This window comes from Cyclopterus lumpus, chromosome 8 (genome assembly GCF_009769545.1).
Source record: "Cyclopterus lumpus isolate fCycLum1 chromosome 8, fCycLum1.pri, whole genome shotgun sequence".
Classification (NCBI taxonomy): domain Eukaryota; kingdom Metazoa; phylum Chordata; class Actinopteri; order Perciformes; family Cyclopteridae; genus Cyclopterus; species Cyclopterus lumpus.
In genome coordinates, this window is record NC_046973.1 from 4,639,801 (window position 1) to 4,700,748 (window position 60,948).

General features: G+C 39.3%; 3 protein-coding genes across 4 annotated transcripts; 2 read left to right on the forward strand and 1 right to left on the reverse strand.

Annotated features, from left to right (window-relative positions):
• Positions 1–28,727: 28,727 nt before the first annotated feature.
• psmg3 (proteasome (prosome, macropain) assembly chaperone 3) lies at positions 28,728–32,103 on the forward strand. Its single transcript, XM_034539226.1, has 3 exons — positions 28,728–28,856; positions 30,049–30,277; positions 31,340–32,103. The coding sequence occupies exons 2-3, from the start codon at positions 30,059–30,061 to the stop codon at positions 31,490–31,492; spliced, it is 372 nt and encodes a 123-aa protein (XP_034395117.1). The 5' UTR covers positions 28,728–28,856; positions 30,049–30,058; the 3' UTR covers positions 31,493–32,103.
• A 589-nt stretch (positions 32,104–32,692) lies between these two features.
• tmem184a (transmembrane protein 184a) lies at positions 32,693–49,402 on the forward strand. The gene is made up of 9 exons (XM_034538762.1): positions 32,693–33,124; positions 33,308–33,529; positions 36,883–37,048; positions 37,958–38,048; positions 40,296–40,371; positions 43,855–43,946; positions 45,336–45,505; positions 45,595–45,792; positions 47,763–49,402. Exons 2-9 carry the CDS (start codon positions 33,308–33,310, stop codon positions 47,990–47,992), a joined length of 1,245 nt encoding a protein of 414 aa, XP_034394653.1. The 5' UTR covers positions 32,693–33,124; the 3' UTR covers positions 47,993–49,402.
• A 45-nt stretch (positions 49,403–49,447) lies between these two features.
• Positions 49,448–60,149, reverse strand: mafk (v-maf avian musculoaponeurotic fibrosarcoma oncogene homolog K). 2 transcript variants are annotated; one of them, XM_034538763.1, is made up of 4 exons: positions 59,939–60,149; positions 59,593–59,716; positions 53,712–53,790; positions 49,448–53,632 (listed from the first exon to the last, which is right to left on the reverse strand). In XM_034538763.1, exons 1-4 carry the CDS (start codon positions 60,108–60,110, stop codon positions 53,198–53,200), a joined length of 810 nt encoding a protein of 269 aa, XP_034394654.1. In that variant the 5' UTR covers positions 60,111–60,149; the 3' UTR covers positions 49,448–53,197. The 2 variants fall into 2 exon arrangements, with proteins under 2 accessions (XP_034394654.1, XP_034394655.1); XM_034538764.1 differs by lacking the exon at positions 59,593–59,716 and having other exon boundaries at positions 59,939–60,043.
• Between the last annotated feature and the right edge of the window lie 799 nt (positions 60,150–60,948).

Below are 60,948 nucleotides of genomic sequence, written 5' to 3' on the forward strand. Positions count from 1 at the left end.
AAGGATTTACAAAAGGTGTTGAATATGCAAATCAGCAGCTATAAGGGCAACAGCTGGTATTGCTACAATAATCTAATGAATAATCTGCTGCAGGCAAAAGCTAGTTGCTTGTTACATCACAGTGATAGTTACATATTTTCACTACACTCTTCTGAAAATGAGAGTTTTTTTTAGATAATTAAAACAAATTCACTCACGGTGAAGGCTTTGTTTAGTCGGAGAAAGTACAGTAAATGTGGGAGTTGATGTGAAACAGAGGATGGGTTTTAATGTGCTGAATGAGTTTAGTCTCACACAAGCAAACCAAACAGCCCCAAAGACGAAAGCAGCGTGTAAGGAGGACCGCTGAGAACAGCTCCTGCCTTGTTTCCGGCCTCCAGCTCTCATGTGTGAGGCGTGCAGCATATGGACGTGTTCAGCTGTAAAAGACAATGGGCTCCTGCAGCAATTACAACATGAAGCACTATTTTTTTCGCAGTCTACTCTAATTGAGATGTAAAGTGAATTAAAAGAGAAGTTTGACATTTTGAGATATATTCTCATTGGATTTATTGAGCTGGTTGTCTTAGCTTAGCATAAACACTGGAAACAGAGTTGGAGTTGTTCCGATACCAGTATTGGAAATGTCTCTGATACAGCTCATAATGTTGGATCAGGTACCAGTGAGTGATCAAGATATCATATGTGATATTATTATTATTCACTTACGATACACAGGAACTAGATGTTTTGCCCATTTCCCGTCCTTGTGCTAAACTAAGCTACCTGACGTCTGGATGTAGCTTTATATTTTTACTTTGCAGATACGAGAGTGGTATCAATCTTCTCATCTAACTGGCGGCAAGGAAGCAAATAAGGGCATTTCCCAAAATGTCTCACTATTTCTTTCATTTTCATCAGAAAAGTAGTTTTGAAGTATACTGCCAATCTGAACCCCTATAAAACCCAATTTAAGATGTTTTAGATCTTTTTTTCCCACATCATCTTTCACCTAAATATGATTAAAGTGAGATATTATCTCAAACCCTCAACATGAAATTGCTTTTCAACTTGGAATATCATGGGAGAAAAAAATCTGTAATTACTTTTCTCTCTCCGGACTCTGGTTTTGTTTTGTGGGTTCGTTAAAATCTACGTTGGCTTCTTCAATCACAGACTTACGTGACCGTGACCGAGATGCCGCCACACAGACAGGTATCACTGCGGGAACAGATGCAATCACAGTAATCCTTCCTCGTGCCATGAAAACCATTAAAATGATTCAGGTGTCTCTCCTGGAGTGGGTCAACACAGAACAATGGCGACCCCGATGACTGAGCCCCGGAAAAGAAGATGTCTGCTTCTTTCCCACCTGAAGCTGTGTGTGTGTGTGTATCTGCTGAATATTTCCTTCAGGTCAAGGGCAAAAGACGCTTGTTCGCCTCAGTGAATAACAGATCCACTAAAGGCAGACATATTTTTAATTGATAAATTAGACCAGTGGTTTTTGGTCAGCTTTTCAACATTTAGGAACATTTTCAATGTATTGTTTCCGCTGCTAGGATATCATATCAGCTGTCCCCTGAGCAGAGAAAACCAACTGAGAATACAGATAAACCCACTTCATTTATAAATAAGTGGCGGCTGATGGGTAATGTTAGCCATTTGTGCTCTCCTCCATTAACGACTGTCACTCCCACATATTTTACAGCTGCATCACTCGATGACACTCCAGCGGAAAAGATTTGTTCAAATGAATTCACAGAGAACCCTGATGTGAGAGAGATGGTCTTTCATGAATTCCCTGTCATTCTGCTCAGTGCAAAGTCATCAGCAGTGCAGCGAGAGGTTCAAAGCCCAGGAACAATCAATGTCAAAGTCTTAGTGTAGTTAAACAGCGTGTACCGGACTACACAATAACATATGAGTATTCATTATTATGCAAATTAGTGCGGTCTCTTTAGGGGCTCCGTGATTCCATTTTCAATTATACCATTTTCTCTGTCACCTTGCACATTTTCTTTCCTTTTTCATTTTTTTTTTTCACATCCAATCCATAACAGCCTGGGCATTAAATTAAAGTCCAAATGGAAGTTTTAAATGATGCCTTAGAGTATTTGGTTATGCTACGTCACACCAAATGAAAACAAATCTCATTAAAGGGATTTATCAAAACCGAATGAGCACACTGCTGCTTGCCTCCAATGGGTCTCTGTCCCTTGGAATTTTATTTACAAGAACAAATTCTTTTCAGCTGTCGAGAAGAAAACGTTGGACTCTATAACACAAACGTACATATATTTATTAAATAGCCACTTCCATCACTAAATGCACAAACATTATTGGTACCTTTACAGCAGTTGGTTGGTCCCATGATTTCAGTGAGTAATTAAGCTGCTGTCATACAACGCATTCCTGACAGTCACTGCAATGACATCATCTGTGCATAAGGCCCGATACGACACAAACACAACTATTTAGTTAGCTGACTGTGCAAAAAGTGCCAAGATAATTATTCAAAACAGATTGTTGGCTATGTCTCCTGGCAAATGTGTTTGCAGCTTGCATTAATATTTATTGCGTTACTGTTTGTCGAAACACTGGGGCATGTGGGACAGCTTGGTTTTTACCCCAAAAAAAAGAAAAGAAAAAGTTAACTTTACTGCTTGTGAAGTTAAAATGTGCCCATAGAGTTCCAATGTTGCATCAAAAGTAACAAATACACTTGTAACCACTATGTAATAGACATCATTTGTGTCCCTGTGTGGACTAAAAGTCAAACAATCAGAATGTATTTTTAAAGTAATACATGCGTAAAAAAAACAGTCAATAAAGCTGTCTTACTGTCTAAAAATGCTGGAATCGATGTATTATGACTGGCCTGTGGTTGGGGGTCACCTTCACCTCAATATTCTGTATAGTTATTTATGGAGCCTACCATATGGCCTAGTAGAATTTCAACAATCCAGCCAGGAGACATTATGCAGGTATACTCAAGCTGGGCTATATTCAACATGATTTTAATTCCCATTAATGGGATGTAAATGCAACACAACGTGGTACATTGTACTCAGCAAGTCCCCTTCAATTGTATCATCAGCATCACGTCTGCAATCATGATTGAAGAGGAATTATGTGGTTATAAAGAGTTATTCTTCACTTTCTTCAAGGTTTAAAAGGCAGTTCAGAAATAAGAGCTGTATTACATAATTCAATTCAGTTTATTTTGTATTAAATTACAAATTCCCCTCAGAGGGCTTTACAATCCGTACACATACGACATCCCTGTCCCAGGACCTCACAAAACCTTTCACAGGGAAAAAAGGGAAGAAACCTTCAGGAGAGCAACAGAGGAGGATCCCTCTCCCCGGATGGACAGAAGCAATAGATGTCATGTGTACAGAATGAACAGCGTTACAGAGTTACAATACATTCAATGAATATGACAGACATTTTATGAAAGCACTCTCATTTCTTGTAATGGACTGATCTCTTCAGTCTTTCGGATGTGTGACATCTTCCATCCCATCGGCATGCGCGGACCAGGAAGACGAGCCACAGTGCATGAGTGGGCACAGCAAAGGCTTAATAACTACTTCACAACAATGAAAGGGCAACTAGAATGAATAAATCACATTCTTGTTCTTCTAGAAAATAACAGAAAGAAACATGACTGTTATCATGAGGAAAGTCAATTGTATACAAATAGCCCACTTTATCTTATCAAAATGATAAACTTCTAATTTCTATGCATCACTACACCTTTTGGAGATTACATTTTGGAAAACTGACTGTCAGGAACCTTTATGTTGAATGTGCACCTGTGCAGTAATCAATAACAGTATGCAAGGAACAATAATTACAGGTGCCAGTCGGACAATCTTTGATTAATTAGGCAACAATTTATTGAAGTGTTATGCATGGCATGTTCACTGAGGGATCAGTTTTATTAACCTATTGAGTAACGAATGTCAATAATTGGAAATATCAATGTAATTCTCAGGGAGGGGAGGCAGCGACTTCATTCATGGGTATCACATACAAACAAATATGGGATGTCGGGAAACCAAAGGTGTAAAATACTAAAAATAGGCAACATATGCTGTGACAAGTTTTCACATGACAGGCTGTGAGCCTTATGCCTCACAATCTCTCAACCTACATCATCGCATGCAAAATAAGCAGTCACTTAGCAATACTCGTGCCGTGGAGGAAAATAACCCACGAGTGTTCTAAAGTAATTCCTAAAATGCATCAAATCTTACATGAAAAGTCACTGGGGATGACCACGAGCTTCAGATCCAGATCCAGTGAGTTTATGCCAAACCTTTCTTGAGATACAAAATTACTATTTTAAGCCACAAGAGAACATGGTGGCCCTCAAACATTTGGTTTGACCCACGAAAGTTCATTTCATGCATGCGTTGTATTTTAATCATCTGCACTCCATCTCAATACTTTCCCTTTCAACAGTCAACGTTTCATACACTACGCGGCTACTGCGTCACACGGCGCCGTCTGTCTGGTTAGCAATCAGAACTTGTAGAAACCAGCTGGTTGCACGGCTGGCTCCCTAAATTGGCACTCAAGCTTAAGATGATGACAGCGACTGACTTTGGTAATCTCCAAAGTTTTGCGTGAAACATCTCATGGATTGCCATGAAATGTGGGTGCGCCATAGAATTGCAATAACTTAATATATTTCCAATACTTTTTTTTTCATGAGCAAATACCTGCAAAATTTGCCATTTGCCATTTAGCCTCAGCTGAACTGAGCATGCTAAACAAAAGATGGTGAATATGGTAAACAATTTTCATCCGCATGTTAGCATTGTTATTGTGAGCGTATTAGTATGCACCATTAGCGTTTTGATCAAACATTCATCCAGACTTTCAGTTGTTTGTCTCATTTGTCAGAAGATGTATGTGCTCTGTTTCTTGACATTTTCATGTCAAAACCTCAAAGTCGTACCAATGAGTACCGAGCTGATACTGATCCATGACACTTTTAAAAATGTTTTTCTCATTAACATATAACATGGACTTAATTAGAACCTGGGTATCTTTATTTTCAAATACAGCACAAGTGGATGCCACCTCATTAAATCTGCCATGAGCAATATATTAATGCCACTGGCTATCATTCAATCTCAAAAAGCACAGTGCCAGAAGCCTCTTTTATTTAATACCCACGAATTGCAAGCTGACCACGTCTGCCTTCTTTGACACTGAGAAAATAGAATACATTTGAACCTTTTTCATACTGCTCGTGCATGTGTAAGAGTTGGAGTCTCAGAAATCGTTAATAAGTCGCACTCAAGTGGCAGATCTAAGACCCTGTGGTTATGCATGTGCACAAAAACGCACTTCATCCGGTTTCCTCATCTGCATACAATCGAAATGTGCAGTGAGCCATCGAGGAGGATGAAGACGAGGATGAAGGGGTCTATATTGTTTTGACCACAACAAAGGCAGTCAGTCTTGAGCTTGTCAGGGAGCTGCCTGTTGGTGATTAAAGCCACCCTGTGTCTTTTCTGGCGGCTCTCGACGTTAGGCCGGCTCACACCGGATCTCTATTCGGGAACCTGAAACAGTCGGGACACACTGCTTCAATGGAGGGCACGAAATACTGAATCTCAGCTAAAAAGAAGACAGATAATATTCTCATAAAAGAAAAACAGACTCATTATTTTGATGAGAAACAGCTGGTGTGCTGCCAATTAGGCGCTGAATTTACATTATTAGTGAAATTTGCTGCTGGCAGTGATTTCTCTTCTTCTCTTTTTTTGTCCATGAGCTCTGAAAGAATACTGTCTCTCGTGTCCACTCTGTACACAGAAAGATATATTATTGTGGCAAAAGTTTGGTAAATGCAAAACAACATGTATGCAGAACAAACTACTCAGTGTATAAAAGCTGGCAAATCATCATGGCAGGTGGAGTGAAACATATTGGATGTGATTGAGCTCTTCAAAGGCTCAGGTCTTTTATCCATTTTTGGCTTTTTTTTAATCAATAAATCATTAAAGTTTTTTTTTTTTGCACAGATGGCATTTTCAATCCATTCAAATCCGATCATACATTTCAATGAATACTTAAAAGTGACAACCGAAAGTCTGAATGTCATCAAATGCATGCGGAAGCTGCTGCACTGAACTAAACCCTGAAAGTTAGTTTGCTAATAATAGGCAGTCAGTCACAGTCTCAAAGGCTAAATGAAAAATGAGGCCTTGTGACCTTTTCACAATAAGGATCTTCAAATTACTGATTTAAAATTCAGAGGGCATTTTCACTCTTTTGGGGGAGGTCATGAAGGTGAGAGAGGTACTGAATAGGAAGGCATTTAAAATGATCATTTTATCTCCCGAAACATATTGTTGTCATTTAAATTAATCATCGTGATACACTTTGCTCAATTAACATTCACTCCGTGTTACGAAGAGATAAGCGTGTGTTTGGTGTCTCAAAATGGGCGTTTCATTACGTAAGATTTCTAATCAGATGTTCAGTCAGGAAAAAACAGCACAAACAAACCGTGGAACCGCAGTGGAATACTTTTGTTAGTCTACAGCTTCCTTGGGAAATCTGTGATTTTTGAGAAGCTGAGCTGGGATACGGCAAGTAAAATGTCAGTTAAAAAAGAATAAAAAAATAATTACACTTTTGTAAACAGCGTTTTTAAAAAAAATATTCACGATGGTAAGAGAACCTCCTGTGGTTCCTGTGGAAATCGAGAGCAATTTGAAAGTTTTTATTTTATTTGTGTGTTATTCTGCATCTAATTAATGACACATTAGCAGTTGCTTCATCCTCGTATCCTCTTTTGCGATTCTTCTCTCCTATTTGGTAGAAAAACGATTGATCTTAAGTTTATTGTTACTTACATTTATTTCTTATTATTACTTACATTTTTTTCTGAGCCCCTAGTTAACTTTGTCTGTCTTCTATTATCGTATGAGGAGTAGTTTACATTTAGCTTCTCCAAGGTTGTTGGCAGCTCTTATTTATGCTTTCACAGAGAACCCTGACGCTTAATTATACAGTTAATGCGTCGCTAGAAAACCATAACCAAGTTAAATGTCAAAGGAAATACGCTTATTCACATTCTTACAGAGAGATTGATACCACTTTCAATACAGTATGCGACAACCATCAGCTAGTCAGCTTAGCTTTGAACAAATACTGGAGTTGGGGAGAAAGTTTGCCTCAACATTTAAAAAACGATTTCACAGGAGTCACTTTCTGGAGTCTTGTCTTTGCCAGGAATGAAGTGCATTACCCAGCATACTGTAAAATGCTGGAGGAATTGTTGCCTCTGCAATAGGAAACAATGGTTTTAAAATGTGTGCTTCTCATTGTGTTTTCCTCTACTCGTCTCTATTGGTTGTTAATCGCATTACATGTGTCTCTTGCCACTGCAGTTGTTGAAACTTTATTTAAATTTGATTGGCTTGTAGCCACCGGTGCCTGCAAAGCACACAATCGCCCGAATATGTGTCTGTTTAATGTCTAATTAGTGACATTAATGATGTCTAACTGTGGGAGATAAATACCACAAGCGTTGTGGGTAAAAGCAGTAAAGTCAGCATACTGAATTAAGGAAGAGGCCCCTGACATATCCATCAAACGTTTTGTGGCTTTCAAACAATGGAATCCTTTTTCTGAATTGCACTAGAAAGAAAGCATTTAATTCTTCTCTTTTGGTTTTAAATTTGTGAATCATAGCCAGCAAAATATTAAAGGCCTCTCTGCTCGCAGTTGCTCAGAATTGGCTCATAGTTGCTTGATTGATTGGCTTTCAATTGATCTGTTGATAAACCGGGTCTGTCGAGCTCCCTCACGCCTCTAAAGGCCTATTGTCATATATAACTCGCCTCTGGGCTGTCCCTTCTGTAATAATGGTTCCCCTAATAAGGACAGATGATGTAGTGGACCGTGGAGCCACATCTTCATTCATAACCTGCAGCCAAATCCAAATCTGAGGTGAAACGCTTTTCACATGGAGATTCACACGTTGCCAGCGTACACTTAATAATATCACCCCCTTATCTCTTAATGAAAGATGTCGAACAACAGCGATTTTTTTTTAAATTTCTTTGTGAATTAAGGGCACTCCATTCTTTTTTTCTGAAGCTGAGACCCTTAGCCAGGCTCTAAGAACATAAATACAACCGTGTTCTCTTTGAAGTATCTACTCAGGCCGCAGTGTGCCTGAAACTTCGATCTGTACACTCTGACATTGTGAACACCTCTCCAACACACTCCCGGTCCAATATGACATAAAGAACAAGATTTTCCAGCTTTAAATCCCTCCAAAGTATTGGATTTCCCCGATTCACTGACCTCATCACATCCCTCTCCTCCCTGTCCTCTCTAGTATTCTCTGCTCCAGTTTGGTCACGTTGCTTTTAAGGTGGCAGACTCCTGCTCCAAGACGTGCAGGGTCACAACCTCACTTACTTCATTTAACACCCGTTATTTTAAAGCTCACGTTCCACTATTTGTTGGAAGCAGTTTCGAGGACACATCCGTGTCAAGTTTGCATCTTAATTCTGTCTCCAGTAGGGGTTTTAAGTCTACAGAGTTTGCAGTAAGTACTTGGGTTCAATAGGAGGAATTGTTGCGATTGCCCTTACATCAATGTTGGTTTTGCATCTAAGAAATTACACTTAAAAAGTGAGCCACTAGTGGGATTTTACACAAATGCATTTTTTACATATATATTCGACTAAATGTAAGGTTTTCCTGAATTGCTTTTTAATTCCATCCTGAACTATTTAATTAAAGTTAAATGTGGAATATGCCACATTCCAACTGTTGAACTAACTAACTAAATATGTCTCTCTCTCTCCCCCCCCATCGAGGATCCAGGTACCTCAGCTGAAGATAAGTTTGCAGGTTGTATTAGAAAGGCGTTCAGTAAGCGAAGCAGCCTGAAGAAGCGGTTAGATAACCGTTAACATGAAAACTGTTCCTCCACTCAGTACTCGAGATCTCAGACAACTTCTAAGAAATCTGTGAAAAATACAAACAAATTGAAAACATGAAGAAGCGACACCGTTAGGCAGGTCTTTGATTTTTGATTCAAGAGAATTTAATTTTGACCTGAAAATAGTACATATATATCCCTATTCTCAACAACATGCTGCTTTGAGATTAGAGGCTGCCTCAGGCATTTCTTAGCAAGTAACTTTAATTAAAAAACACTTATGTTCAGCTTTTCTTCTGATGATTATATTCAGCGGCAGTCAAAAGAATTAAGCTTTTGTAAACGCATTAGAAATATTAAATAATGAATACGGTACATGTACAAATACCCGTTGCATATTCACAACATAGAAGGGCAGAGATGAAGCATTGTTAAAAACGAAAACAAAAAGGAAATTAAATCTGAGCTGACATTAAATACTATGAGATAATGTATTCTTTGTTGAAATGTTGGGTTCATATTTGCATAGTGTTCTTCTGTTGAGTCTCCGTATCTGTGATTGTTTGTAGAATAATAATTCAGACTCTTCTGAATCTCTCCTCTACACTTCTGCGTCGTGTAAATCGTCTTTTTAATTTCTTGTTTTGATTTACGGTGCACTTTTCAAAAACGTCCTTGTGTTGTTGAAGCGGAAACAAACAACATTATGATTCGACCACAATGTAGGTGTGCCGTAAAAGCTTTTGTTTTATGAAATGATAATGCTGTTTTTAATGTGGCAGCACAGATGGAGTGCTTGAATATTTATGCTCAGTCAGTGGCCATCAGAAGACTTTCAGAAAGCGGATGAGGTCAGTCTGGGCTTTCAGCGAAGAACACTAATGCAAGCAAATGTAGCACGACCACATCTCGCTCTTGACTGAATCCAAAAATTCCGTCTACATGTTACGATGGACCTAAAGGGAAGAGTGAGGATCGGCTCAGCTTGACAGCATCACCTTGTGTAGCAGTCACATCATCTTGAGCACAGCAGAGGTCGGTGCGGTGGCTTTGAGCATTGAGAAAAGCGAGGCCACCTTTACCCAATATCTGGCTGTCTGTGCAGCTGTAAACTGGCTTTCGTGTTGATCTTCGGCAGGAAAGAAGAAACATTTTAGCGGAAGCTTTTCAGCAAACAGAAAAAGACAGCTTTAAAAAAATATATTTATTTGGATATTTTTATGTTGAGATATAAATTATATTACGATGTAAAGTAATAGTTAAGCAATTAAATTTAAAAAAGGCTATTTAAAAGCTGTCTGCACTTAAAATAGTAGGCTACTCCACTGATTTATCATTGCATTCCTAACAGTGTTGAACTCACAGTGAACAGTTAGAGAAATTGATTGCAGGAGAACTGAAGATATCATCTATTTTATTTCACACATTCCTCGCCCTTGCAAAAAAACTGGTGCCTCCATTTCCCACGATGCAAGTTGACGGCCAAAGTTTGATTGCAGATTGCGGTTTTTTATACGTCTAACGGCTAATGTAGCCTTTAGCTGCTAGCATGAAGCAATGTTTATTTAGCAGATTTCTCCCCCTTGCAGAAAATGAAAATCAGTACACCCCAAGATCTGTTGTTCCCCTTTGAGTACTGTAGGTCATTATGCTAACACAATTCAAATACAACCTGTAAACTACAATGCATTTATTTTCAACTCATAGCATTGTTATTGTGAGCGTATTAGTAGTTCATTTTGAACTATATAGGGTTGGGATACAGAGATGATTACGATGCACAGGGACCAGAGGGCTGTGGAAGGGTCCAATCCAACTGTTATTTCAAATAAGTAACTGTTCACCAGCTGCCAGACAAACTTCATGTATCATCGGGTCTCTTTTACAGGACCTCTGCCCGGGTAGCCAACCAACAACTGCAATCTGAATCTGGAATTAAATGTTTTGATGGTGTTAAACCAAAAACGGTATGGCTATCACTGCATGTTTGGCACAAATGAAGTCTACAATCTCATGTTTTGTGTATTTTTAAAAGTTCTAACAACATCCAAGACAGTTTGTGGAGTTTATCTGTGAGAATTATAATATGTGAGGTCTAGTTATTTACAGTGACAAGGGCTGCACCTGAAGTAACAGGTGAAATAGTAATATTTTGTATATCTATTTTTCTTTTTAGATAGAATGGATTACATTTCCTTTCTCAGTACAAGTTGTTTACAGTTTCTATGAAGCCCAAGTCTATAATGCATTATCATACCAGTTTTATTCTTTTTATGCATGCATTATAATCACTGCTGTAGTGCATTATAGTGTGACTACGGGGTACTCTAAGTTGTTTCCTTTAAGAAAAGTTTTACACATATCATGAAATACATGCAAGAACAACACACAACACTATGTAAAATTGTTTTATTGTTATCAATATAAGTTTCTGCCATATTAGTATTAGCACTATACATATGCTTATAACTATAATTGTGCAGTGTTATAAGCAGACAATAACTAAAGCATGGTGAGTATATTAGATTGTGTAAACACAGACAAACACTCTGTGTACTTTAAAGTTATTGGTGTGTTTTCTGCTCATGTGAAGCAATAGTTGTTAAAATTCCACCCTTCAACTGTTGAAGAGTATTGGACTCCAAAGCAGAGCACATGAAATCAACCAGCCACACCATAAACCATTTAAAATGTAAATCACTTAATTGCAATTATAGACATGCTGTACTTAAGTTATATATATATATATATATATATATATATATATATATATATATATATATATATATATATATATATATATATATATATATATATTGTGAGCACTTAAGCCATTTCTTTGAACATGTACACGCCAAAACATATTTCTGAATATATAAACGATGACACATAGTAACCGGCGGAGCCTTGAAGACTAATCTGTGAAGTCATTAGGATGTTTAGTTTTGCTCGAAAAAGTGATGATGACTGAGAGGCATTTAATTGCCTTAAGTAGATGGTTTGTTAAAGGATTTCTTCCATAGCAAAGATCGCTTCAAACCATTAATACATTATGTTTTCAAAAGGTATGCCAAAAGGTATTTGAGTGCTTGCGTTGTTTTGATCTTTAGCTTTTCCATCTGATATTACAGACAATGATGATGGCAGTGATGCTGATAAGCCAATGTACACTAATTTAAATATATTAACTCGAATGAAAATAACACAACCTTCTCACCTTCTCCAAAGAAAAATAATTGTCTCCTTTGTAATTGTAATGAAATCAAGAGGCCGCCGTTGGTACGTCACAGTGAATTTCCGTGCATCCGCCCACACAGTATACAGTTCCCGGTTCAGCTCAAAAGAATGTACACCATGTCATTTAGCTGCCATATTTTAGCCCAAGAGAGGTAATTTAGGATATGCATGCAGCAAATGAGCAAAGCCATGCAGAAGAGAAATGCATTCAACATGTGTGGGATGAATTTCTCTTTCTTTGGGCTTTCTTTGATGGAATGGGTATCTTGACAACTTAATGTGCCTTCAGTAATTCTCTTAAATTGTCCTTTTGGAACACAGCCCAATTGTGAAGCCCGGTAATGCCTGAACTACATTAAAACTGGGCTTTAACCCTTTGGCGCCGTTTCAGGTTATGCAATAGCTAATCATTCTGAGTGCTTAAGAGTTTATTAGGATGCTTCCATACTTGAAACAACATGGCGAGGCCACACTGATGCGCACGGCTGATTTACCAGCAATTCCTGCCTTTTTATACGGGTGTTAAAGTTACTACCAGGATCTTTGATTTTGTGTTGATTTTGGCAGTGGATGAAAGTAGTCGTGTTTCAAAGCACCAGATTATTTAGAAAACCCTACATTTTACTACAGCAGTTGTCTGACAGTCTGCTCCAGACGGTCCTGTTACCTCCTTTCCCACGGCCTGCGTCTCAAGAACCGCGGGTGTTTGCTCCCAGTGGGTACTGGTGGAACAGCGAGGTGGAACTCGGCAGGTCGAAAGCTGGTTCTCTGCTAGAGTCCCAACTGGAGTCTGAGCAGAAGGAGTCTCTGTTGAACCTGCATGATTTCCTCCCATTAAATCACAAGTATTACGAATAACTATATAGCCAATCTTCTCACTGATAGACTTGTTCAGTTATAAATAAATTCAGTTAAATAGAGGCATCAGTATTAAATTAAGACTGTTTTATAACCATTGAGTGAGTTCCTCACAGTAACTGTAATATTTGGTTCCTCAACCTTTAACATGGAGTCTGGTCCTCATCACCATGTCAGAACACCTACACACAACAGCTAAATCATACTTCTATAAATAAAATCCTTGTTACAAGGGTAATATACAGGTAAGATGTCACATTATTCAGTTACATCAGACTATGTATAGCAAGTGATCATTTCAAAGTGACAGCCGCCCGGTCAATTGACATTTCAAACTGACAAGGACTATGAGTGAAATAATGAATCTGGATAGTGGCAGCAGTTCAAAGACGGGTGGATTTTACTTTTAATTTAGAATACGTCAAGATCCTATCAGACGTTGAGGGACAGCAGCAGTGAGCGGAGAGAGAGAAAGAGAGAGAGAGAGAGAGAGAGCATCAGTCATAATGTAGGCAGCAGCAAATCAATTAAACTGAGAGGGTATTGTGCTGCAATGTAGCTCCCTTGTATGCAATGAACCTTTGTAATTGCATACATATCCATCTGACTAACTGTGAAGCATTTCTTTCTTTCTTTCTTTTGGTCTTTTCTTTCTCTTTTGTTCTGTTTTTCTTTCTTTCTTTCCCTCCTTCCTTCCGTCCTCTCAGTTGAGTCCAGATATCTGGTGGGTACATCCTCTGGTATATTGGCTCTTAAACATATTATTTGCAAGCACATCAGGTTTCGAGGCAGAGAGGCCAAACAATTTGTGGACTGAGTTGGTTCACATTTTGCTTTGAAAGTTGTTTGGATACACATGCTGTATATCAGCGAGTATGTTCAACCCACTGGGTTGAACTGCTCTTGTTTTCATGCTGTGTGTGTGTGTGTGTGTGTGTGTGTGTGTGTGTGTGTTGTAGCCTTTGCGTTTGCTTCCCAGAGCTGAGCTATGGGGGTTGTGTTGCTCACTTTAGGTGTCTGTAAGGAGTCAGAAAGTAATCTGATGATATATTTACTTCAGCAATGATACGCTTCCTGAATTTATAAACTGTGCAAAATCATCATCCTGTTTTGGATAATTTAGATTGTGTTGTTGTTTGTGTATATTTACCCCACTCTGATATGGCAGCTCTTCAGTCTTAAAAGACACATCAGTATTTTTTTTTAGAAAAACTTCCCGGTTGCAACTTTGACAAGAGCTTTGAATTCAAAATGTCAGTTTTGCTCAGATAGACACAAAGATTTCGGAAAAGGGATACAATGTGTGGAGAAGTTTGGATTTCATTGGTTTACTCTACATACAAAGTTCAGCAAAGTTTTTCTATTCCACAGTAAACCTGACATTGAGTTTAATGAGACTATTGTTAAAATGGGCAGTTATGATTGTAGTATTGTTCAAGAAAGTAAATTATAGCTCAAATACAAAGGTATTACAAATACTGAGCGATTGCATTTCATTGTGTTTTGCGCATAATTTGAGGTCAGTTCATCAACTTCAAATAAGTGAGCAATCTTAAAAGGTTAAACAGGGTCACATCATTATTATATGAACATTTAATGAAAGGAGATTCTTTTTGCTTAACCATTTTCCTTTTGTGTCGTTCTTGCTTCCTCTCACAGTGACACACGTTGACCTCCATTCTTTGCCTTACAGTTTCTGACATTAGTTGAATTTGGGTTTTTTCCCAAAAACCTTTTAAAAAATTAAAAAATGTGTATAATCTTCCACTGGTTTCTGTGGTTTGGACACATTTTGATAATTTTGTGACTGCAAACACTGATGATTTCTCTTAAGACATTACATTTGACATCAAATAGATAAGTGGGAGTTGAGCTTCAAGGATTCAATGATTTGGGGATCACTTATTGTCATCATGCAACACAGGAATGCACCACATAATGCAGTTGTAGCCCATCTGCAACACAAGAGAAGCAAGACAAAGAAAACACAAAAACAATAGTGCATTTATTTATTTTTTGCATCAGAAAGAATGTAAACAGCAGCAACAAAACAATTATCTGGGCAGATAACCGACATCTTACAATTAAACATTCGACATGAGGAAAGCATTGTCCGTCGAGACTGTATTTGAGCGCACATCATCACAGAGTCCAGCTCCTCTCGTCCCAGCGGAGTCCTGCGCTCAAATGGATGACAACTGCACAGACTTTGCCTACGCAAGTCTGATGTCTTGAAACATAAAGAGTACTTTCAACTCCAACACCATAGCAACACTTCTGCTTCTGCTTACCTGCTCTGCCCACACATGACTCAGCCTCTCTAATCCACAACAGTAATCCTTCCTGTGATGTTAATGTGAAAATACTCCATGATGCTATAAAATTGTCGAAGAGCTAATTTGAATTGGTTTTAGTTCAAGCTAGTGATTGTTCTTTTTAATATTTAACATAAATGACATTGGCAACTATTGATTTGAAAGGCCGGAACCATTGACCTAAGTCTTCTTTTTTATTACAGGATAATAGATCACCAATGATGAAAATCCTACGTCAGTGATTAGTTTCTGTCAATAACTAGAAACTGTTGACTTAACTATTTATTTATGCACGTCTTGAGACTTGAAATCAGCCCAATGCAAAGAGATTTTATCAGCGGGTATATTAGATATCAAAGGTTAATTTGCATCGAATTTAAAATAAATAAATGAAGTACGAATGACAATAATTACAATAAGCCTGCTTGTTGATCCCCCTCCAGGCTATGCTAACTCCTGTGGTTTGAGACATTCATTATTCATAAATGTGGTTCCATCATTAGAATTCTCTAATTAATTGTTGAAAAGCTCAAGGCCTCAAACTCACAACTCACAAACTCACAAAGTTAACATTTTTTCTACAGCATCCTGGGTAGGAGGTGTTGTAAGAATGAGTTACAGAAATGGTTGGCATCCGGTTTTTGTGATTCTAAAGCTATTTTGTTGAAGGGTATTCAGAAGAGACCTTTAGCAGGTGATATTCCCAGCAAACAAATTGGTACAGTAATGCCAAACAATGGCTTTTTTATGATGATCAAACAGAACACTGATGATGATCTGCATGTGGCAACTCCAGTTTAGTTAAGGTGTGTTTAAGGTGGGCAACTAGCATCTGCTCAGCTCAGGGAAAGACTTTTTATCACAAGTATAAAAAAAAAGGGCCAGCTTGAATGACTGTAACAGGAAGCAGATCTTGGTCTTCAGTCTCAAACTCGAAGGTGTTACTCAACCATCAGTCTCTGAACCCATCAGCTAACTGCAGATGGTTAAGCCTCTGGAGGCAAGAGGCTGTATCTAGCCAGATGGTATTCAGGCCAAGACCTCATTTTGCATGCACTGCTCATTGTTTTCAGTTTGATTAACAACTTGAGATGCAAAACTGGAGTTAAAGGGAGACTACTACAACCTGATTGATGAATCTTCGTCAGACAATAGCCGGTGGGTTTTTGAGATTGCAATTCGTCCAAAACATTCGGCCTCTTTTGCTCTCAACACAAACTGTTTACCTGCATTTAACCAAGGACTGCTTGAAAGTGATTGGTCTATACTGCTCGGACTACCAATAGAGAGAAAAAAAAAGCTTTGCATGCCAAATTGTGTCCCGTCGCCTACAGTATCTGCAAATGAATGCAGACTCTGTTTATAGACAATCCTCAACCATCCACCGTCTTCCACTCTCTACTTCATCCAAGCCCCCGGGAGACTGGGCTTAAGTCTTTTACTGTTTCACAATTTAATAACGTCAACATAATGGTGTCATCAGTCTAACCGGCTAAAACATGATATTTTTGCTCAGCACAGATGTTGCAGTAACCTGTCAAATTGTCTGCTTTGTTGTCGCGCTTTCATGTTTTTGGCTCACTGCACAAGCTAACTCCACAGATCTGAATGACAGCAACAGGTAGTTGTTCAAACACCTGAAGAGAGGTGACTCTGATGTGATTCGTCTGTCGTGTCATTTTCTACAAAAAAAGGCTGAAATTCAAAATTCTGCCCAACCGACCTGTTAGTGTCGGGCAACCCAAACATATTTGTTGAACCAAATGTAATGAATGTCCTTTTAAGAAATTAATGCTTTGGCCTCCAAAGAGACATCAAAGTGTATTGTTTTGTATCAAAAACTGACCTTGTGTAGGCTTTAAAAAGATTGCTTTTCAAAGTTCAGTTTGTATTTGTGTCTGTCACAATCTGTATGAAATGGGCTTCAAAGAAGAAAAATGGATGAAAACTTCCACTTCCCCGCTGTCCATTTATATGAACCTGCTGGTTCTTCGTTGCACCTGTTCTGAACTTTAGCTGCGACACGACATGGCGTCATCCAACAGTATACTTTGTCAATGTGCATTGTTATGGCGTCTGAGAAGCTGGATCACATTCCTTGTTTCACCGGTACCTTAAACAACAACACGTAGGTTTACTTAAACGGCGTCTTTACGGTTTGTTGGCCGATTTGTGTTTGTGGCATACCTGTCCAATAAAAGCACATTTCACCTCAGATTGTGAATCAATACAATAATTCATTACTGAGTAGTACCAGTTTTAAGTTTTACACACCCTGTATTTAAATACCGTCAACTCTACTTTAACAGGGAAAAATATCCACATGGCAACCGAATGAATAGGATTGGTTCACTTGTCTCCTTCATGGATTGAGTTCTATTGGTTGAAATAGCGACTAACCATTATTGCCTCGAGTGGAGTGGCCATTCTCTTTAAGTTTATTTCACATACTGTGGCAGTCTTCATTTGAATAATTTAATAACAAAATGCCTTTCAGTGAAAAGTAAATTAGAATGTGAGAAGGATACTACCAAGGGGCAGATAAGAAGAGCCAAAGTCAAACACAATGTTCCTGTTCAGTGAACACATTAAAATGGCATATTTTTGCTCTGTGCGCCCCGACGCGCCCCGGACACTGGGTACACTCACAGAAAACACAGCCTTGAACATTTGAGGCTTTGCAAGGAGAGATTGAAAACCAGAGCAAACACCACACAGTACCACAGAGGAACACACCTCTCTAACCTCATCAGGCACCACCCTCTCACTCTTTACACCACTAAAAAAAATAAAATACACACACACACACACAACCACAAACACACACAGTGCTCCATTTGATGCTCTGATGCCCTTGTGAATGAGGACGGGGATATCATTCTCCCACTCTGAATTGCTCTTGCCCTGTTGTTGATTTAGTGGTTTAGAGGTTAGATTTAAAGGAGAATAAAAAAAATCAGTCTCACGGTAAGAGTGATTTGTTGAGTAAAACAAAAATCCCAGTATCCTTATACTTTGGATGTAGGTTAGTGCTTATTCAATAAGTTCATGGATGGAAATGTGCCGCAGAATTCCTGTGGAAACATGTAAATGTATTTCATTAACCGCTGCATATAAACATTGAGCATTTCAAATGAATGTAGCGGACTTGTTGAACTTGAGAAGTTTGGAGTGTATAACTGTCTGAAAAGGGCGGAAAAATCTTTTTAACCTTGTGAATGAAATGACTACGTAGTTATTCAACTAACTCATCAACACGTCTGGTCCCCATACAATGTTGTGTACAACACATCTGCATTGTCAATTACATTTCGATTACGTATTTGATGTGTCTCAAATACGTTTTTGTCAAAGTCTGCGGAGGTCCGCGTATGGAGAAGGTCGGGGTGGATGAAGCGTTTTTTTTTAAAAAGCCAAACCATGATCTTTGTCTGAGCTTAAGCTTCACTGGTTTTGTTGCCTAAACATAACCAAGCAGTTTGGTTGGGTTTTGTTTTGTTTAGTCAAAACATATTGAGAATGCAGTTTAATTGTATGTATGAAACTGTAATAGACAGGCTGAAACTGCACATAAGAATTAGTACCGTACATGTGCAGCAAGCCAAGTCTGTGTTATTCATATAGTCCAGACATACACAACCCTGACTTCTAATACTTACATTTACAACTCATTTGCATCAGGAAACATTCTTCGAAGGATGAGAGATGTTGTTTTGTTAATGTGCCTGGGAAGTCTCAAAATGTTGATACTGAACGAATCAGTAAAATGTTCACTGACCATGTATTTTATTTGCTTTCTGCCAAAATACTATTTTTAAAATGAGAATTAATCAATTATTCAATGAACAGAAAATAAAGCAGAAAGTGAACAGATATGCACAGTGAGACGTCGCATTGAGCTACAGAAGCTCGTGGAATAGATGACTGTCCACACAGAAACAGAATAGATAGGAGAATAGAAAGTCAACACAAACATGTAGTGCATTCTGATCGGAGCCACAGAGCAGCTCCACTGGAGGAATGCTTTCAAAACAGTCATATTTATTAAGTCTTTAATCTGCATTACAATTTTCCGGTGTCCTAAATATTGATGAATATGAATGTAAAAGTGGGGAGGGCCGTGCCAACGTGCTATTCACAGACAAACCTTGGGAATGAATGCGGCAACATTTCTCATCGTCATCTAATCTGCGAGCACAAAACCGATTGAAGGTTTCTTCGCTCAAATTCAAACACAGAACCAGTGTCACTTTAAAATATTATAAACCCACCATTTTTTCAATATAGTCAACCCTTAATGTTGTGTAACCACAAAAAGAAAGAAACAAAACGAGTGATAATAAATAATCTTCTTCGATTTTTTTTCCCAATTCCCCCGAGGATGTTAAACAAAGAATTGTGCTGATGAGCGGAAAACTCCACGGGCTAGATTAATGTAACAGTCAAAGTTCTCGGCCTAAATCAAAGCCCATAGTTCACAGCAGCCCTCCAGTGTGGCGGGCTGGGAAAACATATAGTGGCTACAAAGAACCTGTAATGGGATGGAGAGGCAATTTGCCACTGTTCTCCATTTTTCTCCGTGACCTTTTCTCAGGTGTGTGGAACGTATCTGTGTGCCTCCTGCTGCTCTAAATAATGCCAAGGCAGAATCACAGACATGCCACCGTACCTGCACTCAGTCTTCTCAAAATGTCACCGAGTCATCAAACACAGAGACCCAGATTGATGAATGAATTCCGGGTGGTCCGCCCACAAAGACATTGCCATGTCACTGTAAAATATTGTGGCCATTACGTCTCGTGAAAAACAATACCCAAATATATTCATCAAACAACACACTGAATACCAGCCAAAGGTGAGATGAATATGAATTCTAAGATGAATGTTAAAAAAAAGGCGTTACATTGACTGATATTTAAAAATGAGGATCTTCATTGCAAATTAGCATAAATGTCACATATTGAAGAAGTAAGCTCATTTCAGTTCATTTTTCTTTGGCATTCTTGAAGTCAAGTCTCGACACCGTTCTCAGTGTGTGTGAGCAGTCTTCTCGCTGGTGATAAATCATGCAAAACGACACACACACACACACAACAGCAGCACTGACACATCCACCACAACTACAAAAATGGAAAAACAGCTCTCAAAAAGAAAGTCTGTGCTAAAATGAAGAATGCTTGTTGTAGATTACAGATTTAATTTCCCTTTGCTCAGCTCAAAATCTATTCACAATGTTTTCCACCTTTTGGGAATATTAGATGAGGACCTGCAGCGACCCGACTGTTATGAATCCGCTTCCAAGGTTCTCAGTGGAGACCACATCAGTGATTAAAAGGTTTCCATGTCTGCTGACAACCTTCCTCAGTTGCTCTCCCGCGTCATACAGACAGAAAGGCAACAGACAACATTGCTCCCTGTGACAGGCATCTCCCCGGGCAGCAATACTGACACATGGAAAACTGAGTGCAGTGCGGAGGCTGATCAAGGCAGGAGAAATTAAAAGCCCTTATTCTCACAGTTGCCACGTCTGTTGTTTTATTCATCAATTGTTTTGAGTTTCAACTTATGCCGAACGAACCTTCAGCACGCATGCGGCAAAATACAGCGGACTCACAAAAGGGGAACACTTGGTCACGTGATGTGAATTGCCTCTTGTTAGCGTCGTTCAGAATTGTCTGCATGGGAACAGCCTTTGGAAGAATTCAGCCAACAACTTCTCTCGTTCTGGTAGATTTATTTCTCTGATCACAAGCAAAGCATAAGGGCTGAGATTGCAATGCCAGGGGAGTCACAACAACTCTGCCCCAGAACCGGAAAACCCGGCCTTTACATACACAGATTTCGTCACAGGTTTGTATGCATCATCCCAACTTCTAATTGGTGCTGAATTATCGAGGAGGGGGATAATTCCATCTCCTCCTCTCTCTCCACAGAACTGAGCCCTGCAAGGCCAGTCCACGTCTTGGTTAGACTATTCGATGACATATGGGTGTGTTGCGATAAGGCGCTATCTATTCTCGAGAAGCAGACATTCCCAGACACAAATCTCATCTTCTATGTGTTATTCTGAACTGGAGTAGCCTGACAAAAGCATAACATTATGACATTGTATACGAATTTATATTATCACTCTCAACTGTACCGCACGATGCATATCATGTATGTTTTGAGCCAACATAAACACCACCCTTTCCCCCAGTCTGAATGTGAGATCCTGCAAGCTACAATATCTTGTATGATGTACTTAATTAACCTGCACGAATACATTAGATGTTGTTTGTTTGCAGGATGTTAAGTTAATGATCCTTTAGTGTCAGAGGAGAAAGCAGAGAGTTTCACACCTCTCCACTATTTGATGCTTTTTGGAGAGTTGAAAATGTCTCATCTACCGAGCCAATAAATCCATGGCGACTAATTATTCATACATTTCTGTCATATTCATTGAATGTGTAGTAACGCTGTTCATCTGTACACATGACATCTATTGCTTCTGTCCATCCGGGGAGAGCGATCCTCCTCTGTTGCTCTCCTGAAGGTTTCTTCCCTTTTTTCCCTGTGAAAGGTTATTTTTGGGGAGTTTTTCCTGATCCGATGTGAGGTCAAAGGTCAGTGATGTCGTATGTGTACAGATTGTAAAGCCCTCTGAGGCTTTAGTTTTTACAAAAACTAATTATGTATAAATAATTGGTGCAAGAGCCAAACGTGGAACTCGTTTTAAATGTAACAAGGGAGCATTCAATATTATTGCCCGTCCATGTGAAACAGAAAGTATCTACACATTTATTTGGACTCAGAATCTGGGAGAGATGTGGAAGTATTTAGATGTACTCCTGCTACAGTATTTTGCCACCTGAGTTATAAGAGAGAATGTGAGTGGCCACACCATGAAATGTGAATCATTTTATCAGAAAATAACCGCTGGAATTTATGAACCATGACTGATGATATCTAAGTAAATACACACCATCAGTGGATGTGATTTCCTTTAAGTTGTTCAATTGAGTCATGGAGATGCGATGGTTCCTTCAGAGTTTAGTATAGATGCTGCAGTAGCATCCGTTATATTAGAACTGGAGAGCATTTCATTATTGAAAGAAGAGCAAAGAATGACATGAAGGACTTTCCTCGATCGATTCTCGGTTGGTTTTGGCACACTTGATGGTTTGTCCAATCACCCGCCAAGTATTTGTTGAAAGTGCCTTTATAGTATTTTTTTTATATTCCAGACGTGATCTGAAAGATGTACTCCATTGAATGCATGCATTTTTTTTCCAGGAAGTCTGAGTGTGTCTGTTATCAAAGAAGTTAGAAGGTACTGTGTGAATTCTCCTTGGAATTACTCAGCGACAGTGTAGAAAACAAATGATGCTATTTGAGTCCAGTTCCCGAGGCTTCGAGGGAAGAATAACCATCTGTGAAAATACATGTACGGATTACACCTTGTGTTTGTCTACACAGGGGTTTCAAATATGTTTCGGTGGACATTTAATAATTCAATTAGGAATTATATCTGGGTACATCATGCTGCTGAATATCAATATTAGTTTGGAACATGTAATTGCTCAGCGAGGCCGCTACGAATGCCTTCTGGCCATACTGATCTAATGAGGTGCTGCATCACACAGCAGGCAGATAATCAGTGGCTCAAATTAACAAAGTTATTTGAATTAATCAGGTGACACATTTTTGCGAAAATTCAAGCAACACTAAAGGGCACGCTCCTTATGTTTCATTTACATGCACATGTCAAGGAGCGGTTGAAACTGATTAGCGTTAATGAACTCATCAACCAAATATGCTCCACTATTCAGATGGTGTTGGTGAAACCCATCAATATCCCAACACCCTGGTGACATTAAATTCCATCTTGTATAACTATTATGTTTTTGTAATTGGCCAAGTCTGGCTTTCCGCCTGCACGGCATACGTGCATAGATAAACTAAGTTAGCAGCTAAAGAAGGTCGTTAGTAATGATTAATGATTACAAATACAAGATTGAGAACCAAATGCGAGCGCCTAATGTGTGAGAACAGCGACAATGTGAAGCACTTAATATCTAAAGTACCGCTGAGATGAGAACAATTTGTTAAAAGCAAGTCTCCTCTGCTGCTAATTATTCAAATATTCTTGCTGAAATGATGAAGATGAGGTCTTATCGCTCAAAAAATTAAAAAAAACATGAGCAGAGGGCTGCAGAGGAAACTGCCAAGGATGTATTCAACAAACAAGGACAAGTATATGTCCACATGCTGACCTGCATACTGAGGAATCTGAAGTTTCTGAAGGGTTATCGCTTATATAACAACTTTCAAACAAAGGACAAGGTTTCACTCTCAATACGATGCAAATATGAATAGTGTACATTGTTCCCACCTCCACTCTGGTCTCTGGATACATTCGGCCCTCCCCCTTCAGTGTGGATATTTCTACCGCGGTGAAATGGAGATCTTAAAATAGTTTTAACATTGATGTCATTAGATATTTGTATTTGTTTTTTTAAATCAGTATTCTTATATCGTGAAAATAAGAGAAACATCTGTTCCACACAACGTTATTTTCTAAACACAAAAGATCCATTTCAAGTAAGAACTAAATGACTATGTGGTGCTTACGCATTGAAATGGGTCCCGGTGTGTGTTTTCCAGGCATGTAGGCTTCAAGCGGTTCTTTTAAACAGTTCTTTTGATATTCATCAACACTGGAGACATGGGAAGAAAATGAAATAAAGAAATGTCTGACTCTGGACTTCAAACACTTAAATCCTGTCATGTCATGATAAATGTTCTTTTGCAGCTGTTAAACATCGTTTTTTTCTATAGTTATATGGAATTCATTTCTTATGTCTCTGCTTTTGCATGTTATGATTTGAGGAGCACGGAGTCATTTAACAAAGCATTCAAACGTTAAACCTTTGAAACGTGTTGCAGTGATGATTTCATGTGTGCCTTTCTGAAGCGCCGTGAGGAGATGAGATGAGAGTGGGATGCGTGTCTGCTGCTTCTCTGATTTCTGTTTTCGTCTCCAAAATATTTCAATATGCCTTCTGTCAGTCACAACCCATGCAAACCAGCAGAAAAACAATAAACACATGGTTTGTGAAACATAAGAAATGATTCCCTTGTTTTTAATGGTGCAATATACTGGATTAAAAGGGCTTTGTGTGTGTCTCAGCACTGGCTTGTTTGGAAATAAATGGAAGGTAGATCGGAGAGACTGTCCAGTTCAAAAGTGCTATTTCAAAACAAGAAACCTCTGTTGGTGAAGAAATCATTCTTGGTTATTAATTTCTGTCCCCTATAGATTATGGTCATCTTCTGCTGTTGGATGATACAGCGTTTTATTTAAATTTGTGTTGTTCATACTGATTTAAGTGTTAATTAAAACTCAAAGAAATCATATTGTCATACCAAAATACTATTACAATACACTATAGAATAACACTATTGGTATTGGGTGGTCTGGAAGCAGAAAAAGGTAAATCACAGTTTTGCTAAGGCTTTCTAACAATTAACTGAACTTGTTGTATTCTCCCCTTTTGTTTTTTAAAAATACTTCATGAAAACTAACCCACAGGGGTTAACCCGACGAGGCATGAGCGCAACTTCCAAATGTCATGGTAGAGTCGCCATTGAGCTCTATCTGTAATACAGCACAGCACTCTAGTGGCCACAAGGGTAATTATTGTTTATGTGTGTGTATGTATTAGTGTGTGACTGTGCAATGTACTGAGGCATGAAGTTGCCTTTTTGCCTCCATCCATCTCTGATTTTACAAAGCAGGTGTGAGGAGAATGCTTCACCGATGACCTAATATTGAATTAGTTATTATTCAAAAGACATAAAGAGACGAAAATGAGTCCGCATGATACGTATTCAGTGCGTACCAAAGAGACTTGATGAGATAAACAAAAGCAGCAAATTTGAATGTGAAGACGAAATGCAGGGTGCTGATGGGAGCTGCCTCATCCAGCACATACAATATTTTCATCTGGGATGACATTTTACCACAGAGACTGTGTAGAGAAAGAGAACATCCTTCACTAGTTACACAGACACGCAGATAGGATGTGTTTGTAAAATTGAGAATCATTAAGCACCATCGACTCTTTTTGAAATATGTGACAGTCAACGCTTCTTTTTCTCTGAGTTATGACAAAACTTAACTTTTAGGATGCAGTCTGTGTTTTTTTTTAGCACGTTAGAGCGCAAAGAAAGATCAGGACAAAAAATAATTTCTTCCAAGATAGTTTAAAGGGGCATCTGGTTCCTACATTTGAAATGTCAAACTAGTACACGTTGATGAGTTCACGTCAATTTACACAACCGCCAACTACAATTTAACTCCGGCCCTTCTGTGATGTGTAATGCAAAGGTTCTGATTTCAAGGCCCTCCAATGCATTCACTGTAGCTTCAAGGCTGCTAATTTTAACATGTCAGATGAGTTGGAAAAGTTTGAGGTAGCAAGCAGAGGAGTGGAAAAAAGGAAGAATACTAAGCTTTTGTTTTGAAATTCATTCACTATTAATTCATGGCCTGTATATCTTCATATGAATCAAATTAAAATGGATTAGACTACTTTTGTCCCCCTGGAAACAGCTCAAGGACCCTCGATACCCTGAAACAGCCACATTAATGTGAGTCTATTATTCATTATGCAAAACAAATCCTCTGTCATTTACAAAGAAATAGTACATGGAATGATTAATGAGAAACGTATTACACATTTTCCCATCATAAAAATCTTCTCTTGACCCACTGGATAAACCTGCTATGAACATGTTCTATAAGTTCCTGATAAGCAAATGACATTTGTGAATTTGGAAATGTTTAACCAAAAGCAATGCTGTGGAGAATGTGAAAAATAAATAAATATATATGACACACAATTTCTGAATATGTCATGTAGTTTATAAGACTGTTGGAGTGTTTTAAATGATGATGTATGAAAAGTGTCATGGGGAACATGTTGCTGTTTGTCTGTTTGTAGGAGGCGGCAACATGAGTTTATGGTCTCGATCTCTAGTTTTAAGTCTTCTTCAAATGTTAATTTAGTAAATAATGCTCCATTTAGAGTAAAATAGACCATAAACCAGCGTATGCCTTAGGACAGGGCTACATTGTGATTGACAGGTCATTACTGCGACGTTGTCTGGGAGTTGTCCATGTTTTTGTCTTACAACTTCAACCCTTTCACAGTGTGTGTTCAGTTGTTGTGCTAGCAACACCCTCTCAGGTCACTTCTGGTTGCACAAAAACAAGATGGCGACAGCCAACATGCCAAACCTGAGCCTTCAAAACAGCAGTCCACAGACCACATGGTGATGTCACCGTGACTATGTTTACTTCTTATGTACAGTTTATGATTTGTATTAGTTTTCTACTCTCAACAATTAGTAACTTGCCCTTTGGCATAGCTATCCATATTCATCGCAAGTAATGCATATTCATTCCAAAATGTTTTATTAATGTCATAATTTATTAAATATCTTCATTACCTCACTGTGGCCTTTCAAAAACATTTCTGTGCATCACTAGTTCACATGAGCATGCCATGACAGATTCTGTGACAGTACTTTACACAACTAATGCTAAAATGTTTCATATTGATCTTTGCATTGCAATTTTGTTTGGATCAAAAGGATCAGTCAAGGACACAGCTGGTCAGCCAGGGAGTATAGGGAGCGGTCCAACCAATTTCATACCTACTGCTGCCTACTCAGAGTGCATAACAATTCTGCTGAGCCAGCTCTATTTGACATTGTGAGTGTGTCATGTTCATGGGGATGGCTCCTTTTGGATCAGTCAGCCTGATGCAGCACTTGCAGACTTCAGTGGAGCTTCACTTCCACCTGAAAAAAAAGGTCATGCAAGCACTTTTTCTAACAGTGAAAATTCCTGCACCGCTCGCCTCTCCTGTAGCTGTGAATGCAAATGTGACTCCTGTAGTTGGCAAATGTAGCCAGAGTGTAAAGGTCCTACTAAATTACCTCGCAGAGCCTGGAAAGCATTTGAATGCAGTTAAAATACAACTGCTGACCTGCAAATACTTATTCAGTTGGTTTTCTCAACGGATATGGTTAGAAATTAAAACAATTAATGGCCTGCCTATACATTTAATTTGTACCATAAAAGTATTAACCACCCGATTCGAGCAATCAAAAAACTTTCTCCTTTCCTCTCTACCTAATGCCACTATTTCATAAAGAGAAATGCTTCAAAATGAAAATGAAATAAAATGAAAAGCAAGACTTTATCTGCTCCTAAAATTAAAGCTCCATTGACAGTTAATTAGAAAACATCTTGCCTCTGTGGTTTCTTGCTTTGGACGATTTGTTTCTAATACTTAATATTGATTGAAATGTAGCAGGGCAGAGGATCGGCTTAATTTTAAACTTAAAGACATTCACTCTTGATAATCCTCAATTAAAGTTCAGTTGAATCATCCTCACGTCACTGCAGTCATTTCTAGGAAAATCACGATGCAGATTAAAGGAATACTTCACCCATTTGTAGATCAATGATTGGCTCTGTATTACTTTAAATCCTTGAAGAAAAGTTTGCTTTGCTTATGTCTCCACGTTGAACGGAGAATCGAAAAAGGAAGAAAAGTCTTGATGAGTTAAACTAAATGGGGGCTGCATAGAACAACAGTCGCATGCATCCTCGCTAAAACCTTCCTACTTAAATTATATTTTGTACTTGTCCGGACTCACACAGACTAGTTATGAGCCTGCACAATAGTCATACATTTGTAAAGTATTCCTTTAAGTATAATTGTGCATTTAACAATGCTGGAACGGTGAATATACTTTGTGAGAAAAGTAAAGAGAAACACAAATGTATTTATTTTTTTACTGTAGTTGTGGTGAACCTGTAAGGAAGGTTCATTATGAGGATAATGCCAATGATAAAAACATACACTTATTTTTAAGCCTATGATATCTTTTGTTCTCTCGGCTGCAGGTTCCTTGTGGCTTGAACATTTATGGGAACAACAGTTGTTCTTATGATCATGTATTTGAAGTGTGCAGACTTCCATATTCTTATTTTTTCATTCGTTTTTATTAAATTAAATATAAACGTGGATGTTCTTACATAAAGTGCTATTAGTAGGATCAGAAAAGGCTTTAATTTAATCGAGAAATAATTGCAAAATATTTGCGAAATCTGTAAAATTAATCAAATTCAGAACAGGTCAGATTTCATATTCAACAGTCTTAAACTGAAAGGCCTCGTAAACTGTAGTTGTTGGATACTAATAATCTGAACAATCATGCCCCACACATAAAAACCCACATTCCGTTTCAGTTTTACAGACGAGGGACCTCATAATTCCTCTAATATGTTTGAAATTGAACAGAAACTATCCCGGAAGTCCGACGTGACTTCCTCTACGTCATCACGCATAAATAGCTGACGCTCAACCCGACGGCGCACGTTTGTTTTGGGTGAAACGACAGAGCGCTACTGAAGTTGCTGAAAGTGAAGAGTTTCAGTGCACAACCAGCTTCTCACTTTTCACAGACGAAGCGACAGAGTGAGGATTTGTGTTTTTTGTTTTCACGCATACGCTGAAAAATGTGTTCGTTGCTACGTCAACTCCGAAGATTACAACCGGAGCTAACAGTGACGTTAGCTGTTTGGCTAACGGTAGCCTCTGCGCGTCAGTGCTCCCTCAAAGATGAGCGTCACCTCTGCGGAGCTTTTCTTTCACGTTAGTTAACGTTACTCCGCTGTAAAGTAATAGTATAGTATCTGCAAGTGATGATATGTAGATGTTAGTGAGGACAACACTCTTAAATACGTATGTACTTAGCTAGTAATTAGCGGCTCACAATGTGCAATATGAGTGTAGCCCCTATTATCATTTATTTGAATCGTACCTCATCTTTGAAGATTATTGCCACGTATTTTGCAAATATGTAAAATTTTTTATTATACAATACATTACAGTAATAGCCTTAAATGAATGATGTAACACAGAACCCTTAAATGTTAGAAACATATATATATATATATATATATATATATATATATATATATATATTACTTTTGCAGTCATGCAGTAGCGGTATGTGTAGAGTTAACTTTAAGTCGTTGTACAACTTTTCTTTGTTCCCGGAGGTTTTGCTGCAATGCATATAACAATGCATAAAAATATGTAGGTGTACAGTTAGTTGAAGGATGAGACGTCCTTCACACAAGTGGACCAGCAAACAATTGGTGTCAGACTCACATTCCCACATTGTGCAAAAGCACATAATCAATAACATCAACAATATTTACATCCATACAAAAATAGTAATAAAAAAAATAGTAATAGATTAATACAAAATACGGAGGCGTAAAGTACATAGTGATAAGACATGGTGTATGAATGATAAACATGTCTGCCATCATATAACACAATTGTCATCGTCAGTGGCATCATGAACTTAGTTGATCCTGAATAACTAATGAATGTCATTAGTTCCACAGAAAACAAATGTGTGGGTTGTTAATCTAGTACTGAAAAGATGTGTCGATTTTGACAGTACATTATTTGGCAACAAGCAAAAATACCAAGTTGTAAATGTTGTAGTTAGGAAATTGTGATGGCCATTTTTCACTATTCTGACATTATCGCTAACATTCATAATCAGATAAGTTATGAAAGGAGAAAATGATTGGCAGAATAATCAGTAGGGGAAATACTCATGTACCATTTCCTGTTTCTTTTTCTTGTCCAGGATCGACAAAATGTCGTCTGCTGAGCCTGTCGTCAGAACAAAACAGACGGAGAAAGAAGTAAATGGGATTTCAACACAGGTCGTCTGTACAGAGTTCAGCAATTACATATTCATAGTTCTCACTCAGTACGGGAAAATGGGGACATTGATATCTGTCACACCTGACTCCAGATCTAATGATATCAGCACCCCAACACTCTCCACCAAAGTACTGCTGGGCAAAGACGAGGTATGCTGGATGAAATTATTCTGATAAATATTGTATCGGTGTGTTCTAGACTTGTTCACAGGACATCAGACAGACTTGTTGCAACACAGGGTGACTCATTTCATGCTGTGAAAGGGCAGATAAGATTAGTTCTGAATTGCTGTGGTGGACGGAAAGGAGGAGTTCAGTGGTCTGTTAAAGTTTGCACAAGGCAACCTATTTCAGCTTCGCATTAGCATGTCGTCTTTAACTGTCATTCAGTGCTAGACATGGATTATCAATAGATAAATGGAGTATAGTTGTGTTTGCTTGTGGAGTTGACAGTGCAGGATTCTTTAAGGACAATATAAACTGTATATACTGTTTTCTGTGAGGGAAGCACAGTATTGAAGCCCAGTCACACAGACTGTAAGAATGACCATGACTTAATGTTATGCAATTTAATGAAGCTTTAAGTCAACAGCCGAGCCCTCATCTCTGTTATTGGAAGGTTTACTGGATTTCACAGCAGCCAGAAAACCTGCGACAACTACATCAGGGGTTTCGTTAAAATATAATTGTATTGTAAGTCATATTGAGAGACGTGCCAACACTTCTTACTTTGGGAGAACTTTACAGAAAGAAATTACTTTTCACATGGCGTGTGGAATATAGCCCAATCAATAATGCTGCATGACAGTAAAGGCGAGCTATAACTATTTACCACATAGGCGATGGCAGCACATAATGTAATTGGAAAAGTTTTTATTTTATTTTTTCATTTCAAACTTGGCACAGTGGATATGATTTTGAATGTGAGCTGATATCTATACAATCTCAGTGTTTGAAGACATGTTGAATAGAGAAAGAAATTACTGATTCACATGATATCAGATAGAGGAAATGCATAAGGTGTCTGTGCCATTAAAGTGCTACAGGTGTAATTTCCTCGTTTTATCAGTGGAAATTCTCCAATCTTTGCACGTACAAAGACTGGAGAAGTTATTCATGTTAATCAGTTAATTTTATTCTGACATAAACATGTTCCATCAAAGCATTTATCTGTGTAATAATCTAACACCTGATTTCTGTTTCCTTGTTCAGCCACTGACGCATGTGTGTGCCAAAAACCTGGCAACCTCTGTGTCTCAAGAAGCTGGCAACAGGCCGGTCTTACTGGGTCTGTCTCTCAAGGATTCCTCCATCGATGCAATAACACAAATGAAAGAGATCATCAACAGTTGTAAAGTCTGGTAGGGAGTCAACATAATGGACACAAAGCCTGAAAGCTGGCTGAAATACAGGCCTTCTGGATGCCCCCGATGTCTCATGTTTAAAGACTTTACTGTTTACTAAATGCCAGTCTGTGATTTGAAGATGGGGAAAAAAACTGTTGCTGCAAAACTGAAATGTATGAATCCAATTTTATTGGGCCTTATATTTTTGATTTGTTGAGGCAGTAAAGTTTTCTTGAACATATATCTGGTTTATCTGCTTGTAAAGAGGGATTTTCTGCAAGTCACTGCGCTCTCAGAAAACAGAAGAATCAATGTCCATTGACTAAGTTATAGTTTGTAAAATGTGAAAATTCTGTTTCATCACTGTATGAAATGTGTATTTTAGAATGCAAATAATCAAAATTGTTTACTTAAGAGAATTTAGAAATAAAGCTAGATAGACCACTTTTAAAACGTGTCTTTTTTCTGAAGGATATTTTAGGCTTTGCACTGGTCAAATATTTTAAGCATCACAAATATTCCCATCAAACTGGAAAATTGGACCCTGTCTAATCTTTGTAATCTGCTTTATTTATCAATCACATATGTGAAACACTGGGTGCAATGCAATTAAACATTCATTTGGAATAATTTTCTGTCGTTGCATTGATTTTTTTGCAGATTGTGCATAAAAGCAACGAGCAAAGATGACTGAAGAAGACCCATCGGCTGAGATGACGATTGATTTAGCATCATTAGAAATGTGTAAAATGTAATGCACGAAAGGATTTGTAATATGTGAGAGTCATTTGGAATCGTATGTGTGAGATTGATTATGATATATGGGTTGCGATAAGGGCCTTGTCAAACTACTAAAACATGGATATACAGTATAACCTGCATACACATACACATTATCAATTGTATATTCCATGTTTGATTGTGTTGGAGAGGTCTTTATTCAACTTTATGCTTGATTTCCTATTTCCGAGTTGGTGGTTGATTGTATTTATTTACAATTGCCCGTATATGTAGGTAAATGGTAATAAAAAAAGATTAGATATGAAATATTTTAATATTTAATTAAAACTATACCGTACAAATAATTCAAGTAAACAATAAGCAACTACTACAGAACAAATATATATACACAAGTACATATTTTGTCGTGAAGGCTGCATGACTGATTCGTAATCCGTCCCAGATAGAGGCAACGTGATGACGACACACGTGGAGCTGCAGACACGTGACCCGTTTACCTGCGCGCACAACCTGTTGATCTGCTGCGCCTCCGACTCCGCGCTCAAGGAAACATTGTTTAAGCTCGTCGTTTACTTGGAAAGTCGGGTCTTTTCCACGGGTTTCTCAGAGGAAACGCTTCGAGCTACCACGCAACTGTCACGTTGTTTGTTGTTCGAAGTGTGAGTCTTTTATTCGCCGAGTTTGTGGACTTCGATCTCGGCCAGGCACCTGTTTCAAACAAGGAAGTCCAGGCTGGTTGAACCCGTCGTAGATAATAATGTCGGCGGGGCGTCTGTACATGGCAGTGAATTAGGTCGGTTGTCTATTCTGGAAGGCGAGTTTATTCCCCATGTTAATCCTCTAATTGCGTTTTGGACTGTAGCCTGCCATCTGAACGGGATAAAGCTGCTTCCACCCTCTCCGAGACAAGGTGAGCTGTTTGTTAATAATAAAACCTATCGAGACAATGAGGATTTAAACTACAGTATTTCATTCATTCACCTCCACCTACAGTAGTTTATTTGACTTAATTAATTAATGAATGTGTGTTTGGTATAACAAGTTCACAGCAGGTGGTATGACGTCATTACGTGTGTGTGTGTGTGTGTTTCAGATGAACATTTCTTTGGGCCTCATGGATTCATCAGCCGATAATAACTCCATTGTTCACCTGGATGCACCGATCATCCCAGACCCGTCGGACTTCTCCAATATGACCATCATTCGAACAAGCAACGGGTCCCTCATAGAAGACCACATGTTTTTAAACACGCTGGCGGCTCAGGCCCTCTCAGGGATATTTGTCTGGTCCGCCTTGCTCATGACATGCCACCAGGTGAGTTTGTTTCCGTTTCACCAAAGTCATCGACAAGAATATTTCTAAATCTTGGGAGGAAAATCTGTGCACCGCATAACATGAGTGATTTAAATACCCTACAGCTTCAAAGCATTGCACTCTCAGTGGTGTAAATGTAATCACAGGTGGTTGCGTCATGACACATTGCACCTCCCTTGCCAAATTCTTATATCCACAAAGGATTATTACCTTACAGCACAGTGTTGTGAGTTCAGTGTCTCAGCTCACACCGCTTATTTTCATACTCACCCTTGCATTGTGTCTCAGCTTGTCCTAAAGTATTCCAGGCAGGTATTGCTCTCTCTACTGTGTGCTTGCACTGCCTCGCTACATTGTGGGAATGTTTTGCTTGGTTTATAGTTGACTACGAGATTAAAATGGCCGAAAATCCTTTAGCTGATTAAAGGGCAATACATCCACAGCGAGCTCTCTGTATGTTGAGGGGGGGGGGGGGGGGGGAGGAGAGAGGAGAGAGAGAGAGAATCAGGAAGAATAAATGACACTTGTGTGGGTGAGTTACCCACTGCGCAGATGATAACTTATCATTATGGTTTTATCATTGGTATAGAGCAATAGGGTGCACTGTATTATCAGCAGGGCAATCAGTTGATATTGAGATAACATTTACAGCGGTATAAAGGATGAGGGTCTTGGCCTATTCACTGTGGTTTTAATGGCGTACAGATGTTATAGTTCGCAGTTTTAGTCGATGATTGTATAACCCTGGAATTAAAAGTGAATCAATCCAAGTCATATGCCTGGATCGTATTTATTATCGACACTATACAGTCATGACTGTCTGTATTTTAGTGTGATTAATAAAAGAGTTGTTGTTCTTTTGGCACCTTTTTTCTACAAAGCATAAACATGTTGCTTCCTGTGAGTATTGAAAACAATCTGTGTTTAGGGATTCGTGACTCAATATCCAGCAAATTGGTTTCTATCGTTTTTAATATATGGCCAAACGCTTGCTACAAAAACATTTTAATTGAACAAATAAATAGCGAGTGAACCGCAGGGAGAATGAAGCAGGTTCGCTTACAGGCATCTCTTCGGACACGGGGAGAATAAAATGATCTGCAGAGCTACTGTTGCAATGCTGGTGGTGTTTCATCTGACTTGGCTCTAGAGGATTGCTATAGACTTCTAAACTCACATTCTGAATACTAAACAAAGAAAGACGATGACCTTACATCCTCTTTGCTGTAAAGTCGCCAATGCTTTACAGGGCTGGAGTGCGGCTCATTTGTCTTGGTGGGCTTATTGGTTCCTTGGAAACTTGAAGCATTTGGGATTAAGAGCAACAGACTACTCTTATGGTGGGCTGTATGGCTACGTCATGTCCTCACATTTAGATATAATATGTACAATCATTGTTTAAGATATATGTGTTAAAAAATGGTGGTTCCTCTGTCTACTGGCAGTTGATACATACAGAAATACATCTGAGCTGGACTTGAAGCCATTATTCAGCAGACGACTATGCATTACTGTCAGGTCAGCTGTGTGGAGTCAGGAAGGATGTAGTTGGCTTTTCTGTCTTTTCAGGTAAATTGAGGACATTAGTCTGTTTCACTTCACACGTAGAGATGGCCAAATGCATCACCCCCCCGTCCTCACAGTAATCAGGCTTTAATGTGCAGCCTCTAATGGGCATTTAATCAAGCTGAATGCGTCTTGCAGAGTGAGACTGGATGTTGTTTAGTTTTCTTTTACGAATGAAGGATTTTAGAAATAAAAATGTTCACACCCACCGGAATAAGCAATTTGCATTGAAGCCCGAGCAGATGTCTTCATATTTCTTGTTTTGCAAACGTATAATAAAAATATTCAATAAATATATATATTTGTTTATATATATATATATATATATATATATATATATATATATATATATATATATATATATATATATATATATATTTGTTTACAGAACAAATATATATACACAAGTACATATCCTTGAGCGCCGAGTCGGAGGCGCAGCAGATCAACAGGTTGTGCGCGCAGGTAAACGGGTCACGTGTCTGCAGCGCCACGTGTGTCGTCATCACGTTGCCTCTATCTGGGACGGATTACGAATCAGTCATGCAGCCTTCACGACAAAATATGTACATGTGTGTGTGTATATATATATATATATATATATATATATATATATATATATATATATATATATATATATATATTTGTTCTGTAGTAGTTGCTTATTGTTTACTTGAATTATTTGTACGGTATAGTTTTAATTAAATATTAAAATATTTCAAATCTAATATATGTATGTATGTATATGTATATGTATATATATATATATATATATATATATATATATATATATATATATATATATATATATATATATATATATATATATATATATATATATATATATATATATATATATATATATATATATATATATATATATATATATATGTATGTATGAGAGAAAGTAAAAACAGGAAATCGGAAAATAACTTGTATGATCAATCTATTATTACAATAGTTAATATACTAAACCATTAATTGAATCATTGTTTCATCAATTTGTTGACTTTCTTAAGTTAACTAATGTTGTTAATTTTTTTACATGGCCTCTTTATGAGTCATCAGTCATTACTCGAAAATGATTGCAACGTCCGTGGCATCACAATAATATTCCCTAATACGTTTTGGTCTGTAATAAGCGCTACATTTAAATCTGTGGAGGGACATTGATGAAACTATTTGATAGGTTTTCCTATTAAATATGCTAATTGTCTGGTGGAAGAGTTCCTATGAGCATTAGTCAGATATGAATTTAGTTATGCAAGCACAAATTGGATTCACTGTATTGAAGTATTTCTATTCCATATTGTCGTTGGATCAGAGGTGTTGTCAGGTTTTGGCCGTTTCCCTTCAGCTGTTGCAACAGCTTTGTTTTTGATTAGTTCACATTGGTGAGATTAGCCGACCTGCAATAGGTATGAAACTGGAATGTTTTTGGGTTGAGTGATCTCTTTTTAAAAATATTTTATTCAACTCTGCCGTCGTGTTTCATAGTGACGGATCGCACGGAGCAGTCGGTACAAGATCAAATGTAGCTATGAATAATGTCATTGAGTTAAAGAGCCTTTTTGATTTGTTTTTCATAAGCTGTGGATACAATCACGTTCACAGCCATGCGGTTTATGTTGCATTTGCATTGTTGCTATAGGATGTAATTTTTAATTTTTTTAAATTTTATACATCATGATCAGAAATTCAGTTTCCTAGTTGTTTAATCCTATCAGGGAATTAGCATTATTCGTGTCTACTAATGTTTTCCATATTCTTTGTCTCTGTATTTTCAGATCTATACGCACCTTCGGTCCTACACTGTCCCCAATGAGCAGCGCTACATCATCCGCATCCTGTTTATTGTGCCAGTTTACGCCTTTGATTCTTGGCTCAGCCTGCTCTTCATCAGCAACGACCAGTATTACGTCTACTTTGATTCTGTTCGAGACTGCTACGAAGGTTCGGCTCACACGCACTCCCTCCCTGACACTATTTGTATTTTTTACATGACAAGGAACTGACCAAACTGGTTTTACTCCCAAGTCGTTGTTCTCATGTAGATAGACGTCATGATTTGAGGTGTTGCGTTTCTGGGAGGAGTTAGGAACATCCTTTTTTGTGCCCTAGTTTTTGCGCTTGCAAATAAGAAGGAAAAAAAAAAAATACAATGTACCTTTTCTTAAGGTATTTGTAATTCTGCAATGATTTTCAATATTCAAATATTATATAAACGCTGTTCTGTACATTGTTCAGTTGCCTTTGCACATCGCAACTGTCATTGTTTATTTGTTCCGTATGTTTTAAGACCAATGTACTTCAATCATTATGCAAAATGCATTACAAGTAATTTGAGAAAGTAGGAAATACATTATTCAGGAGATTAGTTTACAGTTTGCAGGCCAATTTTGTGGCTGATTGATAAGTGCAGCGCATCAGAAGGCATTACGACTGGAACACCAAAAGCGGCTGTCGCTAAAACATAATGAACCTCCTCTTGACTGGACACCATCGGCATTAGCTTCATTTAATCCCTCTTTAAATAGCAACAAAGGATTAGGAAGGAATTTCCAAGACACAGAACCCTTGGAAGCTTCTTAATGTAAGGACTGAAACATTTATTGTTCCAAAAAGTAGGACTAATTATTTTTTATCATGTGGACGTATGATTAAAAACCATGCCATGGTTCATGGGTTTTATGAAGTAAACCCATGTGGACGTATGATAAAAACCATGCCGTTGTTCATGGGTTTTATGAAGTAAACCCATGTGGACGTATGATAAAAACCATGCCGTTGTTCATGGGTTTTATGAAGTAAACCCATGTGGACGTATGATAAAATGAAGTAACTCTTCTCTTTCTGTTGCAGCATTTGTCATTTACAATTTCCTGAGCCTGTCCTTTGAGTATCTGGGAGGAGAGAGTGGAATCATGTCGGAGATCCGAGGGAAGACCATACAGTGAGCGCTCTCCTTTCAATTCATACATGTACACACCGGTGTGGTTTGGTACCGGCTTAAAGATTAATACAAATATATTTTAAAACCTTCCTTTTTAGCTCAATTTGGACAAATTCCGATATGGTTTTCTCTTCATGTTTACTATCACAAAAGGTGCAAGGTGCGTCTCTCCGCCCTTGAATTAGCATTTGGTGTGAACGACACCGTGAAAGAGCAATAAACAAGTACTTTCTTAATCTGCGAATCTTATCCTTTTATCTCGGAGCTCGTGACTAGCCTCAGACGGTGTGTGTTCTGTGGCTGACTCGGAGCGCTGCAGCTCTTTTGCATGTTCTTAAGACGGCGGCGACGCTAATGTTGAGCCCTGATAGATGGTGGCATCGCTCCGCACCGTCCACTGGGGACACATAATCACTGCACTGCCTTGCTGTTACACGCCCTTTAGGATTTCCATATGTTGTGGCCAGTACTGTAGCGTGTTAAAGTGCAGGTCGAGCATGTATTAATCGGCAGCATGGCAGATTAATGAGATCACACACGCTCACAGTTTAGTTGTTCGCATGTTAGAAACATGGTCTCTGCATTTTCAGCTGCACGTTAAGCCTTCTCTTTTTCTGATAAATATTCTACATCAACATAAGCTACAGTTTAATATGTCATGTTCCCATTAATAAACTTGATTAAGTGGGATATTCCTCAATAATACACCTCGTATGTACACGGCTTCTGTGGGAATTAACACGGAGCGTTGAAACACTTTCGCTCCCAAATCCCCATTTGTTTCTCAAATTCAATTTGACTGAATAACCATGCTCTCGTTTGCATGAGGTGATGAGGGCGTTCATCAGTAATCTACAATTATGAACACGATTAACATAATTAGACGTGTCGACATTAGGCTATTCAATTATTTGTTTGTCGGATAGATATTCTGTTTTCAAATTTTAATATTAAATATATGTTTATTTTAATGAACTCTGGCACCGCTATGTGGTCCATCTCAGCCGAGAACCAAGTCACGGATACGCGCCAAGCCAGATCCCTCGTTGTCATAACCTAAAGGCCTGAGCGGAAGCCTCCAGAGGCTGCATCATGCACAGGCTTGCAGCTGGGCACTGCCAGAGAGGCGGAGCTTAATCCCCTGAGACAGCAGCCTTAAAACGCTGCTGTTTATGCTGCATACCAACCGAGAGGTTCAAGCGCTCCTCCGGTCACGGCGGTTCTGCCCACGCAGCAGGTGGAGTTTTTCTCATTACTCTCCATTTCACTCTCTGTCTATCATTCGCTAAGAAGGATGAGGTGCGAGCTGTGTTGTCCGAGTCGAAAACGGTAGACTCTTCGAGTCGTAGAGCTTATATATATATATATATATATATATATATATATATATATATATATATATATATATAGTTTGTCATAAAATCTGAGAATTGTGACGCGGCGAGGAACCGAGCATGCAAAAAAAACAAAAACGGGAGTGTCCCGGGGAAAAATTGGCACGGGTTGGCGAGTGTGTTTTAGAGTGAGTCTGAGTTAAGACCTCATCCTCCTCCTCTTCTTCTTCTTCCAGACTCAGACATCAGCAGAGTCTTTCTCACCAGTTTGTTTATTTCTTCTGCCGCCACCACCCTCTAAACTGCCTCCTGTGTGTTCATAAATACGTCACTTACAGTAATAATAAAATTAACAAAAGAATAGTATGAATTACTTATGCTGAGTAAAAGAGCTTCTTCAGGAACTCGTCCACTTCCTCGGTATTGTCGGACCAGTTCTGTTGTTGATGCGGTTGTTTTAGCACATGTATTGTTCTATGGGCATGTGACATGGCCGCAATATTTATGTTTTTCATTAATTCATTAATATTTGGAACATATCATATATACATTGCAGTCGAATACAGCTCCAGTCCGAAAATGTAGCGTAGAACTGAGTTAACAGAAAACTGGATGAAGCAGTTGTAACAATTATTTTCATTATAGATTGATCTGTTAACTATATTTGTTTTGTCAATAACTTAACACAGTGTCATCATAGTTTTCCATAGTTTCCTATACAAAAATTACTAAAACAATTAATCAATTTCTATTTGATTAATTGATGAAAGTGTTTATGGTGTGGTGTAGCTACGAAGTACCTGTGTTTCTATTTGACATGTCACTCAATACATACTTTAACGTGCTTCTGTTATCTGATGCTAAATGTTTCCGTGTAGACTTGATGGCTCATCATTTCCTGTCGCCTTCACAGGTCAAGTTGTATGTACGGTACCTGCTGCCTCGCCGGAAGTAGCTACTCCATCGGCTTCTTAAGATTCTGCAAACAGGTGAGCCTCATCCCCTTGTCACCGCACTAGAGATGCTCCTTTTGACCCCTGAAATAAATGTACGTCCACTGAAAATAAGAATGTGAAACGGTCTTTGATATCGCATTGTTAATTATCATTCTGCCCAGATCTCCAGACTGCTTAGACATGACAGCTTTTATAATTGGATGTGTGCTTTTCAGAGGATAACATCCACTGGTTTAAAAAAAAGAAGAAGAAAGGAATCAAAAACAACTGAGGCCAGGTGAAAGAGGCTTGATAATAAACACAGAGAGATGATGTGAGCTGTCAGCGCAGCTCCCTCCCAGTGGCTTGGGATGCTGCACCAGCTGATTAAAAAAACAAAAAACAAAACAGAGTTATGTTCTCAAAACCAAATATATGGGGAAATTGTGATCTTACGTGACGTGTTTCTCAATGGGAAATGCGACAAGTTCTCTCTGCTGGCATATCTGAGATAAATCGTGGTTAGAGGATATTTCTTTTATTAGAGGACAATTAAAGAGCCGCACAATCGCCCCGTTTTGTTGGAGTTTGCTGGGTGTCGGTGTTGTCCTCAAGCTTAAGGGCTGAGCACTGATTTGTTTTGCTTTTAAAATGGGTCAACCTCATTAACATTCATTAACAGCAAATTTCTGAAATCAATATATTGAACACTTCAGATTTTGCAGGTCAACTCAGGAAGTGAGTGGCTAACTGAATTCAAAGTGGTAATAAACTGCTGTCGGACTTAATTATTTGTTATTATAACTGCAAAATAAAAAAAACAGTGTTGTCAATTGGAGAAAACACCAGTGCGTTCGTCTTTCGATCATCAAAGTCAAATACTAAAAACTAGTGGACTCTGAATGACCTTGATCCATTGTGGTGGGGTCAGAGTAAAAACAGACATTCTTTGCACTTCTTGGAAGTTCCAGTGTTTGATTTAAATGAGGGGCTAACAAATGAATCACTGATATGGAAAATCACCTTAAACTAATTGTGGTTCTGAGAAATGGATAAGCTGCTTAGATTACCTTTCAGTTAGTCTTTTATCATATTGTAGGACACGTTAGGGTCTTATTTTCCTAAAAACTGGGCCAAATCTGTTGAGCGTGCAAAAGACGAAGGTTCCTTGTGACTGCGTTGGTGCTACACCTGACTTTACAACCGCACAACACCCGATTACGATATTCTTTCACTACCCAAATGGAATCATTCAGTAAAGGTGTTTTTGAATTATTTTCCTTAAATTAAAGTTAAAATATGCCTTTTCAAACTTTATAGATCACATTTCTGGTAATATTGTGCCCCGAAAATATTTGCAAAAGATCAATTTGTTCATATTTTCATGTCAAACTCTAATTAGCTGTTTCTCCTATAAATACCATATTGCGCTTAATTTGAAGTCCGCCCACTTTTTAGCCGTCCAATCAGGTGCTAATGTTCCGTTTCAGTGTGAAACACACACAGTACAGAAGCTAAAGGCGCTCTTATTTCCATTTCACTAGTAGTCTAAAGGGAAGAACAGCAGCCAGAATACACAAGCAGTTGATGTAGAAAATGAAACTAATTTATTGACATCAGACAGAGGTTTTATCAGAGTTTCATAGCGGGAAGTAAAGATGCAAGCGTGAGGATGACAATAAAAACGGTGACCTTGTGGGCAGACGCATAAATGTGTTAATTAAACTGTTCAATCAATTTTGAAGAATCAGCTTTGATTGTCTGTATTGTAATACCCAACCTACAACATTGCTGTTTAATGGGACTCGTAGACATTTTAAAAGCAGTTCTGTCGATAGTTGCCACCAGTGCAGTGAACTCTGATGTGGTAAAAGATCATAGCACAAAGAAAACGCTTCGGGTCCTTTTTAAGCTGTGAAATCTCTGAGAAATGATTTAGCATTGTGATGGGAAACGCCGGCGGGCTGCTCACAAAATAAGTCAAATCTGGTGAATATCAGATGTGCATGTCATCCTAAATTCACAAAACCTTTGGATGCGTCAGTTTAAAATGTAGATGTAGATTAAGTATGTAGTTTCTGTATATAATTAAAGAACATATTATCTTACATTTTGTTTTGTGCAGTTTACACTGACACTCACATGAAGCTTAGTATTTAAGTATATTACTAGAGTCTGTGTGCAATTATTAACTAAATTAATTTGAAGCAGAAACGGTGGTTGGCTTTTAATCTACTGGTATTATGAATATGATTTGCGTTTGGAATATTAAGGCACGTCAGGAAGCTTTTCGTACTGACAGTTTTTGCTTTCCCAATGCCTGTTCTAGTGTCGCCGCATATTCTCAAAGCAAATCAGTTATCTAAATGATTATTGATGTCATTTCTTCAAGCCCATGACCGATAACTTGGACTGGCCGTTCAAGAGAGCCTCCCTCTGGCTGATCAAGTCGAACACTCCTGGTCTGTTGCTTTCAAGTGCAGCAACGGGGGTGGGAGTTTTGAGCAACCTCTGTCACATTGGTTGGTTCAGGCTTCAATACACAACAAAGAGGACACCTGTCCTCCGGTCTTATATTGCATGCAGGTCTACATTCCCCCGTAAAACGTCCTCCCTATCCACGTCAGCATGAAGACGTCAGTATTGGATGGTTTATTTTCTAGAACGACAACTTTCATAACGGATGTGTTTCATGATTACCTTTTTAATTAAGGTCTTTTAAATATTTGTTTGACATTTGGAAATATGCTTATTTGCTTACTTGCTGGTAATTAGATGAGGATATTGAAACATCTCTCATATGTCCTTAAAGTAAAGGCTGCAACCAGTCATCTTTTTTTAATTTTAATTTAATTTTGTATCTTTATTTAATCAGCCACTCTCAGATTCAAATCTATTTTCCAAGAAGGACATTTACTGAATCATTCACAAGAACACAATAAGAAAAACGGAAACAACATAACTACATAATAATGTAAAACTGTTACAAGAATCATGTGAAACATCAGTTAATAAAGCTTTAAAATCTCCCAGAGGAAGACCGAGTTTAAGGGCAGTTTGCGGTTAATTCCATTTAAAAGGTGCTGAGTACTAAAACCCAGTTCTGCCAACATTAGTGCATACATGAGTGATCTCTAAGGTTAAGTGGTTACTGGATCGGTGCTGTAGTGACGAGATTCAAATGAGAGAAGAGATGTGAGGAACAAAAGAGCTTTATGAATGAATAACGTAAGGTGGGTATTCTTTTTCTTGACCGTAAGAAGATCCATCCAACCACTATTATTTTTTTAACTGGTTATATCTTATTTGCTAATGTAAAATGTAAGCTTAAAAATAAGACTTTTTCTTGGCCAAGAAACAGTCCAACATATACACGCCCATAAATACATTTTCCACAAGATATAACCTTTTAATGAGCAGGATTGAGCGGTTTTTTTTTCAGGTTATGACGTTCTTCTTCTTCCTTCCTCTTCCTACTCTTTCGTGGTGTCCTTGCTCCTTTGGGTGTGTCTTTCTGAATTGTAATGTGTTCTCCAGGCGACTCTCCAGTTCTGCGTTGTCAAACCAATCATGGCCGTCATCACCATCATCCTGCAGGCCTTTGGCAAATATCACGATGGAGATTTTAAGTGAGCAGCACCTCTCTTTCCATTTCATTCTCTTATGTATCTCACACATTCCATGTCATTGCCAGCAGGCTTGTGTTCCGTTTATGTGCTCGTGAAAATAATTTGCAAAATGGAGATAATTGGATCACCCTTTCCACAGTTGGCACAATGACTGTTTAGAATTAAAAGGGTTTAATGTCAGACACAGTGCTGGGATCAAACTTTCCTGTGGGAGTCTGCAGGTACTTTGCTAGCAGGTTTTGTCACACATAATCACATCATTTTGGCTGTTGGTATTGCAAAAAGTAATGCAAGGTTTTCTTTTATATATGGACTAAAGAAACTATATTTCTTTAAGTGTTTCCCAGATGTAGTAAGTGTCTTGAAATGAAGACAATTAATTCTTATTGTATGTTGCACTCAGTAAAGCACAATATTATAAAGGAAGATGTATTGTTTAATTTCATGCCTTTCCTCTGAATGTGATACAAAGACGGAGGCAAATTGCAGACTCTCAAACTCCAATTTTAGTGTATTTGCGGTCGTACCAGATGAGACTGTAAGGGTCCCAAAAGAATATAGAGAGGGTAATGCATCAATAAAATTGTCTTTTTTTAGCGTGTAATCAAAAGCTATAAAATCTGGAGCCCATAAACTGCCTGACATTTCTTCAGGTGCTCTTCTGCGCCTTTCGGCTCAGTGTCTCTTTCTAAAGATTCAGCTGTGACACTTGTTTTTTTTTTATTTTTAAACTACTCTGAAGAAGCACAGAGTTCAACAAGGGCTCGCGACAGACGTCGCCAATCAGCTGGATATAATTTCCCCTCTTACTGTCGAGCTAAGAGATAGACACGATTAAATTATTCCTGCTTATTTCTCCATATACTTCAACAGCAAAAATTAGCAGGCATAAATAACTTGTCTTATTTCATGTCTTTTCTTTAAGCCCTGTAGCAAGACCATGATTATTCACTGATTGTTTACTTATACGCTTTCAGCCAACCATGCACTCTATGGATAGGAGTAATTAGTGTAGTCACAGCTGAGGCTACAGAGAAGCTCTCTGGAATGCAAAGAGGGTAGAAAGGCAGTCTGACAATGAAATATAGACAAGTCTGCCTGTTTATCAAATGCATCCCGGAAAAAGAACGAGGACAAACAGGCTTTAATAAATGTTTCAAGTAAGAGGATAAAAGGGCTATACTTTCAGCTTGAAAAATGTCATTTAAGCTGCCAGTATTATTCATTCAGCCCAAAGTAATAAATGGATAAGAAAACATGAATAAATGGTGGTTGTCAAATGTATGGATGTACGCTGGCTCGTCATATGATCACAGACGGAAACGTTTCACGGTTGTAGATTGACCAAATTTGTAATGACGTGACTTTCCCGGCTCTGTTTCTGTGCAGCATCAATGGAGGATACCTCTACATCTCCATCATCTACAACTTCTCAGTCAGCCTGGCTCTCTACGCTCTCTTCCTCTTCTTCTTCGCAACCAGTGACCTGCTGAGGCCGTTCGAACCAGTGCTGAAATTCCTCACCATCAAATCTGTCATCTTCTTATCGTTCTGGCAAGGTGAGTTTCACTCATTTGCTTTTTTTCTGTATCCGTACATAAAAGGATACATTTCTGATCAAAAAATTGCTTCTTTTTTTTTTTTTTAGGGATGCTCCTCGCCATCCTCGAACGCTGCGAGGTCATACCCAACGCGCTCTTCATCGACGGACAAGAGGTCGGCGCCGGCACCGTGGCAGCGGGCTGGCAGAACTTTATCATCTGCATCGAAATGTTCTTTGCTGCCATTGCCCTCCGATACGCCTTCACCTGCACCGTCTACCAGGCGAAGGACAACGACGTGCCAGGTAACCGCTGCAGTCTGTCACCTCTTCTGTTTTTCTCCCCCACAGAATATGGAACTGACACTGGCTTGAAAGTGTGAACAACAGTAATTGCGTTCCTCTGAGCCTTTGGCAGCCGGTTAGTTCAGTCAAACCGACTTCTAAAGTTAGATTTCACGTTCAAGCGTTCTATTGTAACTGATGCTCCACCTGAATGTCCACATGGCTCCACATTTGTACTTGAATTAAATGCAGTGCTGTCATAATCAGTGTCTGGGTCAGGTTGGCAGGGTCTCATGCAGCAATATTCTCTTTTATATTAATTTTCTGTAAGGGAAGTCAAACATTCTTAACCATCCAAATATGCTTTTTACCCAGGTGTGCTGAATGATGGTCCAATTTGATCATAAATTATGGGGCGTGTGGCTTTTGTTTTTTTATTAACATAGGTAACGCTCTCTAAAGATGATATAAATGCAGGCGTTAAAACTAAAACTACAAGAATTGGAGAGATGCCACCAAAAGAAAGTGTCAGTACTGGTGTTACAGGAGATTCAAAAAAGCATTGAAGAGGAGTACAAAAGCCATGCAGAATCTTAATGTTGATTTAAATATAAGTGATATATCGGGAGTACGAACAAAATGTGGACACAAGCAAAAATCTGAAGACATTTGTTCTTGCAGTGCTTCCCGTGCGAGGCCCGTTGATACTCATGACTCAGAAGACAGTTGCCAGTAAAACGATGAAGAGGAAGATGAAAAGCGATTGAAACGCCGCTGTACAGTAATGGAACAGGGCAGGAGCGGCACCCCTTGACATCAGTGCTGCTCGCAAGTAAAAGACAAATGGACGCCATGGGAAAAGCCTTCCGCAGTGATATCAATCATTTTTCCCCGCTATATTAAACCCTGCGTTCCCTTGCGCTGCTTAACAAGCAGCAGTACTGGAGGTGATCAGGAAAACTGTTTCTGTATCTACTTGATATCACTTTTTTCTTTTTCATCAAGATGAACATTTAGGGAGGTAAACGGACAGAATTATTGGTTAAAGTATAATAATAATAATAATGGTTCTCAGAAGTGTTTGACAGCTTTATGTTGTCTTGCTTCAGCCATATAGTCCCCCACTGCAACTGCACCTTTTGACACCATTAACACTGAGCCGGTGCACACCCACCTTCAGGTGTTGATGTGTATGACTGCAGATATTGCCAGACCTCTGGTTTACCCTTCCTCTGCTTCAGCCCTTTGAGAGCCGGCAGTACGGAGCGACTCAGCAGACCGTGCCTAACTGCCCTGGACACCCATCCACCCACCCCACCTTGCCCTTCTCTTTGCCACCTCCATAAGCCCATAGACTGCACTGCCACTGTGGATGTTGGCCCACTCTTTTATTTATTTATTTTGCAGTGAACACCCTTTTAGTTCTGGGCAAAATTCAACCTGGGGGCTAAGGGTACATCCGTGAGGGCGTTGCCTGTGGCTGAATTGTGTTCGGTCAATTTATGAACGGCAGACGTCATGACGAAAGAAAGACATCATGCTTCATTTCTTTTTTTACCATCAAATATTACAGCCATAATGTTGCACAAAGGTTGGTTTTATAGTACCAGTTGAATAAAAAAGATAATTGATAGACAAAATTAATTTGACAAGCCATTAATTAGTTAAGTCATTTATGGAGGAAAACATGCATAAACATTTGTTCTTGATTCTGGAATATTAATTTGCTGTATTATAATTTTTTTAGGACTTATCTTGTTTTTTTATTGTTTTTTTTAATCTACAACTCTAAATCAGCACTTGTAAAACTATCCAATTAACGCGTTATATTGTATTTCTTTAATTTGTTCGAAACCGAAATTCTGAGTTTTATACAAGGTCTACTCCAGGAAGTAACTGTCTAGCTAGTCTTTCTTTTAAAGCTGTGACATCGCAGTCACATGCATGATTTATCTTATCAATCATCTCATAACCTCCTTTTATTCCCACAGACAACCACCCTCCTATGCACAGCATCTCCAGCGGTCTGAAGGAAACCATAAACCCAGGAGACATGGTGCAAGATGCAATCCACAACTTCTCCCCGGCCTACCAGCAGTACACCCAGCAGTCCACACAGGAGGTGGTCCAGCCCAGCACCAACGGAAAAGTGGCCGCGGGCCACAAGAGCTCCCGCAAGTCTGACAAATTCATGCTGATCACCTCTGATGATGAGTTATAGCCCTGCAAGATCCAGATGTTTGGGTCCTTGCCACCCATATCTCTGACCCCCTGGGGAAACAGCTGTATTGCACAGAGCTGGATTGAATCCAGGTGTTTAATTTCCATTTTCCTGGTATTTAAGATGGACTGCTTGCTTCTGTCCTGTTTGAATGAATAAATTAAGCAGCAAGAGGAGGAAGAAATTAATAGTAGTTTTCAAAATGGATAGGTCAATGACCAGAGAACTCACCTGTCTTCATCTCTTTAGTAATAATCTCAGGAAGATGACATGTCACCTTCACGGTATCGGAGACATCTGGAGCTGTGCAATTTCTTTTAAATCAAGCTGCTGCTGCATGTCCAGCAGTGTCCCCTCATCCTGATAAGGTTTCCTTCTCTGTGTCGGTGCTCGTTCTCTGGCCGTCTGAAGTGCGTTCCCTCTGATTCATGTCAAGTTTCAAAGAGGACATTATGAATATGTGACTCCAGGAGGGAAGCGGGGAAGCCAGCGATGGCTGGGGATGACACTTTATGGACCGTCTCTCGCATCTCCTTGTTTGAAGTATGTGCTGAGCTTTCCTCGGCATGGTTTCCTGACAAATGGAACGATTTGTTTCAGAGACGCATTTGTTTTGGAGCAGGCTCTTCAAACTGCAGACTGTACCACTTCGCAATCCTTTTGTATTTACCGTAGCGTGGACAAATTGGATAAACCTGTCTCCTCCAAAGTGGGAGTTCTAGTCTTCTCATTAATTTTCCCAGCATGCTAAAGAGTTTAATTCAGTGCAACCAGACAGCCGCTCAATTAGTGTCTTGTAGCTTCCACACTATTGTAAGAGTGTTCGGCAGAACCTGTTTGATGTGTTCACATCACTATTCGTGTTATAATTCCATGTTCCAGGGATTATGAAACATACACCGCATTTGATTGGGGTAAATTGTGGTAAATCGTATGTTCTGTTTATTAAAAAAAAAGATAACTCGGTTTTGGATTTTAAATTTTGACAATTTGAATGTTATTAATGTGTTTTTTTGTTTTGTTTGGGCGTGCGTATTCAGACGAAACCAAATATTCTGTGTGGAGGAAAAGTAGCTCAACAAATGTGTGTGTGTGGGTTGAGAGACTTTGTGGTTTCTTCTCCTGCTTATATTTTCTTTAGAAATGCTATCTGTGTTCATATGAGGCGTAAAGCTTTCCTAGTACATTATTGGAAACAACTTTTTGTTTATAAAGTCATAGGTTGTTTGCATTTTCATACCTTCTTGTGCCAATTATAGCTGTCTTTCTGGGAAAGCAGAAATCAATTGAGTTGGGTACAAACGTATCATTTACTTTTGTGTCTTAGTCCTATTTTTGTTTGTAACTTGAACTTGTGAATCTGTACTTCTAAATGAGATAAAAAGCTTTATTTGAATGTACAAAAAACCCCAAAGACTCGTTTTTAGGAATAATTTACCAACTTTAAAATCAGAGTAGAAACAAATAGACTTTATTTGTACATGAGGGTAGTTCATTGAGAAAACATAATTTAGTTTTTTTTTTTTTTTTTAATACAATTACACAATTCAATTAAATAAATATAAAATATGAGGAGAGTAATGACTTTGTTATGGGTAAACACTCAGTTTATGCTGCCTTATTACGGTCTTCGTTTGGCCTCAACATGTTTTTGAGACTAGAACAAGGAAATCCATTAACATCTGAAATACAAACTTCACATTTAATGTTTTTCACCCACAACGCTATTCTACAGCCTCTGAATTTATAGTAAAAACCTCTTTAATCTAGAGTTCTAAAACTGACTACACGGCTAAATTTGAATACTGTAGCTTGTTGGACTGGCGAAGCTTGTGTGTGACATCTTATTTAATCAAAGACATGTTTTATGGACAGATTTTGAAATTAAAACTTTGAACACATGGTCGAGATGCACAAGAAACTTAATTTTCATACATGCATTTGCATTGTTATGGTTCATAAACGTGTAAAATAACTACTGATGTCATTACGGCTCCTTGGTATTGTATAACGAGCTTCAACTGCAGGAAAATAGAATCATCCACGGTAGGTAATGTTTCTACCTCTTCTCACCCATATACTTTGTCTACATGTCTGTACAACACTCACTAAAGTTATTTACAGGTCTGCTTATATTTCAGCAAAAAAAAAGTGGCTTGTAGAAAATATACATTATTAAAATATATGCTTGTGGTAAGCTAGTATTTGAGAGCTTGAATAGATCTGTGCTGGGTCGCACTGGATGAAGGATTAACAAAGAACTTAATTCACCTGGAGAGAGGTTTTGTCTTTTTAATACAGTATGGAAATGTATACTTCCTACAGTTTTTATAAAAATAATTTGCTGCCTAAAAGCATCAGCCTTGGATCTGAATACAGTAATATGGGCTTAAATTAACAAATGCCTAATTTTACAGCATTTTGTTGATACTTTACCACAAGAGGTCACTGTAACGCTTCAAGCAGTATTGTCTTGTAAATTAACTTGTTTAAATGTAATATGTATTTATATATATTCTTCAGACTCAATCTTGACACAAAAGGTCTGGCTGGACATTTTTTAGCAGCTTTGGAATTATTTTCTGGGACGGTTTCTTAGAGGTTACAAAAGCATTATTATCATCATCATCATCATCATCTGAAACTTAACTAAATTGGCTTTTTGGGTAAAGCATATGTCCAGAACAACAGACTATGCTTACATGCAGGTTCCAAAATAGATTTTTAATTTTAATTTTTCTGAATAAATGTTTTCATTTATTCTTTAAACTAATGGCCCAACAAAGTTACTATTGTTTATAATGATACTTAAAAGATGTACAAGTTATGAAGTAACTGACGTAAGTATGACTAACTATGAGAACTTGCAGTCAGAATGAAGTTTCCTTATTTGTTTTTTTTTTAAACTTAATTCTTGGACTTCCAGATAATGAACTCTAGTCACGGTCTGTACGCTGATGACTAGACAAATGGGATTAAAGTTATGAAAATAGTTTTTTGTCATTGTGAATACAACTACAAAAAGGTCAGCGTCAACATAGATTGACTGATTACATAATCACACCACTCCCAGGTTAGTCAGACATAAATATAGAAAAATCTCTAAATATATATATATAATTTTTTTTTTTAATACTGTATATGCATACAAAACTAAGCATCAGGAAAAGAACATAGGATTCACCAACGTAGAAACCAAGTGAAAATACAAAAAATAAGAACACAGCATTGCTCCTGCTTAAAAATCGCAGCAGGTTGTACAGCAGCATAGTTCCCGAACTGTTCCTCGCAGCTGTGGAACAGGGAAAAAAAAAAAAAAAACTCATGTCCTCTTAGCCAAGAGAAAATCCTGACGTGAACAATCTCCATGGACTTCACTCCAAATTAGGAATGGCTCCTCGGTAAGAACGGTTTGATTTCAAGTGAATTTCATATTTCGATATCTCAAAACACGGAGTTTACTGCATTTAGTTGTCGCGACATCGCCGTTTCTAGAGATGGCCGTCAGGAGTTCTCTCTTGCAGAAGAGCGTGTCAAAAAAAGCGAGGCTAATGCCTACTGTGTCAGAGTCACCAACGCCAGCAGCAGCACTTCTCGTGACCCGGCAGTAGGAATGATTTCTATTTGGACGGAGTTGTCAAATGTAAAGCGACAAAAGGAGGCAGTGGGAGCTTTATCATTTCGGTAGTCTGTAATATACAGGAAGAACGTTGAATTACATTTCACTTGTAAGGACCACTCTCATCATCACTACATCCAATATGGATTACCCACCAAAGAGCGGCGTATAGAGGAAAGACGCACAACGGACCCCAGTGAGTGCTGTGGCACACGTATCAGAGTACACCGTCCTTAGTTACATTAGGCTTGACCTTGCACTCGGTGGTCACGCCACGTTTTATCATCATCATCACGCGATTGAGCCCAGCTGACTTCAGAACTCTAATTCGAGGAATCGGTTCCTTTTTTGAAACTGCATCTTAACAGTTCCTTTAAGTGCCCTACAATGATAGAAGATGGGCAATGTCACAGCTTCTGAATCCCGAACAAATGCTCATTCATCTTGTTCTAATTCCACATCGTACTCGTCCCAAATCTGCCTGTTTTAATCAAATAGCGAGTATTCACCTCTTTTGCGTTTCTAAAATATTAGAGCAGAAGTTGTGACTACTTTCTCCCGTCAAAGGGCCACAAAGATACCAACAGTATCCATTGCATCGCCGGTCTAACCGCCTCCCATGCCTGAAACAACACTTTTCAGCCCCTCTGACAAATCCAACAATTTCTCAAGCGTCGCATGAATGAGCTCTAATAAAAGGCAAATTTAAGGTAAAAAGTAAAATGGCACAAATGGCCAGCTTTTATATTAAAACACACGTCTGAAATTTGGCCAAACAGAGTTTTAAAACTTTTAAAACAACTCAAAACTCCTAAATTAGGCCGACACAGACAACAGAAATATGAACAATAGCACATCACGAGTAAGAGGCCTTCAGTTGAACGTTGGTCAGTCATCAAACTGCATAATGCAGTGCTCTTACGGGCCACAGAGACTCCGTATCAAACACTACAACAGGTGATTGTACTGCTTAGTCCAAGAGGAGCTAATCAGTGGAAACGTCTGTTGTGGTTGGCCGGCTCTTTAAAAAGGCAACTGGTTGGAGACCACTGGTAACTGTAAAGAGGTGTCCACCTGACCTCAAAGCTGGAACACTAAATCCTCTTTGTGTCAAACTACATCCAAGTATTCTATACAAATCTATATTGATCACAGAGATCATTTTAAGGCAACAACGTCAAAGGCTCAATTTACATCGAGACCCTTGTACATGGAGGAAAATGTCCTTTGGCATCGGCTTTCCTGTCACATACGTACTACTCGACAAGTGGTATGCTTAATAGCAGGCCAATGCTGTCACATTAAGGCATGTCGTATACGTTTTCATAAAAAGCAAATCTGAGGGGGGGGAGGGGGGTCGGATAGGGGGGAGTTTGCACAGTGCACAGACAGTGTAGATTGTGTTAGAGAGACAAAAAGAGAGAGACAGAGTTGTGAATGCAGCATAACGTCACATAGGGCTTGCCCCCCCCCTATCCCATCCCTCAGTCTAACTACTGAGCGTCCTCTCAGGATGAGTGGGTTCAGGCTGGGTCCGAAACCGGGGAAGGACCAGGCCGGAGAAGGAGAGCCCAGTCCTGTCAACACTAGGCGAGGGTTGTGAACGGGGTCGGGCTGGACTTGTTGTGGTTGGACTTGATGATGGTGATGACACTGGTGGTGGCCACCTTGCCCGGCGAGAGGGGCCCGCGGGTCACGGACCGGGCAAAGCACTGCAGGGCCTCATACTTGGCTCGCAGGGCATCCAGCTCCAGCTTCATGCTGGCGTTCTCGCGGGCGAGCTTGTCCACCTCACGCTGCAGCTCTATCTTTTGTCTCTCCAGCTCCTCCTTCTGGGTGACGCGTTTGATGCGGCAGCTGGCGGCGTAGCCCCGGTTCTTCAGGGTCCGTCGCCGCTGCTTCAACTTGGCAACGTCATCCTTGGTCAGCCCGCGCAGGTGCAGGTTGAGCTCCCGCACGGTCATGGCCACCAGCTCGTCGTCGCTGACCACCGGGGCATTCTCGCCCAGCTCCTTCTTGACCTGCAGGACATGAGCAAAAGGGTGAAGAACGACGGCACGTCTGAATATTGACGACATTTCTCACACTTCTCTCACTTACCTTTAAAGCTTTGCTCGTCTTAAAATTAGTCGTCATTCCCTGCATGCAGACAACTGGCCAGAATCTCACAGAAGACACACTGAGAAGTGAAAAGAAGCAATAATTAAATAACTTAAAAGTGAAACACAACACATTAGATGATGGAAAGTCACAAAGTAAATACAATTTAAAAGATACTGGCACAAGTATTTCCAATTCATACTACTTCTACTCTACAACATGTAATACTTCATTATTGTACTTTTCAATAGACTAAACTTAAACTGCGAGTCACATTACAGATTAAGATTTTAAAGACAAAACGTATGATCATTTATTAAAAATATGATGTGCATAAGGTGATTTTAAAGTATCTCCCTTTTAGTCAGTTACAACATAAAAATGCTGCTTACATATTTCTATCAAAAATAATAATTAAATAACATAATATGTCATTCTAGATCCCTGAAGGGGCATTGTAGTTTTTATATTTTAAAGATTTCTTCTGAGAATACTTTTTACTTCTTAAAAATGGTAATATTTGATGATACTCATACCTTTTAACACATCTAGATACTTCAGCGCATATTTCTTTCTTATATTGCAGATACTGACATAATATTGGCACTCCTCCCCACAAATTCACTTTAAAAGACACCTCAACAACGTTCCAGGGTTACGTCACGTGTCAACATGTGTGTTTGCATGTTAGGGCCACAGATGCCAGCAGAGGGCAGCACGAGCACATTAAACACAATCACTTGTCTGTATCTACTGTTAGAGGAGGAGAGCCCTGGCAATGTCCACTAGACTAAACAAGCTTAGAATCAGACAGCCTCACGCCACACAACTGTGCATCAAAGCTCTCTGGGCCGGAGCAGTTTTTAGAAGAACCTCTCTGCACTGATTACAGAGAGGACGCTTTCCAGACTGCAGCCACGGCAAACAACAGCGAGAGCGCTGAGCTGTGGTCCTGTGAGAGGCACACATCCCCCCCCCAGGCTCCATTTCAGCCTGACTACAAGTGCACTGTTCCATGCTCGACTGCTGCCATGGAAACGCCCTGCAAATGCGCTTTGGGAGTGTGAGTCACATGGTCACCAAAAGGGTAAACTATTCATCACCGCAACGCAGCCATATTCATAATACAAATAAGAAGCCTGATAACTTTAAAAGCATCCTGTAGCCCCAATCTGTCCCTTCATCCTGCTACATCCCTACAATCCAGTTGAATATACATTGTTTATTCCCCTTATCAGAGTGGTATCTACAGGGACATCACTCTGCCGCCTCATCGCATATGAAAACAGACCATCATCAACATTTACAGTTATGCTGAACTTTACAGGGCAGTAGATACGCATGTGCACATTCCTGGAGATAGAGTGTCACAGGGAAATACTTTCCTTTATAGTCACTGGTGTATTTTTGCTGCGAGACAATGTAGTCTGTGGATTTAGGCCTGTGTCTCGCTGGTTGGATCCTCTTACACTGGGCTTTCCTGAGCTGCTCTATGCCCTTATTTAACTCTGGAGGATATTTTTATCCCACAGCGCTGACACAGAATTCTGCCAGCTAAACAATTTAGGTAAGCAAGCGATAAGTGATACCTCAGTAAGAGGGCAAACATTCTTAGCTGCAGCTTTCGTGCTAGAACATACTCTGGGTGTGGCTGCTCATTTTGGGACGTTTATCACAATGGTACATCCTTTTGGCTGTGTTGCTATTTAAGGACTTTGCAACTGTTGATTTACAGCAAGAAATAGCGCAGTCGATACAATAAAACACCGTAGCTTGATATCTTTGATGCGAGCTGGACATTAGTCATTGTTCTTATGATGATGTATCTTAAATTCAACACTAAAAACTAAAAGATTTTTTTCGGAATTGGACAATAAACAGATGATAAATACGTGGACCAGTTAAACTCAGAGCCACATAAACTTGTGTTTAGACATTCAGAGAACATCTGCTGGTCTCTCTGTATTTCATCGATTTATGCAGCAGCAAGAAATTGCGTAATTGAGATTTCAGAAGTATAAAGATGAGAAAGAAATACGAGCTGAAATATGTTCCTCGACAATGAGATAGCCCAAACAGCCTAATGTAAGCGGTGTTGCATCAGAGGAGGTCCCTGGGTGTATTCTTTGCAAAGATTATGGAAAAGTGGTGTGGGGCCCCCGCTCTCTTCACACAAGGGGGCCCCCAGCTTGAACCAAGAGGCCGGGTTGTTTCCCTGAAATTCTTTAAGCATGTGCTTATGTTTTTGCAACTCGCAGAAAGACAATGTTTTCCTGATCAAGATGCCAAAGTTTCCTCAGAGGAAAAACAGCAATTATATCACGCAGCCAAATCCGCTTAAGCTTTTGCCACCCAGACAAGATTTACTTTACAACATGGCTTCTCACTACAGTCAAAAACAACTCTTTAGGTTTTTCAAAAGGAGTCTGGGAAAAATACCTCAAAGAAAAAGCCACAGATGGCGGGGCGAAGAACAAAACCACATTCCTGAGTGAACACACATGTGCAAAGCCTCACATGCACAACCCAGTGTTCACTGAAGAAGGAACATTCTGTCTGAATATGTCCCGCGATGCACTCGGCCGTATGGGGGAGGAGTTCAGACGCTTGTAAAACAACGGCTGCAATATTCACAAAATGTCTGGAATTCAGAAGCGTCTCGCATCTTTCACTTGCCCAGACCAATCAAAGGGAGCCTGTGTGCACATGTGTGGAAGTCAGGCAGGAGTGAGGGTCTAAAATAAATCATGATGACCCTCTGATGGCCAGTAACCCAAGGAGCAGGATTTATTTATTAGCCGCAGTGTTATCACAGAATTATGACAAAGTGTCTCAAAAGAGCAGATGAGAGCCATGGGGTGACACTCCTTAACTAACTGTCCATTATAAATGCCTTACGCACATGTCATGGCGGTGGTTGCGTGTAAAGCATGTGTCTTATTTGATGTGGAAAGCAGACTGTTTTCTGGTAAACTGGCTACTTTGTTCTTTTGTGTGAACACGTTGCTTTGAAGATGAACGGTCCCTTTCAAGGGTATTTTTGAGAATGCCTAAAAAAAAAATTCTCTCAGAATCTGGGTAAAAACAGATTTTTACATGTGCACAAATCCGCCCCAGCTCTTAATGTGCACATTGGTGAAATAGTGCACATCTACACATGAGGCAAAGTCAGTTATAATAAATCTATGTATAATCTGTTCATACTGTTTTTTTTAAAGTCAGGCATCTGGTCCATTTCAGGGCTGCACTTCAGTAACAGCAGGTGACTGTGAGGTGCAGCCTCCTCCTAAAATAAACAGCATATCAAAGACTTATGCGCTCATGCTGCAGTGATGAATGCAGAGTTGGCTGTTCTGGACTCTTTGTTTATCTTCTCTATTTGTTTTAATTTGGTTAGTAGGTTAAGCAGAACGCCTGATGCATTCCTCTGAGAAAGCTCTTGCTTTTCTGGCATTTTCTCCCCGGGGTGGTGGAGAGATTGGTCTGCAGACCGGTGCTCAGGCTCTCTGCTCTCTTTCCCCAGCGCAGCACATTTGGTGGGATAATATGTGAAGGAACTGGAGAGCGTAGCTGAGCAGTGAGTCATGCTGTTTACTGGTAAAAAAGCGACGACCAGCGGCAGGGAATCACACCCTCTCCATCTGACGTTTCCTGGAAAATCCCGTTGTTTCACCGGGGAGGAAGGAAAAGTACAGGGAACCTTGGATACGGCTGAACTATTGTGCAGAAAGGGAGGAGAACTCACGGAATATCTGAGCAAAGATATTGTCCCGACCAGGGACACGGATTCAAAAGAAATGTCAAGAATGTAAGAAAGGAAAGAAGAAGAAAAAACAAAGGATGTACCTGTCCCAGTAATGTGTGAATAATAGGAACATGATAATATTCCATCTTCGAATAAAAGCATATGTCACACCGCTCTTTTTCTAACAAGATACACCAAAAATCAAAAGGAGGGTCAAAAATACTGTTTATAATAATCCAGAACTTTCCAGATTCCAGTGCTTCACCTTCAAAACAGCTCGCTGAGACCGTTGTCAGACGAGATGTCACAGCAACGCATTCATTCTGAACGCTGCTCGTTTGTGTTGCTGCCAACAAGCAATTTGAGTCGCTGTGGAATCAGGAAGCTAACAAGGGGAAAAAGATCAACAATCCAATCAACAAGTCAGCCCCAGTGAGAACCAACAACGAGGCATTCCAAATAACACAACATATCCCATGCACCAAATCAAACACACGAGTAACTCGCCACACCTCTCTGGGCACAACGAGGTGAAAGCAACCGGGTTGAGATGAGGCCGCTGACAGAAAAGCAACAAGAAAAGGGCTCGATGCAAATCTGTGTGGGTGGCAGAGTGAGCGGTCGCAGGCCATACAGCTGTCAGGGAGTCACTTTGCACACAGATGCACAGCAGGCCTGTTCACAGAGTCATCGGTTATGGCCTGTATACACTCCGTTTGGCATGTTCAGCTGTGGATAAACTCACTGGCTTCCTAAGTCAATAATCAAGACGTGACATCTATTTTTTTTTTCCACCCCCAGTTAGAGGAACAAAACACATCATGGTGAGCGTGTTCCCTGTGAGTCACGGCATCCCAAACCACAGCTATGTCACTCTCACAACACGCAACCGCAGAGACGTTAAGCATTCTGCTTCGCTTTCATCTGTCACTACCGAGCGGCGGAAAGAGAAATCCTATACGTCTGATGGCGATGACACTGTGTGTCGTGTTTTCGGGGAGTGTGTGTGTGTGGGTGTGGGGGGGATTTCTCCCTATTGTGCCTTGTCACTGCCACAGTGGTGATAAAGAGTCAGCCACTGTTACTTCTCCATTTAAAGAAGACATCATCACTGTGGGGATTGAACCACATGTTAACCTCATGACAGAGGAGTGAAAGCACACTGTGCACCACAAACAACAGGGGATGCAAATCTGTGACCATCCGAGTGAAACAAGTTACTCAAGAGACAAATATGTTCCATAAATTAATCACAATGGACCTAAAAGCTCAGAAGTCCATTTACTCAATACATTTTTTATTAAGCAAGCAGTGTTATTTCTGAGGTAGAGTTGTGTTATTATCAGATAATTGTAAATAAAACAACTTGAGCTGGACACCGTTTCCTTATCTGTGCTCATGTCATAAAGCTCTGACAGCTATAAACATGTAGATAAGATAAATACTGATTTGTTTGTTTCTCCTGTGGAGGCCGGTCCCCCCCCCCCCGATGGTCTAGCTCCACATCGTGCCCTTTGTCCCACATGCCTCAAACGCAGACCACGTGTTGGTTCCAATGTCAAAGGTAGGCTGGATTTATCACAGCAGCCTAAATTTGAAAACAGCCAGAGTGGCAGAATTCAAAAGGGATGTGAGAATATGTTCTGTATGATTAAACGGGGGAGGAGGGAGTTTATTTCACTTCCAGTTTCCCTAAAAAAAAAAAGAAGCTAATTGGAGGGTCAGAAAGAAGCTATAAATAACCAAAAACGCTTAAAGAAATAATCTTACAACTATTTATACTGGCTCTGTGGCGCTCAGCAATGCTAAATAACATTAATAAGCAGGCTAACACTGTAGCCGTCACATTAACATTACTCTACTTTGGCAAAATGTGTGATTTATATGTATAATGTGTTTTCATTAAACACGTTGAATTCACATTTTCTGTGCCGATATAGACTTATAGATTGAAAAAAATAATAATTATAAAATGATATCCTTCATGATTTCACTTATTAGGACAATACATCCACTCAAATCGTTTAAAAAAATAAAAAAAAATTAAATATTAGGCGAATTCAATTTGCAAAAAATGAGCAAAAAATAAAGTTGTTAATTCAAATTATAAAACACCACACAAATATTTGTCCTTACTTTTTTCCCCCCGCGCGACAAATCCAAGGCGAGAGCGCCTTTTTGTAGTCTTTGTGTTGTTTCTCTAACACAACACGTGCGTAGTCGTTGTGTTGTTTCTCTAACACAACACGTGTCCACGCGACTGAAACAATGTACAAAGTCAACATCAACTCTCATAAACGGGATCAAAAAACATATCCTGCGTGTCTGGCGCGTGCGGCCAACATAATCCTACATCTGCATGCGCCAATATGTCACGGTGACAACTTGTGCAATTAAAAAAAAAAAAAAAAAGGGATGTCAAAATATCTTCCCAGAAGAAAAACACGCACACGCGCGCGCGCGCACACACACACAATCTCACCTCTGTGGACGCGTATATTTGTGGACCGTGATGCGTAAAAAGTGGCGGAGTAGGTTTCCGACCCAGGCGGCGGAGTAACTTGACCCGACCGGCGTGAAGCGTCCAGCAGACGGGGCGGCGGAGGATCCTCGTACTGAACATTCACTCCAAAACAACAACAATGTACCAACATTCCACGCTCTGCTTCCGCAAGCGCTCACGTCACCGGCTCCTCGTGACCGCCCCCTCCATTCATGAAACTAACTTTCTGCTGACGTCAGTTTAGGCAGGGGGAGGAGGGGGGAAGGAGGGATTGTGGGGGGGGGGGGGGGGAGGCCATAAATAGAAAGTAGACAGCCTGCTGCTGGCGAGCTGCTTTTGCTTACTTTACAAAACTAATCTGTACCAAAGTCTGCTCATGTGGCTTTATGCTTTCAAAAAGAAAGTCATAACCCCCCCCCCCCCCCCCATCCTATAAGGAGACTCCTCTATGGAACAAGGTATTCACCAAAGTGGCACAGGCAGCGCTCTCCTCCCTCCGTGTGACTTGGGAGCAGCAGCATTCCTTTCCTGAGGAAAGTATGCGGCGGCGTAGTAGCTCAGTCACAGGATTCCTCTTGTTTTAGGAACCTCAGAGGTTATTCCGGGTAAATAAGTATATGTGAATGTAAATATGTTAAGTCGGTATAAGCACTCTTATGGGGTCCCCTGTTCATTTATCCGATAGAAAGAGAGCTCCAGACTGGAGGGCCTGTTCCAAACAGATGCCGTGTGTTTACTCTCTAAACACTACGGCGGCACAGTTCAAACAAGGAGAGAAAGAAAGAGCAGAAAAATGCCCTTTCACGTGTGTTTCTGCTGATTGCACCAACGTGACTTGGAGCACATTTTTACACAGCTAAAACGTCCTCTTGAGAAATACCTACAAGTTTTTTTCATAAATAAACCCCCTGCTTAAATAACTATATGAGTATAATAATATTGCTCAGAACAGTTTAGATCTCATTGCACGCACGAGAAAGGTCATTTCG

What these genes read in the sequence shown, in the direction of transcription:
- psmg3 (XM_034539226.1), top strand. Translation starts at nt 30,059, where the DNA reads ATGTCGTCTGCTGAGCCTGTCGTCAGAACAAAACAGACGGAGAAAGAA. An exon ending in TACTGCTGGGCAAAGACGAG is followed by an intron (nt 30,278 to 31,339) that starts GTATGCTGGATG and finishes TTCCTTGTTCAG; the next exon opens with CCACTGACGCATGTGTGTGC.
- tmem184a (XM_034538762.1), top strand. Translation starts at nt 33,308, where the DNA reads ATGAACATTTCTTTGGGCCTCATGGATTCATCAGCCGATAATAACTCC. An exon ending in ATCCGAGGGAAGACCATACA is followed by an intron (nt 38,049 to 40,295) that starts GTGAGCGCTCTC and finishes TCGCCTTCACAG; the next exon opens with GTCAAGTTGTATGTACGGTA. An exon ending in CTTCTTATCGTTCTGGCAAG is followed by an intron (nt 45,506 to 45,594) that starts GTGAGTTTCACT and finishes TTTTTTTTTTAG; the next exon opens with GGATGCTCCTCGCCATCCTC.
- mafk (XM_034538763.1), bottom strand. Translation starts at nt 60,110, where the DNA reads ATGTTGGTACATTGTTGTTGTTTTGGAGTGAATGTTCAGTACGAGGAT. An exon ending in TGTCGCGCGGGGGGAAAAAA is followed by an intron (nt 53,791 to 59,592) that starts GTAAGGACAAAT and finishes TTCACTTCTCAG; the next exon opens with TGTGTCTTCTGTGAGATTCT. An exon ending in AGACGAGCAAAGCTTTAAAG is followed by an intron (nt 53,633 to 53,711) that starts GTAAGTGAGAGA and finishes CATGTCCTGCAG; the next exon opens with GTCAAGAAGGAGCTGGGCGA.